Genomic DNA, 72,089 nt, shown 5'->3' on the forward strand with positions numbered 1-72,089 from the left:
GCTGATTTATGCATTTATTTATAAATATATAAATATAATATAAATAAATATAAATAATAATTATTATAAATTTAAAATATATAATTTTTAGATTTATATATAATATAATTATATTATTAATAATTTCATTAATAATTAATAATATAATTATATAATATGTGATTATAAATATACTATATTTATATTAAATATAAAAATAAATATAAATATAAATAAATATATAAATATAAATATTAAAACTTTTCTAAGCTATGCCTGTTGTGTAAATAAGTTTTTGCTCCAGTCTTGCATCAGTGTGACTAAAAGAATAATCATTTTGGCTTTTTGCAGCAATTAAACATGAAAATCATATTCCAAATTCTTTGGGTTCTAAGCCTCTGCTTCTTGGTAAGTTCCATTAATCAGAAAGATTCTTCATGCTTATCTGACTCTAGTAGTGGACAATGACTTGCAATCATCTTTGTAGAATTTTCACTCTAGTTGATCTTTGACTCCAAACACTGTAGTAAAAGGATGCATAATCAATATGATGAGTTTTTAAAAAGATACAAATTTTTGCATGGGCTTAATACATCAGCCATGAAGGCAAATAGCCAAAAAAAAAAAAAAGACTCCAAAAATTATTTTGGAACAATTTATGTTCCTGTTAAAACAGAATTTCATTTAGATATATATGCTCTAATATAATTATTTAAGGGAAAAACATCCAAGTGTTTTCTTTTCTTTTTTTTTTAAGATTTTATTTGTTTGTTTGTTTGTTTGACAAAAAGAGAGAGAGCACAAGCAGGGGGAGCAGCAGAGGGAGAGGGAGAAGCAGGCTTCTCACTAAGCAGGGAGCCCAATGCTAGCTAGGTTCCATCCCAGGACAATGGGATTATGACCTGAGCCTAAGGCAGTAGCTTAACTGACTGAGCCATCCCTCTAAGTGCTTTTTTTTTTTTTTTTTTTTTTCCCACCTGTCCTCATTTCATCACATTGGCCATAGTTCAGACCTCAGGGAGAAAGCTGGTGAGGGCGTTCAGATTTAAAATATTGTATGTAGCAGATGGGCTAGAAATCGTAGTAGAAGTTATGAATTTGATCAACCCTACATCCCAAACATCTTCTCTAAGTGTTCCCAATCCTTTCTCAAGCTAACTGCTATCAGGCTCTTCTCTTGGACCCTGGTTTCCCCTGTACCTCTCTCAAGTTGGGGCTGGTGTCTTCCCTCTTCCTGCATGGTTGACCTCCTTACTTTTGATCACTGCTTCCAGCCTGTTTTTCCCTCTCACATTCTTGAAAACCTCTAGCTTTGAATTTCCCATCACCTAGTACAGGACCCACCAGCATGTCCAGCTTCAGTCATCAATTGACCCATGTTGCTGGTTCTCTTTCCTCAAGGGTTTTAGCACCTGCTCATTATCACTCTCTGATGTTATTCCCGTCTTAATTCTTGGTAATTTCAATATCCTCATAGACAATCTTTCCAAAACGCTATCCTCTCAGTTGCTGATACTGCCATCTGAAGAGATCTTATCACTCACCAAACCAACACTTCTGTCTTTCCAGGCCTGTCCCTCTTGGGCTCTAAATGTTCTAAGCCTATTTCATTGTCTTAACTTCCCTTGTGTTCTCACTTTTCTCCTTAGCTGAATTAGAGTTCATGGTCTACCAGTATTAACCCCTCCTTTCTTTTTCTCCCATCCATATAGTTTTTCACTCTTCTAGATAACTAGCACCATTCCTCTCCTCTCGCACGTCCAAACCTCTTCCTCCATCCTCTTTCTCGCTGATGACTTACTTCCCATTTCACCAAGAAAATAAAAACAACTAAAGATGAACCTTCACAAGTTCCTATCACCATTATCTATACTCACCTACTCTCAGCCACACCTATATATTCTGAGCAGCCCAAATTCCTTGCTAAAACCAATCTTTTCACCCATGCACTTGATCTCACACCGTCTTGCTTACTCAAGGACATCACCCCTAAAACCCTCCTCTCTCTGCTCTCATCACTTTTCTCACTCTCAATTAGATTTTTCTCAACAATATGAATGTTTATTTTTCTACTTTAATAAAAAAAACTCCTATCAACTCCCCTCACATCTCTCTCAGATACTGCTCTACTTGAGAAAAATTGTCCATCCTCAATTTTATTTAACAAATGAGTTGGATTGAGATTGTATGAAATTTTAAAAAGCTTTGACTGGAGAACTGTGGATGACTGTAGTAACATATACGAGTTCCTTTATGAAGGCCCAAGTATATCAACAGCAATTTTCTTGAGAAATATAAATAAGAGTTTCTTATATATTGTACTGTTTTTAAGTAATGTGATTTATTTATCCTAAATTAAATTTCCTTTTCAGTAAAAAAAGTTTAGCTTATTCAAGACTAAGTTATTCAGGGTCTGATAAGCACCCAAAATTATACTGAGTCTTAAAATGACATGAGGACATACAAAAAAGACAATTATTTCTTTCAGGGAGTTTAAATTTATTGTAGAATCTTTAGAAGTTTATAATTTAGATAAATACTTAATTTTTTGACATGAAGTCCTTATTACTATTATAGAAATTAAAACAAAAATTCTACAGAAGAGGGAGAAATTAATTCAGATTGAAGGATTCTTTTAAGATTGTCTGGAAAAACAATATTGGGTACATGCATACACATAATATGCATGAATGGCCAAAGGCTTCATCTTCATATGTACCAGTGATACGATCTTCTAAATCTCACTAATAGATATTGAACATGGAAGGAAGGAAGGAAGGAAAAGAAAGAGATAGAAAGAAAGAAAGATAGATAGATAGATAGATAGATAGATGGAAAGAAAAATGTTCACTTGTTTAAATGCAGGCTTTTTTTTTTTTTTTTTTTTTTTTTAATGAGCCAGAACTGTAACTTTTAGGAACAAATGTTCTTAATTCTTTGTAATTTAACATTTTGCAATAGAGATATTTAGTATGATTGATTTTGCCTATGTCTATCTTCAGGGCAGTCAGAGTCAAGAAAGGAATAATGGGTTCAATCAAAGAAGACTGTTGCGTTCATCTGGTCAAGTGCTAGCTCGTTCACAATCTGCTCAAGTCAAGCGTTTTCCAAATCCAAATCCGCCAAGATCCATCTCGCCTCAATATCACCAAAACTTAGCTGGCCAGTCACTAAGTAGATCAACCAATTCAAAGTTACTTCCTCCTACAAAGCAATTGCTTTTAAAGACATCGATCCCAAAAAACCTCGCAAAACCACAAACTCATTCAAATAGAGCCAGCCAATCAAAACTAGGTCCAACTGAGTACAGTTCAAAAACTCAAAGTAGGTCTAGGCTGCTACAAGTTTATCAAAATAACCCTATTCAAAAAAGTCCCTGTTTCAAGTCACCTATTCACAATAGATCCAATTCATTACATCCTGGTCCATTATCATACTCTAAAACACAGTCTCAAAAATCCCAATCTCTTCCAAATTCATCTGTTAAAAGAGTGATCAGGCCGTTCAAATCTCCTTCAAATACAATCTTTCAGCAAAAACCTCAACTAACCAAACGTAATCCTAATCCACCCACACTGCAAAAAGCTAGCCTAAACAAGGCACATGCAAATGAACTTGCTACAAGAGCTAGACAAAGGAAGCCTAATCCAAAAGCACTTGTCCAAAATACAGCATGCCACTCCAAAACTCATCTGCAGCCACCTGGTAGAAGAAAATATATACAGCCACTTGATCCAAGAAAACGTCTACAACCATTGAGTCAAAGAAGACGTCCACAGTCATCTAGTCGAAGACGACACCCACATCCACTTGGTCAGAAAATATCAAATCCACCAATTAAAATACCTGGACAAATTAAGCCTTGTATTAGGCCACACATTCAAAACAAACCTGGATCACACCACTATCATCCACATATATCTCTTTCTCCAGGCAGGCTATATCCACCTCCCTTAGTTCCCAGCCCACGACCTCAGGTGCAACCAGTTAGCAAGGTGGTAAGCACTAGAACCCAAGTCTTAAACACAACTCTGTTTTCTGCCATTGCCTCCACAACCCCCCAGACTATCAGCTCCCACACAACCTCAGCTACAACCACAAACAAAATCTCATCTGCTCTCATCTCTGAAAGGACAAGTCCTTCTGATATCACAGTTTCCAGTCCTGAAATCCAAGTTCCAGTCACCATTCCACCCACAGCTGCAACCACGTCTAATGCCCCAGCTACTGAGATTTCAACTCCCCTTGTTACTACCACTCCTCTCATAGCCACCACGCAAACAACTCCTTTTACCACACAAGAGATTACCACTGTACATGCAACTGCTGGAGATCCAACTATACTTTCCAACACAACCATCACATTCACAGCTGCAGCACTTTTTACCACCACATCGTCTGCCATTACTGTGCAAAATACCACTGCTTCCACCAACACCTCATCTGCAGCTGATACGGAAGGGACCAGGATGACCACTGAGTCAGGATATGAAACAACAGAACTTCCCTATAGTAGCCCCAACACTGATGATAACTATATATTTGAAACTACAGAATCTGATTACTATTATTAATAATTCGATGTCTCTAATCCTGAAATTACACCAACTACCCACACCACTCCAAAACCTACCTCTACCATCAACCGAATACCACAATTTTCTAAACTGTATTGCTCTTTAACTCCATAATTGTGCCTTTTTTTCTCTAAACTATTTCCAGAGTATTTAGAAAGACAATAAAGATTAAACAAGTGAGATTATGGAGTATTTTATGATTTCATTTAAAAGGAACTCTTTAATTAGTCATTTTAAAGCACTACCTTCCTTTTCCATCACTGCATGACTCTACTAAGCCCTCAATGAGAGAATTAGATAATTTAAGTACAAATACAAACACTTCTAGAGTCTTCCTTAAGCCTCAAAGCTTAGTGTTGGGGGATTGGAGAGGGGGAAGAAACTAATAGACTTTCATGGATTTCATTGAAAATTGTCATTTAATTTGTTCTAGTAGAAAAGGATAACAGAAATATTGTCAACTGCTTAAAAGTATAGGTATGGGAGTCAGATTCATGTTAAGTCTTATTCCTGCCATTTATTGCTGGAATAACCTTGATCGACCTTTCCAGTCTTCAAATTCTTCATGTATTAAAACGATAATAATGCCTCATCTTATAATATAGTTGAGAATTTAAAAAAAAAATTTTTTTTAAGATTTTATTTATTTGACGGAGAGAGAGAAATCACAAGTAGGCAGAGAGGCAGGCAGAGAGAGAGAGGGAAGGAGGCTCCCTGTTGAGCAGAGAGCCCGATGCGGGGCTCAATCCCAGGACCCTGGGATCATGACCCGAGCCAAAGACAGAGGCTTTAACCCATTGAACCACCTAGGCACCCCATAAAATAGTTGAGAAATTTAAAATGAACAATGTACCTGACATAGATAGCTAACACAGAGTAACCACTAAACGGTGGTGGTTGTCAGAAAATTGTGGAGATCTTCTTTACTGCCCTCCAACACATGCATTAGAACTCTCTCTCCTTTTCTCATTCCACATTAGCTTAGCATTTGGCTGTTATTATCCCTGCAGTGGGACAGGTTGTTCCTGATCTTGCTTTCCCTAGAACCCATTCCTTTGCATCTATTAAATCTGGGAAACCACGCTGCCTTATTCCATATTAAAAGTCAGGGAGTTGTGCAGTTAGATAAATAGACTCTTCAGTCTTCATGAGCTCTTGATTTTATCATTTTCTTTCAGAGATTCAATGCAAAATTGGATATTACGGTAAAAATATCACTTAGAGAATTCAGATCATATGAATTTAAGCTTCACTCTTGAAACCTATACTATATCAAATTTGCCCTCTATGGTGTTGACTCTGCTTTTGAGGAAGGACAACAAAATTAACTATTTTGGAAAATATTTCTGTCATATTGTTATGTCACATGTTACGAAAACTGGATGAAATGCAGTACTAACAAATTTTTCTAAATTTTCTAAATTTTTCAGAATTTCTGAAAATAGGTGGCTAAAATGTCAGTACATGCATCCAAAGCTCCACCAGGCACTGAAAAATTCATTTTTGACATATTTACCTAATTTCTTAGAAAAAATACATGTAAATTCCCCCTAAATTAGAAAGACATAAAATTATTTTTATTTCTGAAGACATTTCTTTCTCCTCGGGATTATCTGTATTTAAAATGTTCTCTACTTGGATAGTGGTCATTTAAAGAGACAAATGATTTTGCTTCCCCTCTAGAAATTAAAGTATTTCTCTTTTTCATGTCAATCAATGAAAGATGTTTAGGACTCCCAAATTATTGATCATCATCTGGACTTTTATCCCCATATGGGTCTATATATGCCCTATTATAACCAAATCTCCTACCCTCCTCTCAATCTCTGCCTTTCCACTGTGACTCAAGGGCAAGTAAGTTGTGAGCACAATACCATGGGTCTCCAGCCTCTATGCAGAAGTTTCCTGTCATCCTATTCCCCTAGCTGGCACTGGGTTCCTCAAAGTAGAATTTCTAGTATTGAATGTTTTTTTTTCTCACACCCTCATGAAGCACAGGACCTGGAGATAGAATACATGGACACCTCATAGCTTCAACTAGATTATTTCTGTTCCTTTTCCCTCAAAATCTGTCACTCTCTTAAAGTGTTTGTTGTCAGAGTTTACAAACACTGCTCTCTTGCTTTGCGATTACCTCTTCTCCTGGTCACTCCTCCAGTCACTGAATATTTTACTTCCCAGCTCACCAGATTTCTCCCCACCATTTCTTACTTTATAATGCTTGGTGACTCTAACAATCACATAGGCAATTCGCTTTGAACCTGGCCTCACTTCTTCCACCTCATGTCCAATGATCCTTTCCTTTACCCCACTTTTCCACCCTTTCGCATGGTCAAACCCTTGCAATCATATACTGGACCTCCGCCAAAAATCCCAATTTCTAGGTTTCTATCCTGTAATCACCATCTTCTATCTTCCCAGCTCCAGGACTACCAATCTCAATAATTCTTTTTATATCTGGCCTTTAATCAATTCACCTCCCAGCTGGATCAAGGTCCATCCCCTTCCTCTTGTCCGTTTTTTCTTTTCTTTCTCTTCTTATCCAATTTATAGCCCATTAATGTAATATTTTTTTATTTACTTACACTGAACTCCTTTTTTTTTTTTAAAGATTTTATTTTTATTTATTTGACAGAGAGAGATCACAAGTAGGCAGAGAGGCAGGCAAAGAGAGAGAGAGGAGGAAGCAGACTTCCTGCTGAGCAGAGAGCCCGATGCGGGACTCGATCCCAGGACCCTGAGATCATGACCTGAGCCGAAGGCAGTGGCTTAACCCACTGAGCCACCCAGGCGCCCTGAACTCCTTCTTTTATGTGTGCATAAAACTACCACTTTGCACAAACATAAGATGAATTTCAACATCACTGCATATGCTCTTCTTTTCTAATTCATAAAATTCCAGGCACATATACATCACAACCAGAGTGTGATGAACCGTTAGGCATAAAGGATCTAAAAAATAAAATCTATCAAGACATTCTCCTGTGTCTATAACTTGAACCTTGTGGTTATACCAGGGTTATTGCTTAATTTCACTAAAGGCAGCATGTCCATAAATGTTGCTGACCCATGGATATTAGTCAAAAAACCAAGTATATTTTTTAACAGGAAAATAATGTGGAAAAAATAGAACTTGGGGACAATAATTCCACCACCTGAGTGTATTTTATAGCTATAGTATGAGAAAAGATTAAAAGTGTTAACCAAACAAGATGGAAAGTAAAGCAAGATTAGAAGAAGAAAAGGAGTTCCAAAACACAAAACAAGGTCTAGAGCAAGAAAATATCGGGGAAATTTAGCAAGACTAGAGATGGAGAAAGGACAAAACATCTTTCAGTAAACCCAACAAATCCATGGTAGTTCCCTATTGGATACAAGCCCTGCTTGTGGGAGATTTTACAAAACTATGTTTAGTATTGATAGTATATCCAAATGCAGATGTTCACAGGAAGTTGAAGAGCTGAAGATGGAAAGAGACTTAAGATTTTTAGAAAGGAAATGGATATTCGATCTGTGTAAAGTACATAAAACCATGAGGACAGATTAGCAACTTGAGCATTATTTACAGAACGAAACAGGGATTGTTACTCTCATAGTACCTGTTATGTTCTCACTAGCACTTACCACATGAGAAAACATGAAAATAATTAGAAAATTAGGAAATTAGGCAAAGAGGATGTGCATACTTTCTCCTTCTATTCCCCTACACTTTGAATCACCATATTCTTTGGTTAGTCTCACAAATATTACATTTTTTTTTGCCAGAAGCCAAGACTGTCTCCTTCTCCAGCTATTCCACTGTCTCCATCTCTGTTCTCAACCAAGATACCTGGTACCACCTGTGGTTTGGACCCTGCGGCCAAAGTAACAGATCTACCTCAAATAAGCAAGGAAAAAATTTAAAGTGTTATGTTAATGTTGGATCCCTTATGTAATCCATATACTTCACAGAACTACAGAATTCCATGATGAAAGAACATTAAAATATATATTTAGGATTACTCAAATTTATTGTTGAATTTAGTCATTGGAAGAGGTTACCAAGGGGGTGTGACAATTCGCTGAACCATGAGATGGACCTGGGTCAGTTAGATTCCTCAACCTCTCCCATGCCCTTGAAATGAGCTTTCTGCTTGCCTTTTCCACACTGGAAGCTGACTGAAGGACACAGCCTTGAAACAGTAATATATTTTTGTGATGACCTTGACAGTATACATGACTAAACCCAGTTAAGACCTCTATAGATGTTTTTAAAATTCAGATAGGCTGGCATGGCAGTCTCCTTTTCTTACAGCCACCCAAGAGCAGCCCCATATGTAAGTTCCCTTATTAAACTTGCCACTACCAGTCCGGAGTGACCTGCCTCTTACTTTGGCCTCTCCATGCCCTCCATGTGTCAGTCCCGTTTCAGACTTCCAGAAAGCTCTCCAGAGTGAAAACCAATACTGGTTCAAGAGCACATGTGATATTTGAGTCCATTTTAAAATTAAGCCATTGTTGTAAAAGCAAGAAGGAAATGACACATCTAAAAGTTTAAATCAAGAACACTTTGTCTTTGACCTTCACTATCTTATCCCAAAGAATCTACATGGGCAAATAAAACTCAGATCTCCTTCCTGACACAAAAGCAAACTAGTGTCAGCTGAAAGGTTAATAGACCGAAAAGACTGAAAATCATGAGTGAGCCATTTACTCTAAAGCATGGGTGTTTATCTAACCTTCTTATTAACGTACTCATCAAAGATGATTGAAATGCCAACATTGGTTACTGTCAGTCCATTAGCCCTGCTTCGTTGGAGATAAGGGTTGATCTTCCTTTATACAGTAAGGAAAACCAGTATTTGTATATATCTTCTAAATTTTCAATTTCCATTATAACTCAAAAAACCTTTTCTACCCCACAGTTAAGATACTCTAAGAAGACATCAGATTACTGTATTATCATATCTAATTAGTAATCACAAATTTTACCTACATAGGGATTACTGACACATCATCTTGAACCTCTTAATTAAGCTATTCATAGTGTGTATTTAAAGAGGAAAGTTCTAAAATTTTTAAAGGAGTTATTAAGCCCAGGATTTCTTATTTTTAGCTAGGAACATTTTCTTTCAACCCCCTAAGTTTTAACTGGGTGAAAGTAGTGTTAGAAATAAAAGCCATTAGCTACGTATATAGTGGACCCTATCAACTGTGTTGTCCCCACTGAAAGTTCCGGCAAGTCATGGGGAGAAAGGTAGTGGGGTTTTACAAAATGATAGACTCTCTAGCAAATAGAACTTTAAAAGCTTTGAGTAGATCATAACCTACCATTTGAATTACCTATTTCAACAAATTGTATTTAAAACAGTACTCAACCCACTTTTTGAAATATGTAACAGAAAAATTAGTCTTTCTGGTCGTATAGGTTGGAATTACCCACTAGCTATGTAGTTACTTTGGACAATTATTTGATTCCTCTGAATCAGAAATTTTCTAGCAGAAAAGAGCATTAATAGTACCCAAATAGCCTAGAACAATACTGGCACAGAGTAGATGTTCATTTAGTCTTAGCTCCCTTCAGCTATGTAAAAGTGAAGTAATAAGGCTGCTATCAACAGACTTTAATATGAAATCGAGGCAAAGCCATACACCTAAAATAATCTGAAAATAACTCAGGAAGAGTCAGGTTTTAGCTACATACTCAAATAAGTTGTCAAAAAAATTGTGAAATAAAAAAAAAATTTTTTTAAATAACATGTATACTCTGATCTTATATTTTGTTAAAATATCAATGTTAATAATGTTGTCAAAGTATTTGAAAGTACGTATGGATATGTATCAGATTTTTTAAAATTATCCTGGGGTGCTTGGGTGGCTCAGTCAGTTAAGTGTCTGACTCGATCTCAGCTCAGGTCTTGATCTCAGTGTTGTAAATTCATGCCCCATGTTAAAAAAAAAAAAAAAAAAATTCTCCTGGGAAGTAGAGGTGTTTATGGAAGACTTCAGCTTTCTACATTATATACTTCTCTAATATCCAGATTATTTTAAAAATAGTTGCTATGAGCATGCCCTATTCCTGTGATTAGAGAAATTAATAATAAAAATAGATTTTAAAATAAAAGCATTTTAAGGAGATTCCTTTTTTGCTCATCCATCTATGGTCAAAAGAAACCACATGTGGATTCACCAAAGCCAAGTCTCAAGTTAAGCTTCACTTTTTCCAGAAAATCTATTCAACCTTCTACTTTCAATTTTATCCCTCTCGAGAAATTTTCTAACTTATAATGAGTTCATAGTTGAAGTCCAACAAACTGTATTGATCCTATTTTTGTCAAAGATCACTTCTTTAGAAGAAATTAAGTAATCCACTAGCTGAGCCATCCGCAGAGAAGAGGAAAAATAAGTTAAGTCTATCCTCAAACTACACCCTTAGAGGCTCTTGATTCTTTTACACTTGTTGTCTGTCCTATGCATGACATGACGTTCTATATACTATAAATCAACAAATGTTTTTGATGGTGATATGGAAAATGAGGGTGATGATTATAATTAAAATATCAGAAAACCTATAAATATTATTATCTTTACTTTTTCACGTTTTGTTGGATGAGTTCCTCAGATGCTCTGAGTTTGTTATCCACGACTTTTGGATACATCTGGAGAATTAACCCTTGTTTAGTTTGATAGCAAGTAACTTTTAAATTGTACTTGGACCAGGCTATGGTAGTCTGAGAAGGATAAGGTGGATGAGTGAAAAGTTTATGTATTACTGAAGGTCTTTGTGCTGTATTTTAGCAGTGATACTGGCAAATGTTTAATTTACAGGAGGCTGAGCTGTACTTGGTGCACCTAAGGAAGCCTGCAACATTTATTCATGTTAACTATATACAGGACTAGTTCAGCATTTCATATCTGTGTGTACCTCTAGACCTAGAAAAACATGGATAAGTTCCCAGAAGGTGGATACAATTCTCACTCACTAGAATATTATCATCTGCATGTTTCTGCTCCTGCTGTGAAGCTCTGGGTGCTGACAAAGATGACCTTAACATTACACTCAGCTTGACTAGACTCTAGACAGGTTTTTTCCCTGACCACAGGCCCTTGGCACTTACTTCACAACACTTAAAATTACCAATTCTTTTCCTCCCCCTTTGAAGACTAGTCAAATTATCTCACAGCCCTTTGACAATTTTATATCCCAGGGACTGTCTCTCTCTAGAACCGGGAAAGCATCTCTTTGAAAGGTAATCATCCAGAATGAGGATGTTCCTATCTCCTAATTCTCTGTGGGAAAGTAGGATCCAACTACCTAAGTACCTAACAAGTCCAGCTACCTAATGACAAGTAACAGATAGGTTGACTGGCCCTCCCCAGCTTCTGTGGCTTTTCCACTGGCTCATCCCAGGGCTTAAAAACTCTCCCACCCATTGTTTTAGTGGAGTTAAGTTCAATCTCTCCTCTATTGCAGTAGTTTTGAATAAAGTCTTCCTTGCCTATTTAGCTCTGCCTAGCACAATCTTTCTTTGACATCCAAGTTCATATCCCTCCTAGAGAAAGTTGCTGCTCTCTCTGCTAACAACCCTTAGTGTGCTGACTCGCTCCTATGAGAAAACACTGCCTGATTTACACATGCTTCTGTTGGGTCTTTCTGTCAGTCCATAACCCATGACATTTGTTACTATTATTTTCAGAAAAATGTAATGCAGGAAAAGCAACATTCAGGAAAAGTCCAGTATGTTTAAATCAACCTCTATATTCTAATTAATACATGTAAAAGAGCTATGAATTTGTTCACACTTAAAAATGTAATTCATTAAAAATTCATTAAAAAACTCATGTTTCTGTCATTTCTAAAACCACTGAAAGCCAATCTAAGCTATATATATATCATTCAGACTTACAAAAAAGTAAATTTTGAGTGGTCATGTGCTTTGTACTTCTCAAAATGTATTCCATAGAAGGGTAGATGTATGAAAATAAATTTTCCAATCAAATAAGTTTAAAGTATGTTAAAGGAAGTATCTTCATTTATTGTAGGACTTCTGGGAGACTTGAACACACTCTGGAGCACTGTGACCCTCCAAGATGCCTTGCAGTCTGTAGCCACTCCTGAACTCATTCTGACCATGGATCCCTTTGTTTGTTTGTTTGTTTTTTAATTTCTTTTCAGTGTACAAGAATTCACTGTTTATGCACCACCATGGATCCCTTTTTCATGGAGCATCCTGTGGAAGTAGTAACTAATGACTGAAAAAGAAAAACCATTACAGCCCATTCATTTGCACAATTTCCATGAGACTAGCACTATAATGCGCATCTGAAGTTATGTTCTCTACCCACAAGGAAATTTGGCTCTGTTTTGAAACACTGCAAAATAAAATTATAGAGGCATTCTTGTGAGTTTTGAGCTTTAAAACTGAAGAGTAATTTGTAGTTGAAAGTTTCTAAACAAATTAATAATCATAAAACATGCTTGAGTAAGCGATCCTTGATTTTTTTAGTAAATTGTCTGGTTTGGGGCCCTTAACGTCAAGTTTATTCACTACTAGGATTAAAAGTAATAGAGAAGTAGGTTAAAAATAATAGAGTAAATTTCTAATCAAGGAGTTCCAGAAAATTTGATTTGGAGTCAGAAACCATTAAAGAATATTGGTAAAAAGGGACCAAATTTTCCTTGAAAGTTCATTCTCTTCAGCATCGTTTTTATTTACAAAAAAGGCTGACCACTATTGTTTTTATTTCACTTTCTGTAGAGAATTTTATTTCTGACCATTGACCAGAAGGGGACATGTATTCATGACCTGAGAAAAACAACCCACCATCTTCTTAGAAAGCTTGGCCTTGGCAGAGGCGCCCTCTGCTGGCAGCCTTCCTGAAGTGCAGATTCCGGTATTGGGTGAGTGGTTTGCTCACTGGCTCCTTTGCTTTGTTACTTTATTTGCTATTTTATTTGCGGGGTCACTGTGTCTCTTTAAACGGTACGCCCTAAGTAAATCTACTAACCTGTCGTTTAGAAGTGACAGCAAACAGCATGCGGCATCATATTTTAAGTACCTGTGACATAGGATTATTTTAATCCCATCCTTTAACTTGTTAACTGTTTTTTTTTAAAGATTTTATTTATTTATTTAACAGACAGAGATTACAAGTAGGCAGAGAGGCAGGGGGATTGAAGGGGGGGGAACCAGGCTCCCTGCTGAGCAGAAAGCCTGATGCAGGACTCCATCCCAGGACCCCAGGACCACGACCTGAGCCAAAGACAGAGGCTTTAACCCACGGAGCCACCCAGGTGCCCCTAACTTGTTAATTATATTACTAATCTACAGTAGCACCTACAAAAAATAAAGAAATGTGTGGCTATGCTAAGACTGTGGATATCATCAGCAGAGGTTAAACAAATAAAGACATTATCTGGAAACAGTTTCTGAAGATTGACTATGTTAGAAGAAAGGTTTTCTTTTCCAGAGTCAAAGCAGAAGGTTACAGAGAGTCTTCCAAGACAAGCAGATCAACCCTAGGAACCACCTGGGGGTAAAAAGTCCTTTAGCTTTACCAAGGACTACTGAACAGGAAACAATAACATCCCTGAACAAATGTGTAACGTTGTCAGATAGCTTCCAAACCAGTCCTGGAGACTGCGTGGATATTTTACTCTCTTCTTGTTTTCTCCACTTTAAGTTAGTGTTGGGATCGGGAAGAGTAGGCATCACTGGTTGATGCATTTTATCCCTTCACTGAATTACACATGTAGAAGGGGAAAGATGTGTCACTTTCCAATCTGACTCCAGTGGGAGACTTTGAGGAAGAAACATCCCTTTGTTTAGAGAAAGAACTGGTCCTTCTTTTAACACTTGAATTTGCAAAAATAGAATTGAGAGCTGATCTGCATCCTGGAAGGTGAGCAAAAAAAGGGAAAAATAACTCTACATATTAATATCATGAGGGAACAGAAGACAAGGTGAGGACAAAGCAGAAGATGACACCCCACAACCTCCACACCCATGGGATATATGTGACATTCCTCCTCAGGCATTCCTGGCTGCCCTAAAAAAAAAACAAGGAGTTGATTTGTAGAGATCACAATCCTGGAAGACATGAATCTCCCTCAGTTTACAAATGTCCTAGTGATCTACAAAGATGAAGCTTTCTTATCAACAGCCTAACTTTCAAAGACCCATAACTCAGTTCCTGAAGCCCTAACATCATCTTCCCCTCCATAGAACAGAGAGAGTCTGAGGCACAGGGAAATGTAAATGAAGTTTAATTTCTTCTAAGCCTAAAGGTCATTAGCAAGGACCTGTTAAAGGAGGAATGTGACATTCCTCCAGCTCCCCACTATCTCACTGTTAGTGCCTTACTAAAAGGAAAAACAACCTTACTTGACAATGGCAAGGCCCTTGGAATCCTGTAGGTCCTCTTTAGCATATGAAAGTTCTTTCGAAACCTCCCCCAACCCCATAGTATATAATCAGCCACCCCTCACAACTCCAGAGCAGCCCCTCTTTCTGCCCTGGGTCCTGTCCCTGTGCTTTAATAAACCACCATTTTGCACCAAAGACATCTCAAGAATTCTTACTTGGTCATTGGCTCCAGACTACCCCCACTGAACCTCACTTATATTCTAAAACTTTATCAAATATATCAGAAACATCAAAATTTTCTGCTACTAGTCTGTGAGAGAGAAGAGGTGGAGACCTGGAGATGGGTTAGCTAAACTACTCCCAGTCGCATCTCATGTGTGTACCTTCTCTAGTGATTTTTTGAGCCCCAGGCAATAGAGGAGTCCCCAGTATAACTGTCTGGGAATGCCAACAGTCTACAACCTACACATGCTTCGAATATGGATACCTGCAAACAAGAACTGGAGAGCCCGCAGTGGTAGGGGATGAAGGGAGAGGGGCTCTTCACTTTTGGGAAGTGGGCTAGTGTTGCTTAAAGCCAGCAGTGAAGGGACCCATGGCACATGTCCTTCCCACAGATGCCAATCTGCTGTCAGCTTTGCCTTTGGGTCTCAGACCCTAAATGGAAAACAAATACTAAGTATCTACTACGTCCCAAGAATAATGCTAGGTGTTCAGAACCGTCCGACCTTCAACTCTAAAAGGTGAAGACGAACATGCTCCTTTGATACATGAAGAATTTAAAGACGAACAGTATTCCTCAATTTGCTTGAAGATATCCGGCCATGAAGTACTGAAGTCAGGATTCACACGCAAATGTGTCTGATCCTGATATCCTACTCTAGTCCGGAGGATATGCAAGTAAGTTGTAGTAAACAAGGTCCTCGGAGGTGGTAGGTGGTAGGTAGGTGGTGCTTTGAAGGCAATAAGGGAAGTGGTGTGTCCGAAGGCGAGGGGGAGGGCTTCCGTGGGCGGTACAGTGTTTGGGGGAAAGGCCTCTCTGAGAAGAAGATACGTAAGCCAAGTGCTGAAGACTGAAAAGAAACATCTAGAGGTTAAGGATTTGGGACGGTGGAAAAGCAAAGGCCAAGGCTCCGACACGTTTGTGGAAAACAAAAAGGAGCCCGAGGTGGCAAGGGCGTAATGAACAGCAGAAAAGGAGCGCCAGGTGACATTAACAACAAAAAATAATAAATTATTTTAAGACTTACTCTAATTTAAAAGGTTTAAACGTTTAGAAAGATTTTATAGACCATAGTAACAAGCTTATACTTCACTCAAAATTCAATGAAAAGCCAGTGGGGGTTTTTAAGGAGGCCAAGAGAGTATCAGCATGTTCTCTAGGGGCTGCGTGGAGAGAAAGACCTGGAGGGGAATCCGAGAGGCGGCAGCGGGTAGTGGAGAAGCTAGTGAAGTAGCCCATGCACAGATAACAGTACCTGAGACCAGAAGGCAGGGGTAATGATGTGGGAAACAGAGGCAGAAGAGAAGTTATTTAATTTCCTTACTATCTAGAGCCCACTGACAAGTCCTTGAATCAGGCAGAGTGACATTCCTCTGGGGACTCAACCTTAACACTTCGCTAAGGACAAAGGCAATCCTAGCCTGACTGACGCCTATCCCCAACCAGGATCCTGTAAGTCGACTTTAACATATAAAAATTCCTTTGGAAACTTGCTTTATCTCTAAACCCTCCAAGATACATGCTGGCAATCATACCCAAGCATATGGCCCACCGATATATATATGAGGGGTCTCGTGACTAAGGTTTCATTAGACGGTAATAAATGACCTTTTCCCAACAACAGCTAGCCTCTCAAAATCCATAGACACTTACACTATTCCTGACCCCCTCCCGTCTTGCAAGTATATAATGAACCACTCCTCACAACCCCTGGGGCAGCAGCTCTTCCTGCCCATGGGTCCTGTCCCCGTGCTTTAATAAACCACCATTTTGCACCAAAGATGTCTCAAGAATTCTTTCTTGGTCATGGGCTCCAGCCCTCACCACCACCGCCCCCACCCCAAACCTCACTTATATTCTAAAACTTAATCAGTAAGAACCAAGAGATTAGTTTGGAGACTATCACAGCAATTCTTGTTAGAGATAATGGGGTGGGGGCGCCTGGGTGGCTCCGTGGGTTAAAGCCTCTGCCTTCAGCTCAGGTCATGATCCCAGGGTCCTGGGATCGAGCCCCGCATCGGGCTCTCTGCTCCGCAGGGAGCCTGCTCCCCCCCCACCCCCGCCACCCTCTCTCTCTGCCTGCCTCTCTGCCTACTTGTGATCTCTGTCTGTCAAATAAACAAATAAAATCTTAAAAAAAAAAAAAGATAATGGGGACTTAGACTAGGTCAGCAGCTCTTACTGAGGTACAACAGTGCCCCCACCAGGACGCTCTTAGCAACACCTGGAGACATTTCTGTTTCACAACTGGAGGGATGCTACTGACATCTAGTGGGAAGAGGCCAAGGCGTAAGATTTTCTTCTTGCAAAAAAAAAAGATGTATCTAATCCATGATGGCAAGGGTACTACAGTTGTAAGACCCAGTACTAGATGAGCCGTGGAGGGAAGAACAGGACTGGAGAAAAATCGAGAGGTTTGGGGTATATTTTTGAAATGGTACTGATGGTACATGACAAATTAAGTTATAAAGTATCAATCCTAGGTGGTATAAACTGGGTAGGTAATGGTGCCACTTACCAAGATGGCAATGACTTTTTTAAAAAGTAGTTTAGAAGAATACAGAGTACAGTCAAGTAGTTAGTTTGAAACAGCTATGTTCAAGTAATTATCAGCTATCAGATAAAGATCTCAAGTAGACCATTAGGTATAGGGGTTTGAACTCCTAGGAAAATTTAGGCAAAAACATAGAATTGAGAGTTATCGACATTTGAATTGTATTCAAAGACAAAGAAATGAGCGAGATCCCAGGAGAAGGGAGGTAGGGGAAGAGAAGGGAAGCAAAAGGAAGACAGTGAAAGAGAAGGCAAGGGAAGGAAGCCTAGCACTACACCTTGAGGCACACTAACTTTTCTACAGACAGTAAAGAAAACTAGAAAGAACAGTCAGGGAGATGGCAGGAAAACCAGGAGAGGGGCATCATGAAAGCCAAGAAAGCAAAGGAGAGGATGGGAAAGTATTTCAAGAAAGAGGCAATGGTTAATGATACAAATGCCACCAAAAGGCTAGATAAGATGAAGACCAATTACTGTCACTTAGCACTGGCGGCATGGGGGTCACTAGCGATGTGAAGAAGGAGCAGTTTCCATGGAATGGGGGATGGAGGCCCTTGCGAAATGAGGAAATGGGAGATGATGAAACAGAGATGACGCAACAAGTCCTGTGAGAGTCGAGAAGGAAGGCAGCTGCTGGATGGAGATGTAGAGTCAAGAGAGCTGTGTTGTGTTGTGTTTCTCAACATGGACCATGTTGGTATGTTCCTAGAAATGATCCGAGAGAACGAGATGGGAAGATAAGTGGAAAAGGGAAGTCCTTAAGAAAGTTTAAAGAAGAATGGGACCCAGAACAAAAGTCGAGGAGTTGTCCATTCGTAAGAGTATTATAATAAGAAGAAAATAGGTCCAGGTGCAGCGAAGTTAACAAAATAAGAGAGTTCTCCTAAATGGCTCTTATTTTCCCCATGTTGTGTCAGTTAAGGAAGGTGAGGAGGGGGAAAGAGGAAGAGATCAGAGGTAGGAGAATCCCAAGTGAGGATCCCTAGATACTTCCATACTTGCCCTAAAGCTAGGACTGTCCTCAGCACCAAGGCTAAGTGCCCGCAGTCACGCAGGCACCCACTGGAAACACCAACAATGCCTCAGACCACCAGTCTCTTGTCAGCATGCTCACTCACACGCCGAAAGATTATGTTATGTGTTCTCCAGCCTAAAATCTCCGTCTCTATCCCGTTTCCCCCAACTCTTGTTAATGAACTTGCCTACTGTTTGATAGAGCAAGAAGAATTCATCAAATTGGTTCCCTCAATTTACTGCCACTATATCTGCAATTCTACCCATGTCTGTTTCCATATGCTTCTCCCTTATTTCTGTTACAATGACCCAGTAAAGACCAATCTCTCCATTTGTGCTCTAAATACAAAAATATCCTGCCAGGTGCCTGGGTGGCTCAGTGGGGTAAGCCTCTGCCTTCGGCTCAGGTCATGATCTCAGGGTCCTGGGATCGAGTCTCACATTGAGCTCTCTGCTCAGCAGGGAGCCTGCTCCCCCCCCCACCACCTCTCTGCCTGCCTCTCTGCTTCCCTGTGATCTCTCTCTTTCTCTCTGTCAAATAAATAAATAAAATCTTTTTTAAAAAAAAAATCCTGCCTTCCTATGGCCCTTATTCCTTTATTTCTTCACCAGTTTTTCTCCTAACGAGCTGCTCCTTCTTCATCTCTCATACTTTACTTCCATCCACACTTCAAGATGTTGGCCTGTGGCATGACTGAATCTTGGGCCTCATCTATTTTCATTTTACATCAGAGACAGCAAATTGACAATCTACCAGCCCAATCCTCTCTGTCTAGCAGTGTCTGAAAAATAGCAAATACCCAACAGATATTTTTAAATAATTAGTTAGAAGACTAGAATTCATTTGGGCTTAGGGTAAGGAGGTAAGGACGCAGAGTGAAACTAGCCCCTAAAACAAGAGATTCCTCCCCATCCCCCACTGATAGCTTCTCAAACCAATTACCATAAATTACCTGGACTGAACAATTGATCAAGAAGCTAACAATTGACACTTCGGCACCTCCTTGACATCTGGTGATTTAAAAACACAGTTAAAGAGTTGTTTGGAGTTTTGAATCAAGAAGACCCTACAACTAAGTTATATAGACAGATGAGAGCTAGCTTAGACCTCCCAGTAAAATGAGGGTCAAATAAAAAACACTGCCATCAGTTTACTTACCTTTTCTCCTCTAAGATTTAATGATAGTTTTTTACGGTTACCCTTCTCTGATCAGTCCCATAACAATCAGCAAAGGAAAGCTAGAACCAAACATAGGGCATAATCTGATTCATTTGCATTCAGTCTAAATTCGACCCAATACAAGCCTGATCAAATTCAGCACCCCCCCACCTCAACCAGCTCATGAGAAGAAAATAGCTCCGACCTAAACTCATTCAGAAATATCTGGTCAGCCAAGACTTGGCTCTATACAAATTTGTTGGAGACCAGTTGACCAGCAGAGAACCACCCCATCCAAAATTCACCCTCAAATAACTATTCATTCAAGATCTAGTTCTACACAAGCTCAACTAAAATTAACTTGTCAGGAAAGAGCTTCCCGTCCAAAGCTCATCCAAAGGCAGCTGTTTAGCCCGGACCTGGATCAACACATATTTGTCCAAAACAAGCTGATCTGCAAAGAATTCTCTTGCCCAAAGAAGTTATTCAGCAAGGAGCTACCCCAAACAAATTCTGAAACAAGCTAATATACAAAGAGCTGTACCGTCCAAAACTTACCCTAAACACTGTTGCCTCTAAATAAACTCATCTAAAACTAGCTTACTGGAAAACATTTCCTTGTCCATAGCTGGTCCAAACACAGTGTTTAGTTAAGGCCTGGATGTATACAAAACCACTGGAGAATAACTGATAAGTAAAGAGCTGACCCATCTAAAATGTACCCAAAAGTCAGGAGGTCGTCAGGTGTAGCTTTTCGTTATTTTCATCCAAGAACAGCTTTTAAGCAGAATTTTATTTTAAGAATTAAAATAAATTAAAGTTAAGAATTTAACTTTAGCTTTTAAAATAATTGTCTTTTCATCGCTTCTCGGCCTTTTGGCTAAGATCAAGTGTAGTATCTGTTCTTATCAGTTTAAAATAATTGTCTTTTCAAAGATCTTCTTACACCAGCTATTTGATCAGGCGCTTGCACTACAAAAACTCATACAAACCCCTGTAGTCAGTCAAAATCTCATCTACCAAAATATTTTCTAAAACCTGTTATTCATTTAAGAAACTCATAAATCTCAATTTTTTCCAAAGCTATCTCAAAAAATACTGGTCAGTCTCACCAAACTCCATCCAAACCCACTAATCAACAACAGACTTAGACAAACTAAGCATTATCAAAAAGAAATTTTCCCTCCTGTGATGCTCTATCCAAACCAAAATTCAGACCTAATGTTTTCATTTTCAACTCTCACCCTCAAACCAAACCACGACCGTAACTTTCATCACCCCTGCTACCACTATTTCTGAAGCAACTTCTACCATCACCACCACATGTAATTAAGTGCCACCATGAGTAACAGAAACCATAAAGCAAACCGCCCCATCCTACAACAACCCAGAAGCTGGCACCAATGACAATTACTTTGAAGCAAAGCATCTCTCTGTAATGGCACCCGACCCTACACTGTCCCTGCATCTAGCTTTGAAACACAGAATCTGTGTTTCAAATATGGCCCCACAGAATCATCCCCTTTGATTTTGAAACTATCTATTTCCCTAATTACTTTGACAAAACTATAAATCACTACCCAATTGGCAGTATCATATGGACTCTGAAACTATATAAATTTCCAACACCATCCCAGAACCTTATCTAAACCATCATATCATCCAACACTGAAATTACGAATTAATCCATGACACCAGTACTCTGTCTTGTATCCCTCCCCACAGCAATCCCAATTGTTGCCATTGGCAGGACATTCTTTTCCATTTTAGAAAATCATCTACAATCAAGCTTACTTTTTTTTAAAATCCATAAATATATACTTTTAATGTTGAGTTGAAATTTTTCTACATAAACAGAGTACAATGCTACCGCAATCTATTGAGCTCCACGTTGTAAAATGTAGAAAACTGATACAACATATCCAGCATTTATAATGACATTACATACTGAACTTTAGCACCTCTGACAAGGGGCAACCCACTCTGCCAAGAAGTCTAGACATGTTTTTCGGATGCCTAATCTACACAGAACTTCAAAAGATTAATAAAAACTTATATAGTTATATTCTATTTAGCAGAATTTTAGATATATTTAATTTAGTGGCTGTCCTTCTGGCATTCACAAAATTATTCCATTAAAAAGTGGCTCTTCTGGGGCACCTGGGTGGCTCAGTGGGTTAAGCCTCTGTGTTCGGCTCAGGTCATGATCTCAGAGTCCAGGATAGAGCCCCACATCGGGCTCCTTGCTCAGCAGGGAACCTGCTTCTCTCTCTCCCTCCATCTGCCTCTCTGCTTGTAATCTCTATCTCTCTGTCAAATAAATAAATAATAAATCTAAAAAAAAAAAGTCCCTCTTCTGCAGATTTCCAAGTATATGCCCTGATTTCCTCTGGGATCCTACAAACTGGTCAACAATTTTTTTTTTTTAAGATTTTATTTATTTATTTGACAGGGAGAGATGCAACGAAGAGAGGGAAGACAAGCAGGGAGAGTGGGAGGGGGGAAGCAAAGCAGGCTCCCCGCTGAGCCCGAACCCCCGATGTGGGGCTCAATCCCAGGACTCTGGGATCATGACCAGAGCTGAAGGCAGACACTTAACAACTGAGTCACCAGGTGCCCAAAACTGGTCAACAATTTTAAAGAATTTTGTAAATTGACAAAGTCAAGCAAGAGTTAATTCAACTCAACTCACATTAATTGTTCTACCACATGCAAGATACTTTGCTGAATGCTACAGTAACAAGGTCTAACTTGAAATCTGGTATCTCAGAACATAAGCACAAATAGCAATAACATCAGCCAAAATAGAATTAAATAAGTAAGAAAGTCACAAATTCCCAGAAGTTTTCAGAAAAGGAGAAGGATGACTCCAGATTAGGGAAGAAAGAGAGACTTGATGGAGATTGTAGCATAAAGAGGGATCTTTAAGGATGAGTACACGTCGACAGCGGAGATGAAAAGAAAGACCCTAGGCAGAGGGAATACCATGAACCAATGAAGAGAAACAAAATGAAAATGCACTAGGGCAGTCTTCTGACCTCTAGTACACACTTCCATTTCACCTGTACATTGGACAGTGATCAGATACTCGCTGTATTTTCCACCAGAATTCAAGCAGAGCTTCTGTCTCATTCATTTTTTTGTCCTAACATCTAGTACAATGCTTGGCCCCGTACAATTTATGTTTACGTTTAATAGGTATCACTGAAATTACCCTGAATCCGGGAATGCTGACTACAGTTTCTGTTTATTCATTTATGTGGCTTATCCAGTCAAGCTATCAATATAGCTAATGACTAACAATGTATCTCAAATACTTTTATCTCTGTGGCGAATTATCAAGTAGTAGAAGGAGAGAGAGGTTTCCAATTTGCCTTGTTCTTTCATTGGGATTCACAAAGAGAACCTTGGGTATGGGTTCAAGGATCACTAAACGTTTCCACAAAGATCCCTCAAAACCAGAGATTCTTGGGGTGCCTCAGTGGCTCACTCGGTTAGGGTCTGCCTCCTGATTTCAGCTCAGTTAATGATCTCAGGGTCATGTGATCAGGCCCTGCATTGGGCCTCACACTGGGCATGAAGCCTGCTTAAGTTTCTCTCTCTCTCTCTCCCTTTATCCCTCCCCCTGCCCTGCTCATGCACGCTCTCTCTCTCTCTCTCTTAAAAAAACAATAATAATAAAATAAAAAAATTAAACCAAAGACTCTTAACCTGAGCTATCAGGAGACCCATGAAGCCTCTAAAGTTTTCTAATACACATTGTGTTCAGGAGCATATATATACTTCTCTGAGAAGATGATGTATAAATTCAATCAGATTCTCAAAGAAATCCATAACCAAAAGAAATGAAACTAAAACCAATTAGAAAGATCAAGAAACGTCTAGACCTACTGGTCCAAAAATGTCATCTGCAGCTCATAAAATACTTTAATGAATCCTAATATCCTAAGTTGTTTCAGAAAAATAAGTGACCTCATTGTTTTTGCTCATGTCTCTGTTTTATAATGATTTAGGGATTTCTTTCCTTTTATAGTGCATATTTCTTGACACTCAACTCCATAATTATATTATTGCAAGTTATCTGCTTACAGACTTAAAATTTCTTGTCTAAGAAATTACTCAGACTTCTGAATTCCCGTGTTTATTTGGATCAAACCTCACTGCTCAGTTTGCCAGCTAGGGCGTGTTCCATTCCCACCTGGGGTTGGAGGCACGTCTACAACGGGAACTGGATGCACTGTCAGTTCCCTGAATCACCTGATGCCCAGACAGTCACGGTGATTCAGTTTCAACGAGCTGTTTTCTAGCGCTGTGCTCTAGGCTAGAGATAGAGCATGAGTCTCCTCACCTAACTCCAGAAACAACAGTGCCATAAAATTCAACTCTGCCTCCACCAAAGAGAAAAATAAAAGAAAATTAAGGAAGTGCAACCTCCTACACATTCATTGAAAATAATGCCCCAGGAAAGTGGATTTCCTAGGGTCACATGGGATGCTTGAATATTTCATGTTTCCCCCCACCAAAATGTAAGCTCATGAGGACATGGATTTTTGCCCCTTCTAGCCACTTGCATTTCCAGGGACTAAAACAATGTTAGCAGAACACAGAGTGAATATATCTGAATTATGGGTTGGAAGAATGAGTTGAGTTAGTAAAGGAATCAATGAATGTGTTGAAACCCTGTGAAAACATAAATAAATTTGCTCAGGTTATTCTCTGTCTCACCAATTATATTTGTTCTTCAAATCCATTTAGAACCCCATCTCTTTTTTTGTTTAAGATTTTATTTATTTATTTGACAGAGAGAGATCACAAGTAGGCAGAGAGGCAGGCAGGTAGGGAGAGGGAAGCAGGCTCCCCGCTGAGAAGAGAGCCCGATGCAGGGCTTGATTCAAGGGCCCTGGGATCATGACCCAAGCCGAAGCCAGAGGCTTCAACCCACTGAGCCACCCAGGTGCCCCTAGAGCCCCATCTCTTCTCTGAAGTTTTCTTTCACCTCAACCTTGTTCCAACTCCCAATAGCATATACCTCTACCATATATTCATTGACATGTGGTGACCATCTAGTGCTTTGCAATGCCCTTAACATAAAGGACGCTAAACAAATATAAGACAAGGCCTTAAGGACTCTCCCTCCAATTCAAGAGAAATATACAATTGAGCAATAATGAAGGAGCCCTATAAAATAATGTCTAATTAAGTGCCACCATGAGTAACAGAAACTAACAAAATGTTACAGAAGGTTAAAATTAGGTATCTCTCCACCCCCATCCCCTACTTTGACCCTTACTCCATTTTGTTCTAGTGAGAGGAACCAAGAGCATCATCCCTCCATACCTGGACGCTTGGTCTGCCTCGATGCTCTGTTTGCCTTCTTAACGAATTTTTTCTTATCCTTCAAAACCCAGCTGAGGGCCACCTCCTTGTGAAACTTGTTCTGTTTTTCTGCCCCCACCAAAATTAACCATGCTCTCCTTCATACCTGCAGGTGCTCTTATCACTGTCACTTACCAAACTTGCTAGACTTTGCTTCCCCACCTAGACAGTATTCCCATTCCCACCTGACAATAACAAAAATTGATTGTGTCATGAAAGGAGTAGTTACAGAAAAGCTTTTTGGAATGCCTCATTATCTCAGACAATTTTCCACTGATAGACTTTCTGGACCTTAAAACAAGCCAAAGCTATGGTGGCCTTCCACATGAAATCCTGGCATGACATAAATTCATCATTGATTTGTACTCAGAAGTTGTTGAATAGACCCAACCAAGGTCCATTAAAAACATCATTAAAGAAGTAGCAAATCTCAAAAACTCCTGGTGCAGCCTGGGGCCCTGAAAACCTATGGTGAGCACTTAGTTATTCTTTTGTTGTGAAACAGACCTCAGTGAGCATCTGTGTTTTGCTCAAGTTTAAGTATCTTTTTCTTTGTTTAAAATAAAGCATACATTCAACATTTCTGGATGGCAATTCAGCCTTATCTATTGAAACTTAAAACAGATATCCTTGAATTCTGCAGTTCTAGGAATAAAACCTACAGAAATACCCCCACATCTGTGAGACAAGTTTTATAACGATGTCCATTGTTCCATTTTTATCATTATAAAATACAATGAAAATGGATGAAATGTCCATCAAAAAGAAATGTTATGTAATATAATAAAACCATTAAATAAATGAAATAAAGCTGTATGTACTAACACATGCAGTTATCCATTATTTGTCAAATAAATAAAGTTGCTAAGCAATACATAACAGGCCTAATTTTTTTAACTATGCACAAAGCTGAACATTCTGATGTCTGATTTGTATGCTCATAGAAACATGACAAAACAGGTACATCTGGGAAGTCATTTGGGAAAGAGGAGGTAAAAGAGGATTGTAATTTTTTTTTTTGTCTGCACTTTTCTTAATTGCACAAAGTATGTCTTCCTGAAATACCCTCTATTCAAATAGTAGACATTGGGTAATATGATGTCTACAGCTAATAACTCACCTAATGAAGTGTTGGGAAATGAAAGAAACCAAATGATTTCACAGAAGCCAAGTCCTGATTGGCCTCTCAGTTGCCAGCCTCCTGGAATTGAGTTTAAATTCCCCTACAAACTTACAACTCATCCAAGGGTAAAATTATCCACCACAGACACTGGAGCAATCAACAGGACTTTGAATATTATCACACCTTTTGCCAAGTGGAGAGAAAGGTAACGTTAATTGCTCCTATTTCAAATAGAGTTTTTTAAAAAATGTCTTCTCTGAACAGGGGGAAAAAATAGAGTGAAAGAGTGATACTATTTTGTTATTATAGGTATCCTTTTGAAACATGAAGACTATGATTCTGCTACTTTATCTTCTAGGGTCAACTCAGTCATTACCGGTAAGTGCAATATGTTTATTTTATTACCAAGCAGCCTCGGTAGCACCCTCTGCTTGTAGACCTAGCTTTCTCCCAGTACTCCATCAATACTGCTCTGTCCTGTGACCCATCCCCTCAGTTTTCTGTTTCTATTTTCCAACGCGAAAAATGACAAATTAACAAGGTGTCAGTGCACATTTCAACATACTTAGATTCTTAAAAAGCACCCACTCTAATGTAATAGAATTTCAATTATTTTGGCAGAACAGTGGGGTAGAAACCAGAAAATGTCTTACATTGTATCTACTTAAAACCGATAATTATTTCATTCTCCAAAACGAAGATTTTCTTGGCAACCAATTATTTTCTCATGACTAAAGAGGTAAACTACATTTCATGCTTCCTAATTGGAAGCATGAAACATGTAGACTTATAAAGCCTAAAAAGGTTACCAAATTGTGTGACTAGATAAACCCTAAAAAACTGATCAAAGTGTACAAAAGTGAGGGGATATTACAAAGTGGCCAACTTTTTTCCTTAGAACACTGAAAAATGTTCACATGTAACAGGTGTTTGAAAGAAAGGAGGAATAGTGTTTGAATATGTCCTCCAATTGTCCTCCAATATTTTATAGACATAGATGTGGGTGGTTTGCATCTCTAAGCAGACTTCCCTTTGGCCACCTGAGATGATATTTGACATACAGAAAAAATTAGGAGGAATTTTCTATGAAATAGAAGAACAAAAAGAGACCATTCTTAGTTGAACTCCCTTGACACATCTATAGTCACCCATACAATCAACAAATACTTAATGAAATCTCGACGTACCAGATACTGTGCTCGTGCTGAAAATACAATAGTGACCAGGGAAGAAAAAGACATGATCCCTTACGGTGTTTGCAAGGACTGTAGATACAAATAAAGACTTTTTAAAGAAACATTAATTTATAAATTATAACTATGATTAGTTCTATGAAGAGGAACAAGGTGATCTTATGGGAATAGGATAGAACCACTGTCCTTCTTATTTCGCTCCAAATACACTTATGTTCTCCTTTAAAGACGTTGTCTGCAAAAATTGATTTTAAAACAAAGCAAATTAGTAATTCTTTTGTAAAATATGACTTCTCACTTCAAAAAATTTACTCAATGGTTCCTCTAAATAAGGTGTCGTTAGTGTATTTAAATTGTGATACAATTTGTGAAAACTCAAGAAAAATAAAACTTTCCAGGTGCCCAGTCACCATTCAGGGTTGACGAAGGAGTGGTTTGCAGGTTAATGCAGACTACCAATAGCCAATGATGTGAGAGCAGCCAGAAAGTTAGTGGAGGAGGAGATTTGGGGTGTAACACTGATGTAGTAGTGATATTTATCAAATGAAAACTCAGGACACATGGACAAGGTATTTTTTATTATTTGTAAATGAATTTATTGAATTATGAAGGCATAAAAAACGAATCAATGATGATTAGTTAGCTAATATCGATGTCAAGGACAATTTCACCCCTAGAGGTCAGTTATTCTTAATACACTAAGAAAATACCCCGGCCAGGAAGGAGATTGAATTTCCATTACCGGAAATGACTTGTCAGGCACAAGGCAGAACTAGGAAGGTAAGTTATGGCAGTGTACCTTCAGGCATGGGGGAAAAGCAAAAGTTTACAGAGCTAAGGTGCAGTTGATGTATTCCATGTCCTGAAAAAGGAGGGAGGCAGTTACAGAAAAGAGAAAGAAGCCTAGGAACTCCTATCTGAGGTCCATGTGCCCAACGCCACCCTACATCCTTCCCCACACTACCCTCTGCTCTGGCATTTTTCCACTCTACAATTCATCTCCTGCCATACACGAAACATCCCAGGGAGTTAAATTCAGAAACACACAGAGCCTAAAGGCAGACATTTCTGCATTTGGGACATCTTGTTACATCTGGAAATAAATGGATACAAAACCTCAGACCCATCACTGCCTGATCTAATATTTGTTATTACAGACGCAGCTTAACCCTGTTTTGGGACTTCCTCCAACAAAACCGGCTCCACACCAGGCAACACTTCTAAACCAGCAGCAGCCAAATCAGGTGAGAGTCCTACACCGTGGGGAACATTTGCAGACCGACAAAGGAAGCATGGTAGGAATAGTGAATTTAAAATCAAGATTTACACACAGTCTCATGGCTGAACAAGAGAAAAAGACTTTCTCCTGGGAACAACAACCACCAAAAAGAACCAACACATTTTTTGAAAATTTTGAGCAGAAAAAGCGAAGCATCTTCATTCTTTTTCTTTTTGTCTCAATAAGAATTTGGTGTAGCAACCAACAGTAAAACCTGAAAAGCAAGAGCGACACCTAATGACAAAGCTTGGTCATCAATGCCCTTGCAATACTGGGACATAATTGTATGTGGTCTGTCTGCCAGAGCTGGCAGGGATTAAGATAGCTCTAGAAAACTAACCGGATTTCCTTGTAATTTTCTTAAATTCCATTGTTACCAATGAGCTAAGGTTGTAAAATTTGTTTATGTAAGAACTTTGGAAAACTGTATTATCTCTTGGCTACCCCTTCTTACAACTCCAACACCTGCTCTGCTCTAAAGGATCCCTCCTTACCTACATCTAGACTTTATGAAATAGTACAACCCCAAAGTCTAAAGTTCTCTCTTTTAGTTTGTGGACATTAGGGAGCACTCAAGACAGGACTCCATCCCATTCCTTAAGGAACCTGACTGAAGCTTATACAATTTGAGGTGGCTCAGTGGGTTAAGCTGCTGCGTTTGGCTCAGGTCATGATCTCAGGGTCCTAGGATCGAGTCCCTCATCGGGCTCTCTGCTCAGCAGAGAGCCTGCTTCCCTCTCTCTCTCTGCCGGCCTCTCCATCTACTTGTGATTTCTCTCTGTCAAATAAATAAATAAAATCTTAAAAAAAAAAAAAAGGGAAGACAGAATTAGATATGTAAAGTTAAGTACTAAAGTATATAATTTATCTTTATTTCATTTTATTTTAAATCAGTTGGTTACCATTTAATGCATTATTAGTTTCAGAGGTAGAGTTTAGTGACTCAGCAGTTGCATACAACAGCCGCTGCTCATCACCCCAAGTGCCGTCCTTTATGGCCGTCACCCAACGACCCCGTCCTCCTGATGAAGTTCTAGAACCTAGGTGGGGTTCGGTGGGCTGAGGTCCGGAGCTGATGACCAAGAAAGAATTCTTGAGACATCTTTGGTGCAAAATGGTGGTTTATTAAAGCACGGGGACAGGACCCGAGGGCAGGAAGAGCTGCTGCCCCGGGTTGTGAGAGAAGGCAGGTTCTGTACCCTGTGGTTGGGGAAAGGTGAAGGGAAGGAGGTTTCAACAGAGTTTTCATATGCTAAAGAGGGCCTACAGGGTGCCAGGATACCGGAGGCCTTGCCCTTGTGGCTTGATCAATGTCATCTTTAGGCCAGCCATTTACATCAAGATAGTTGGGAGAATTTTTGGTGGGATGTCATAATCTTGCTATCAATCGTCTTTGTTAGTGAGATTTAGGACATTTGTAAGCCAAGGGAGACTCCCGTCTTGCAGGATTGTGATCCCAGCAAGTTAACTATTTGCTTATTGTTCATGACAGTCAGGCTGCCTGAGGGATGCTACACATATGACTGAGGGGGAGCGGATGGAGAGGGGGTGCGAGGCGCCAGCTTTTGCTTTGTCTTCAGCCAGCCTCCTGCTCCCTTGTCACTCCCACACACCGCCCCTCCAGCAACCCTCAGCTTGTTTCTTAAACCCTCTTTGATTTCATCTTATTTTATTTTCCCCTCCCTTTCCCTGTGTTCATCTGTTTTGTTTTTTAAATTACACATAGGAGTGAAGCTATATGGTCTCTGTCTTTCTCTCATTTCATTTAACATAATACTCTCTAGTTCCATACATATTGTTACAAATGGTAAGATTTCAATTTTTGATGGCTGAGTAGTATTCATATATATGATATATATATATATGTAGTATTTAGTATCTATATATACTAAATTTAGTAGTATATATATGTAGTATTCATATATATATCATATATATATATATACATATAAATATAAATATATATATATGCGCCACATCTTCCTTATCCATTTTTCTGTTGATGGACATCTCTTTCCATACTTTGGCTATTGTGGACATTGTTACTATAAACATTCAGATGCACGTGCCCCATCGAATGACTATGTTTATATCTTTAGGGTAAATACCCAGTAGTGCAATTGCTGGGTCATAGGGTAGCTCTATTTTCAACTTTTTGAGGAACCTCCGTGCTGTTTTCCAGGGTGGCTGTACCATTTGCATTCCCACCAACAGTGTAAGAAAAATTCCCATTTCTCCACATCTTCACCAATATCTCTTGTTTCTAACTTGTTATTTTTAGCTCTTCTGACAGGTGTGAGGCGGTATTTCATTGTGAATAATTACTCTGAGATAAGAAATAAGAACCAATTACACATTTTTAAACTCAACACATTGCTAGGGTGACACTGGGGGCCACAGAAGGGGAGGCAAAGCTGGTGAGAGGCCCCAAATTTACTTCCATTTACCTTCATCCTAAATCCACCTGTATTGGGAGTATAGACACGAGGATATCTGACAGCATGGTGGAAACAGACAAGCTCTGGTCTCACATCAATTTCAACGCCCCTACAGGTACTCCCCTCTTTAAGTCTGATACCACTGACGCAGTTGTTCACACTGGGGTCAGATCTGCAGCTGGTAAGTACTCTTTTATATCATTTTAATATCCACTGTTAAATACAATACCTAATTTGAGTGTATCCGCAAATACACACACACACATGCACACACACACACTAGTATTGTAGATAAGTTGAAAGAGAACACAGAAAAGTCAGAGCATGAGGTGCTATTCAGTACATCATAAAAAGTTTTTCTTAGGGGCGCCTGTGTGGCTTAGTGGGTTAAAGCCTCTGCCTTCAGCTCAGGTCATGATCCCAGGGTCCTGGGATCCAGCCCCGCATGGGGCTCTCTGCTCAGCAGGGAGCCTGCTTCCTCCTCTCGCTAGCTGCCTGTCTCTCTGCCTCCTTGTGATCTCTGTCTGTCAAATAAAATAAATAAAATCTTTAAAAAAAAAAAAGTTTTTCTTAGCAGAAGTGCTTCTAAGGAAATGAATCGAATTCTCATGTCTTTAACTGCTTTAGTTCTTCTTACCTCTTCTTCTGGCTCCTCTGCACATTCTTCCAACATATTTTCCTCACTGTCCCTAAAATGTCCACACACCCACACAAAACCTATGACCACTATCATCACCCCATCAAGAGCAAACTCGAAGGGGTAAGAAAGATCTTCATTCTTCTCGTGGACTATCTGTATAATTTACTCTATTTGGGAAAAGAAACATAATAAATACCTTTCCTGGCTAAGGTGGTGAGATTTATGCATGATACTAGACTGTATTTAGACTAGATATTTCAATGTGACCCTCACCATTTTTATGGGGAGGCCTATGAAGAAATTAATTTCTTTATAAGAAAGCTATCAGAAAAATCTCCGGAACCATAGTTATTGTAGCCAAAAGTGGAAAATGAAAATAAAATCATCCAAGTAATCCTCAAGAGAATGGGTTCATATGGGAAATGTTAGTCCTGGACCTTATGGTCATACTAGTAGACTAAATAAGTCCCCGAACTTCATCTCCGCACCTAATTCCTAGTGCAATAGTATATCACGTACTATTTTGGGGTGTGCATAGTAAATGTAAATACTTGCATAGCAAATCCTCCCTTTAAGCATATTTTATGTTTAATAAATACATTTTAGTTTCTCGAATGTTCAACATGGAACAACACAATGACGATCTTGTTCTTTGCCCGACAGCTAAATCCTGCTGCAGGGATGCCACCTGGTCCCCAGACCCTCCCCCTGAGCCTGGGGGTACTGAACACACAACAGCAGCTGCAATCCCAAGTAAGTTCAAGACGGGAGTTCAGTTCAACACTGGGGAGCATTTTCTATCAAGTAGAAGCCTAAAAGGGAAGGAAAGAAATTTTTTTAAGGTTCTTAAAATTTCTTACACAGAGGGGCACCCAAATGGCTCCGTGGGTTGAGCATCAGACTCTTGTTTTCTGCTCAGGTCATGTTTTGGGGGTTCTGGGATGGACCCCTGCATCTGACTCCATGCTCAGAGGGGAGTCTGCTGGGGGATCTCTCTCTCCCTTTCCCTCTGCCACTCCCCCTTCTCTCTCTCTCTCTCAAATAAATAAATAAATCTTAGAAAAAGGTTTTGCCCAGAAATTTACAGAGGAATGTTCAGCTGAACATAGAACATCTTTCGTAATTTAGTCCTTGATGAAAATTCACGGAGAAAACAGCGTGCCACCTCATAACTTCCCTAAAATACGTTTGTAACAGGTAACGGGAAAATGTGAGGTGCTGGGGAAAATTAAAAGGTAAAGAATATAAGGAGGGAAATCGAGAGGCAGCAGGAATCTTTTCTACCTTGCTGTTTTCTATAAAAGACTTTCTGGGTGGCCAGAATCATCCCAAAGAAACAATTGAGAGATGGATAAAGTTTATTTCCAGCAAACCTAATCTCCTTTTCTATGCTCTGGATTCGTGCCTCCTCTCAGTTCCCCAGCAAGTCTCTAGTTCCTTCTCCCCTCCCATCATCACTTGCTTTCCAGAAAAACCCTGAAAAACCCTCTCCCTTTAGGATTTTAATGAAATGCATATAGCATCACTCCTATCATAAGTGTTGCCTCTTAACTACAGACAAAGCCCAAGTTTCAGCATTGAAGCTTCTCTAAATAGCTTAATGGCTCGGAGAAAAACACAATGATCTCTTTAGAACTAGACTAAGTTGTTTGTAGATCACTTATTCTAATGCATGAACTCAGCCCCTATCATTCCCACAAAATGATCTAATTTTTTTAGAAGCTATTTCTGTATTACGTGTACTGTGTGTTAATTATAGAAAATTAAGAAAATGTAGAAAAGCAAAAAGAAAAATAAAATTCACCCATAACCCTACCAGCCAGCACTAAACATGGTCAGCATTCTAGGGTATGTCCTTACAGTCCTTTTGCTACACATGTAAGTATATTTTTTAAACGAAATATGATCTTACTATGTCTAATGTCCTATAATCTAATTTTTTCACTTAATGTATTTTGAATGGTCTTTGTACTTTGAAATATTCACTTACAAAATTGTTTTTATTGATTGCTTAGTATTCCACCATGTTGCAAAAATTGGGGTTTTTTCATCAAAATTTTTGCTTCTGTAAATAATATTACAGTGAACATCCTTCAAATAAGTCTTTGAGCATATCAATGATTATTTCCTTAGGACCAGTTCTTAGAAACAGTATTTGTGGGTCCAAAGACATACAAAATTATAAGATTTTAAAAACACATTTCAAAATTATGAAACATGAATACAGCAATGAATGAATACATTCTTACCATCATCCTACCACAAAGGAAACCTCCAGGTCTTCATAAGAGTAAGCTTGCATTAATTAGTAATTATAATCAAAGCTGAGTTTAATTGACAAACAATTTGAAGCTGCTCAATTTAAATCCTATATCATACGTAACTAATGCTTTTCTCTGCGCTTTCATTTGTCCAAAATAACAACACAAGAAACTCTCCACTGCTTCATTTATTTCATAGTTGGGAAATCCTGTGATGTAACTAATTTTTACATTTTTAAAAAAATATTGAGATGTATACTTACTTGTCTATCAACCAGTGCTTATTTCTTAAGAGATATATTAGAGCCTTTACTCTAAGTATTTGTTGCTTATTTAGATCTTAATAATAAAAGTAATCCTCTGAAAAAGACTAGAGATACAGGCAAATAAAATGCGACTCTTTAACACATGATCCTGAATAATCCACATGCTACCTCCCCAGGTTCAGCTTCAGTTGTTGCCCTGCTCTAACCTTGAAGCCCAGTTTAGTACATTTCATATTCACCGAAGACTACCCACTGGCGGGGCGCCTGGGTGGCTCAGTGGGTTAAGCATCTGTCTGTGGCTCAGGTCATGATCCCAGAGTCCTGGGTTCCCCACTTCAAGCTCCCTGCTCATTGAGGAGTCTGCTTCTCCCTCAACATCTCACCCCACTCATACTCCCTCTCTCTCACTCTCCTTCACCCTCAAATAAATAGATAAAAATCTTAAAAAAAAAAAAAAAAGAAAAGAATATCCACTGGAGTCCAAGGCATTAGTAGGCACTGCAGATGTCACTGAGGTAGAGCAGAGAGAGTCTGGTATTAGTGTGCACTAACGTCAATCAGTCCCCATTCTCAGTAGGGATTCTTCAGTCTCTCCAGCATATGCCAGCACCTCCTCGGCCTCCTGTGCAGTCCCAGCCCTCCAATCCTGTGTCTCCCTATGCAGAGTGGCCTACATCCTTGTCAGAAACCTGGGCACCCGTCCACAGCTCTCACTTATCAAAGCAAGGCCAATGTGGTTAAGGGTAAACTCTAGAACGACAAAACTCTGGTCAAATCCCAGCTCTCTAGTTACTGTGTGTGGTCAAGTGACTCACCACTCCGTGGCTCATTTCCTCCTGAATGTGTTTCCTTGTTTCCCTAGAGGTAGAATCTACCTCTAGGGTTGTTCCAAGGATTAAATGAGCAAATAAACATAAAACACTTAAAACAGTACGTACCACACAGTAAACACTCAGCGTTAGCTATTTTTACTTTAAACGATATCTCTACCAAAAACTAATAAAAAATTTTTCTCCTTATTGTTGTATCGGTGAGCAACTAAATTATCTTTTATCCCACTTTTTATTGATACATTTGTGGTTTCCTATTTGTATCTTTTTGTTCCTTTGAAATGGGCTTTAAAGAACAAATCTCAATTATGGTTTTTTCCAAATCCTCTGTGCCCCTTCCCTTCAACCGACTTTCCAGTCACCATTCTGAAGACTGGTTGGCTTTTTTTATTGTCAGTAGCCAAAGATCTGATGGACTGCTTTGTTCTTAAATGTATATACTTAAATGTATGTACTTTTGGCATTCTGGGTATTACTGAACAAACTGTCCTGGGAAATAACAAAACTAAGAGTCTGTTTCTTAAGACTTTCACATCTTTTGCATTGGTTAGTGTTAGAATTCCCATTTAGATGACTTTCATGGCACTAGGAGAATTTCTATTGAAATAAAAATAAACTTTAAAACACGAGTTCACTTGGACAAACTCTAAGTTAGTTCTTCGAGTACTACAGCATGCCAACACCTCACCCAAGCCTTTTCAACTAAAACTTCGTAACATTTAAGTGGTTCTCAGTGACCAGTAAACTATTTCTCATTTAGTTCTAAGAACTCTGCCAGTATCAAGATGATAGACTATCATCCATAATTTTCCACCAGTTCTCTATTTTAGCAGCAAAATATCCAAGTAATCATTATGAAACTAAAGATATATGCTTCGATAAATCTTTGTATTTTAAAAATCCATTTTTAACATGTCTTCTACTGTCATTATTACTTGTAATGAATTTCAGTTTGGAGGTAGCTTGAGACCAAAATTATTTTTTGCCCATCCTATTCCGTAACTTCTACCTCCTGAATGTGTTTCCTTGTACTAGTTTCTAAATCTCTCTGGGTCTAAACCTCCTTTTTACAAATTGGTTGAGTTCCAATTCCCAAGCAACTCTGTGGGTTTCTATCTATGACTATAGCTGATACATTGGTGACAAATACTTCTTCAATGAATATCGCATACTTTTAAGAAAACCTCAGTATCTGTGTCGTCTGCTAGAACTTACCTTTGGATATATTTTAATTGAATTTTTCACTCTTTTTCAGATGTTACCAGTTATTGTAGCACACCTTGGAGCCCATGTAAGATTATTTTGTGATGTGATTTTTATTTTAAATCATCTTAGTGTGAAATATGTCATCCTCCCTCAATTTACCAGATAATTGCCAAGTTTTCTATTTACTTTGCATTGTGTGAACTCATAATAATGAGCTAGCCCTTACTGAACATTTACTAAGCACCAGGCACTATTCTAGGTATTTTATTATTTGTTACATATTATCTCTGTATTCAAAACAACTTTTGAAGATAATATTTTTATTTCTACTTTGAAGGTGAGTAGGTGGAGATAGAGTTATTCAGTTACAATCACAGTTAGTAAATGTCACGGGTAAACCAGTCAGTCCTTCAAAGCATACAGATAATAAAAAAATAAGTTAATGGGACTGATCTAATGATTGATGATTTGGGGGATTTCTTTTTTAACCTCAAATCTATTTATTAACTATGTATCTTTTCCCTAAAAATGATACAAACATTTTCCTCTCTCTCTATTTGCTTTTATGAAAGGTAATACTTGAGATCATTGACAAAATTGCCAAGGGTCAAGATCATATATGACCTGCATCGGATGGTAGCTTTTACTTCTGAAAGCAGAGTCAGATATAAAGTTCATATCAATTCTTAATTTCACAGCTGGGAACACATCTCGGTGAAATAATCTGAAATACAGCAAAGGTCTATATACGAATACATCTCTCAACATAATATCTGTAGTAGAGAAAAAAAATCCAGTGCCACTTAAATTTAAACAAAAGGAAAATGATTGAGCAGGTTGTGCAAAAGTAAAAGCAAATATTTTGAGAACATTCAAATAGTACTTGAATTTGTAATTGCTACCGTTAAATGATTGTGGGTATATTATTAAAAGAAAAACTAAGACCCAAATTATATGACCTATATAAGTTGTATAAATAGCTTCCATTATGTAAAAAAAAAAAAAAAGTGTGACAAACATCCGGAGGAAAATCCATCAAACTCTGTAAGATGGGATGGTACTTTTTCTTTGTTGCTTTCTGTATTTTCCAAGTTCCCTCCAATGTGTATGTATTACTTAACAATAGAAAAGTGTATAACTTTTAAAGACAGAAGATTTCACATCACTCAGATATTAGGTATTAGCAGTCCAATATCATATGCTGACCTGAATTATGAGAAACAGTCATAAGGCAATTAAAAAATTGTCAAAAAATTGAAAATGTCCCTTTACAAATTTTACAAGTATTTTAAGTTTTTAAATTATGTTATACATATCTTGCTTCAAAAATATTAAAATTTGTCTAATAACTTGTGTATTTTTTCCTTTTAGGGTGCTATCATAAGCTCAGAAGAATTGGTAAAAAAAAAAAATTAATTACTGGCATTTCAAATTCTTCTCACTGAAATCACAGTCTTGCTTTCTGTTCCCGCACAATTTCTTTTGGGCACAACCCCTAAACCTGATGCCTACTATAAACTGAACCTTTTTTATAGATCTTTGCATTAAGATACCTTTGTCTAGCTGAGGATTTCACTCTCCTTCTACAGCTACTTTTCCATTAATTTGACTTAGCCCTTTTTCCTATATATTGATATTAAATTCAGTTCTATCCAGAAATTCAATGCATATTTTTAACTGTTCATGATTAAAATCTAGGATTATAAGTTATTAAAAAGCATACAATGTAGAATAATATACATTGGTATTTATTGCAGGAAAGATTAATTTTCTTGGCTTAATTTTTTTTATTTTTATAGGAAAATATGTTCTTTTGCGAGCATCCTATAGTGATGGATGAGCTTTTCCTGCACACATGAATAACTAGAGGGCTGAACTAAATAAGACTCATCTTACCATTATCAGATACTTCTATACATTGTCCCATAAGTCATTTTTAGGAAAAAAAAATGACTTGAATTACTGTGGTAGCTAAACATGACAATGAAGTTAAGAGTCAAGGCAATATCTGGGAAGACAGATTTGTTTTTAAATCTTTCTATTGTGAAAAAGGTAGAGATTTGCTAGATTGTTCACAAATAAAATCAAGCAATGGGATTGTTTTGCAACAATGGTACATGAATGCCCACATCTACCACTTATTTAGCCAATTTTGTGTAACAGGCACCTTGGTAGATCTTTTATATACATTGCCTTTAATCCTCACCAAATTACAAACTACAGATTTTTTTTTTTTTAAGTAAACTATGCCCAATGTGGGGCTTGAACTCATGACTTCAAGATGAAGAGTTGCATGCTCTACAATCTGAATCTGCCAGACACCCCACAAACCACAGATTTTTAACCCAAATTTATAAATAATAGAACTGAGGCTCAGAGAACTTAAGCTACTTAGGTCCCAAGGTCAAGAAATAGTAGATTCAGATCAAAAGTCATTTTTCTATCTGCTGTACCAGTGGTTCTCAAACTTTTTTTTTAATTTTATTTTATTTTTTCAGTTTTCCAAGATTCATTGTTTATGCACCACACCCAGAGCTCCATGCAATACGTGCCCTCCTTAATAACCATCGAATTTTTTTTTAAGTAAAACCCATAGTAACAGTTATTTTTCATGCAGCTAACACATACACACACACACACACACACTTCATGAAATAGTATTTACCCTTACCACATAGAATACACCCAGTAATTTATAGTTTATTTTTTGTGTCTTATTTTTTAATGATGGGCATTACCACCTTCTTTATTTCAAATCTATAAATGCCCTGACCCCCTGCTTGAAAACATCTATATTCCAACTTGTCTCTCTCTGGCATAAGTCTAATTCTGGCTATAGTACCTGGTAATCCAAGACAGTGTTTCTCAAATTTTAATCTTGGACCACCAAATCGAGACAACTCAGGGTACTGATAAAAAAAAATGCAGATATCTGGGGCCCCTGGGTGGCTCAGTGGGTTTAAGCCTCTGCCTTCAGCTCAGGTCATGATCTCAGGGTCCTGGGATCGAGCCCCACATCGGGGTCTCATTATTCCTTCTCCCATGATTGTGACTTACCCTTTCTGAGAGAAATAAAATACAGCATCGAATTGTAGTCATGAAACCAGCATCAGGCTTGCTCAGGAGAGAGAGGCATTTCTTCTGAAAAATGCCCAATCTTTATTATTTTTCCTCAGACTATCCTTTCCATCGTACCATTCCTGTCCCAACTTGCTGCCCTCAAAAAAGAAAAGGCTAGTTGACCAGCATTAAAACGTGTGTTTTTTACTTTGTTTGCCTTTTCTTTTCCTCCTTCCAGCCGGTGGCCCCAAAAATCTTCACAGGACTCCTTTTTCAGCCACTGTTCCCAGGATCCATCCTGCCTACCAGTCCAGCTAATCCAGATGCCCAGAATGGAATCCTTCCTGCAGGGCAAGCCGGAGTGAACCCTGCCATCCAGGGAACTGCAGAGGGCTTTTCCACAACTCCCAGCGACATAGACGATGACTTTGGAGTGACCGCTCCTGCAGGCATCCAAAAGGGCATGCACACCACCCAGGAAACCACCACTGGGTCTCCAAATGGTAAATTCTTTGAGCCAGGAAAATACCTCAGGAAGGTCACCCACAGCGTGGAAACAGTTCTTTGTCTTGCTTTGCCCAATACAGATCCTAATAAAATCAAGGATTTCCTTTACTTAACACTCAACAATTGATTCCTGCGATGTGAGGGAATATTTTTTTACTGGGCCACCAATCCTACTGTACCAACCCAGAAAGGAGACAATTGCTGGCATAACATATTTTCTGTCTTAGGTTGGATCGAGACGTCTTTGAAAAAGGACTGTTCTCTTCTTTCCTCATCTTCTTCTGACTCCCAAACATATGCAAACCCACAGCAGATACAGTTAATCAATCATTATATTCTTGTCCAGTCACTGATCATGGATGAGCCTAAACCTTCTTAACACAGTGTTGCAAGCAGCCACTGGTCGTAGATGGGAGTTAGCACAGTAGGGGAACACATGTGCCATTCTCTTGAGATGGGACTTAAGAAATGTTACAAAACTAAGCTCCTTAAGCACCAAAAAGCAGAGATAATCATTTAACATGCAGGGATGTCTAGAATCAAATGTCCTTGGAAATAACAAAAGAATGATTAGATGTTGATATTCTTGCTCTTAGGAAAGAAATTTGGACTCAAGTAAAAATGTTTAAATCCAATATACTTTTACCTGCTTTTAAAAAATGTTATATTTTATTCCAGGAATTCAGTAAGCTGTTTCAAGTTTCTTCAACTAAGCCTCCTCACATGTGGTGATACATGAGAATCTTCCTCACTGATCATATCATGGAAAAGACGGAGACACACTAGAGAGTATGAGAAGAAACTCTTAGTTTACCTAACGTTCTTGAAAGTTCAGAAAACATACTCTTCCTAGAGATGAACGACTTCTGAAAAAAATAATTAAAAGGATAAATTTACCTTTGAAATGTAACATTATGCCACTTTGGACCTGGAAGATAGACATATTAAACATATTTTGAAACTGACCCTTTCTCTTCTTTGGGGATAGAACGGCAGACCCTTGCAGAAATGACATTCCCCAAAGACACTTAGATCCTGCTGCAGACAGAGGACCTACTCTGGAGTAGGGAGCAGGTCAGTCATGGAGTGGATATTCAGCAATGTACGGAGAATTTCTGATTTCTTCAAAACAAACAAATTATCCACTCCCTCACATAAACTTTAATTTTCTATAAGCACATCTAAGACAGGAAGTAGAAACAAGGAATTATAAATCATACGGCCTGGCCTCAGGTGGCTTATATACAGAATTGGTGATTTGGGCATGTAATGCTTGATTTGGGTATATCTAAAACTGAGAAATGACGTGAAATAAACACAAAGGTGATTCTCTTGCTCCATGTATCTAAAAAGTAGAATTTAATCTTATTTAAGTTTATCACTCAGACAGTTGCAGTTCACTCAGAGTGGGAGGGAGTGGAAGGGACTGACACAACTCTAGTAGAACTCTCACCAAGGAAAGACATGGATAAGTTTAATTACTTTCCTCCCTATACTTGAATCAGCCCCCCCAGTATGGAACAAATCCAAATATACACCCACAAAACATATTCCATGTTAAGTTTCTCAGGTAGAGATTTCCTAATGGTTAAACATTTGTTAGCCACAGTGTTTCAGATTTGCAGAATCTGAATGGCACATTCATGAATTGTCAAGATTTTCAAGGCCAAATGAGAGTAAATCAGAATTCAATTTTCCAAAATATTTTTTCATTAATGTCATGTACTACTAATTAAAAGTGCTATCGAAAGTTTTCCTAGGGGTGCCTGGGTGGCTCAGTTGGTTAGGCATCTGTCTTCAGCTCAGATCGGGATCCTAGGGTCTTAGGATTGAGTCCTGAGCCAAGCAGGGAGCCTGCTTCTCCCTGTTCCCCCCTTCTTGTGCTCATTCTCTATCTCTCTGTCAAATAAACAAAAATTTTTAAAAAATAAGATTTCCTAGATGACCCTTTATCAAAAAAATTCTAAGCCTCATTTTTCTCCTCTATAAAATGAGAACGAAAACTCTTTTTATAAATGTCCCATAAGTTAACACAATTACGGAAGTACGTAGTGCCTTCAAGTGCTCTGCAAACTCTAACGAAAGTCATTTTATTGACTTTCAGTAGCCTTCTAACCAACTGAAATTACCTGTCCCTCCAGCCCTACCCTTCATTCCTATACTTCCTCGCTGAGCTTTAATTACTAGTTTAGGTGTATGATTACCAGCTAGACCAGCTAGCCCAGGTGTCTTCCTGGAGGAATCTGCTACTCCTGAAGGAATCTGAAGACTTTCCAAGAATTAGAGGCAAACAGATGGTTTTGAGGGCCAATCTCCATTCCTAACCCCCATATGTGTACTTTCCAAAGACTGACCTTGCCCAAGAATGTCTCTTTTTCCTTTTCTCCTTATGTAGCCTCTTTTCCAACACCACCAAAAAAACAAAACAAAACAACAACAACAACAAAAACCCTATGTCTCATCTACCATAGATCTTACTGTGGAAAATTAGTCATAGAAAATCTCCAAGACACAAAACAAATGAAGAATTCCAAATATCAGTGCTGGTGTTGAGAATGAAAATAACCTTTGCAACTCAGTAGTTTCTTTCAAATTTTTTTTTTAAGATTTTATTTATTTATTTGACAGAGAGAAATCACAAGTAGATGGAGAGGCAGGCAGAGAGAGAGGAAGGGAAGCAGGCTTCCTGCTGAGCAGAGAGCCCGATGTGGGACTCGATCCCAGGACCTTGAGATCCTGACCTGAGCCGAAGGCAGCGGCTTAACCCACTGAGCCACCCAGGTGCCCCACAACTCAGTAGTTTCTTGTTCTCAGCTTTCAACAAAATTAAATGAAGACCTAATGGAATTATCAGGTAATTCATCATTGAGAACATTTTTGATGGTAGAAACTAAGAATGCAAAATTAAAAATGTTTATTCATTCATTTAAAGATATCAGTAATAAATAAATTGCATGTTGATACAAATAACACATTTTTACATTAAAAATACTGTTTTATAAAATTCAAAGAGAATGCTTAATTTAGTTAACAAAATTTAGTGGGAAAAATGGGTTTATGTTTGAAATCTCCCTCATGTCTGACTTAATAGAAGATAGGATTCTCATATTTGGTTCTGCATTCAATCTGTACCTATCACAATATCACAAGCTGCTGGAAAATTCCACCATATACTCTTCAGAAATGAGAATGAGAAAGCAATATATGATCTTTACATTATTAGAAGAGTAGTTTAATCCACTGATACGCCAAAACTATGTCAGGGACCCCCAAGAATCCTCACCACACTTCCATTTTTTAAAGACTTCTCCCTGGAAATATACTGAAAATACATGGTGATCAGTCACATGTGTGTGACTTCTGACAGAAGCCTTCTTGTTCTTATTGTATTGCTTCAGACTGTGCCCTACACATTCATTATGATACAATCACTTTCATTCTATTCCTACCAAAAAAAGAGAAAAAAACCCATAGTAAATGTGTAAATGTATGCACTGCAATATAGAATATATTCCTGGCAGAAGAGATCTTCCCTCTAAACAAGAAACCAATGAAAACTGAAACCTCCACTTGCAACTTTACTGTCTGATTGGTAGAAGTTTCCACCGACCAGCTTCTGGCTTTAAATATTATATAGAGCTTTCTCCTCTCCAGTTACCACATACTTGTGCTTCCAAGCACCACAAGACAAGTTCATATTTCAATACCAACTCTTGCCTTTCTTTCACTTTGGCGTCCCAACATTTGAGGGGGGAGGTGAGGAGTATTCCCAAGAGCCATTTCTGAAATGAAACAACCAGACCAATTTCATTATTCACAAATCACATAAGTACACCCTGCTAAACCTAATTTCAGTGTGTCCCTAAATCAACCTATCTTAGGCAGATCCCAAAATTGCCTGTGATCACCCCGGTGCCATTTGACAGAAGGTAGAGTAAGACAAAAGGAAAGCCAAGGTGGAGAGGGTCTGATGTTTTCACTGGTTGTGGTTAAAACATCTTGCTGTTTCAAGAGCTGCAAAACACAAGATCCTCTGAACATATTACTCGCATCCTCTTAGGGCCTTGGAAGGAACCCACACAAGGGAAGAGCACTAAACCTTAAACTTAAACTTCATTACCTCTATCAGAAATACATCTCTGCTACCTCACTTCTACTCAGATCTAGACAAGCTCTTTGCCCTGTATTTTGTGTTATTTTTACATTAATCCTCTTTATCTCCTTATTAAAAGGCAAATTGTCATCATAATATCTATCTTGTTCTAGTTGACAAATCCTACTTAGAGCCCAAAGAAGGGGGAAATAATATGTACTATGTGGAATTCTATGTGGAAAGTACAACATATTTTAGAAAACTGAATTCTAATTTACTCTTGACGTGATAATGGATACCAAAGTCTAAAGAAATAACACCCAATAGAAATACAACACGAGCCATATATGTAATTTTAAATTTTCTAGAAGCCACATAAAAGACATAAAGAGAAGTAGGTGAAATTAATTTTGATAATACATTTTATTTAATGCAATGTATATAAATATTGTAATTTGACATATATGAAATACAAAAAAATAATTATAACCAGATGAGTATTTCCATTTACATCTCAGTTTAAAATAGTTACACTTCAAGTGCTCAGTACCACATGTGGTAAGTGGCTACCATATAGGATAGTGCAAGTCCAGATTTAAGGAAAGAGCCACAGGTTAAAAGTGGAACTCCCATATAACTGATGAGAAATCTAAAGCTTGATAGAAGTCACATATCCAAGGTCACAGAAGAGCTAGCGTTTGGTGGAGATGACATTTGAACTTGGGTTTGCATAATAAGTTACACAGTTGAGAGAAATTTTTTTAATTTCCAAAAATAAAATTTCTTCAATAATGCTAGAGGAAAGACCAAATCATCTTCCTATTATCTCTATAAAAAAAAATTTTTTTCAATGATACTATAAAAATCATTGTCACATAAAAGACAAAAAAAAGTCTGAGGTGAATAAGGGTGATCTTTTCAGCAATGGGGCTGGAGCGACTACGTTACCCATAAGCAGGAGAAAAAATTAGACACTGACCTTACAACTTTCACAAAAGTTAACTCAAAATGGCTCATATACCTAAATATAAAATGCAACACTACAAAATTCCCAGAATATAAAAGCAGAAAATCTAGGTGACCTTGGGTATGGAATGACTTTTTAGATACAATACCAAAAGAGCTATATGAGAGAGTTGAAAGTTCAACTTTCAATGAAAGTTGAACTTTGATTGAAATTGAAATTTTCTGCTCTCCAAAACACAATGTTAGAAGAATGAAAAGACAAGTGACAGACTGGGAGAAAATAGTAGCAAAATTGAGAAAGGACTGTTATCCAAATTATACAAACTATTTATAAAATTCAATAATAAGACAACAATCCAATATTTTCCTGGACAAAAATTTGAACAGATATTTCACCAAAGAAGGTATACACTTGCCAAATAAATATATGAAAACAGGAAAAGTTCAACATCAGATGCATGAAATTACAAATTCAAAAAACAGTAAGATAGCACTATATGCTTATTAGGAAGGCTAAAATCCTCAACATGGATAATACCAAATACTGGCAAGTATGTGAAGCAACAAGAAATCGTATTCATTGCTGGTGGGAATGCAAAATGGGATAGCCACTTTGGAAGACAGGTTAGTTGTTTCTTCCAAAACTTAGCATACTCTTAAATGACCCAGGAATTGCACTCCTTGGTATTTACTTAAATAAGCTGAAAACTTAAGAATCTTCATACAAATGTTTATAGCAGCTTTACTCATAATTACCAAACTTAGAAGCAACCAAGATGTCCTTCAGCAGAGGACTGATAAGCAAACTGTGGACCATCCATATAAGGAAGTATTCTTCAGCTATTAAGTCATGAAAAGCTAACCTTCTGAAGGAAACTTAAGGAAAAGAAGCCACTCTGAAAAGAATGTATACCATGTGATTCGTGCTAGATGACATTTTGAAACAGACAAAATGGTGGTGACAGTAAAAAGATCAGGATTTTAGAGGTTCGGGGCGGGGGGAGATTACTAGGTGGACCACAGAGGATTTTTAGGACAATGAACCTATTCTTTATCATAAGAGATTATAGATACATGTCATTAGACATTTGTCAAAATCCATGGAATTTACAACATAAAAAGTGAACTCTAATGTAAACTATGGAATATAGTTAATAAAAATATATCAGTATTGGGGAGGCCCTGGGTGGCTCAGCCAGTTAAGCAACCAACTCTTGATTTCAGCTCAGGTCATGATCTCAGGGTCATAACATTAAGGCCCACATTGGGCTTTGTAGGAGCCCTGCTTCAGCAGGAAGTCGGCTTGAGATATTTCCCCTCTCCCTCTGCCCTCACACACACTCTCTCTCAAATAAATAAATAAATCTTTTTTTTTTTTAAAGTATCGGTATTGAATCATCAATTGTAACAAATGCACCCACCAATGTAAGTTATTAGTAATAACATTAATGGTTGGGGCGAGTGGAAAAGGACAAATGGGAAATTTCTGTCCTTTATCCTCAGTTTCTCCATAAACCTGCCACTTCTTTAAAAGGGGTCTATCACTGTTTTAAAGAAACTAAGAAAACATTTGTTGGTATATTAAGATATTAACCCACAGGTTTGCAAATTGATATGGTTTTCTAAAAATGATCGGCCAAGAGATAGAAAATACCTCCCCCTAGTGGTCCTGAGACAGAAAAGCTAAAAGTGTAGGTAACCAATAGCCCTTTTAGGGAACAAGGCACTTTTAGAAAAAAATGTAATCTCTAATCTGATAACCATCCATAAAATCCATGTTAGAACTCACATAGTCAGGAAGAAGGTAGAGGAAAGACAATACCTAACGAAAATCAGAGAATATATGAGCAAAATAAGTGATTGATGCCTTATACCACTGTGCAGGCCAAGAAAAACAAGGCTGTACCCACCTTGAGTCTAGCCCTGACATAAGTGCATCCATCTTGATGTTTCAGATTATCACAAAATATTTCTTAGGTTCTGACCTACTCAGGTTAGCACTTTAAACAGTCCCTCTCTCCTTTAATGATTGATTTAAACCCCTGGACTGGAAAAGGGGTTTTTGTCAAGTAGCAAAAAAACTTATTTGAGCTTCATTTTCTTTTTGTAACACTAATCATGTTTTGCTATTTTCTCCCATGTCTCCTCACCTGACTTCAACTCCTTCACTGTCATAACTTCCACAGATGATCCTTTCCACTTGGGAAGATCACCTGAGCAGTCTCCCCTGGACTCAGCTGCCTCTGTCTTTCCTAACTCCACTACACATTCCCCAACTGACCAATGTTGACCTGAGTAGGTAGTGACAACTCTATGCTCCTATTCAGCAGGAAGAAGTTACAGAAGATGAGACCTTCCACCTTCAACAACTTTGAAGATTTAAGGGTCAAAATTGTTCAGGGTGGAATGATGTGGGAAACAGAAGCAGAAGAAAATCATTAAAATTCCTTATCTACTGATAAGCCCTTGAAACAGACAGAGTGGCTCTCCCCTGGGGGACTCAACTGCCCTCACCTTGAGGTTTTGCTAAGGACAATCAATCCTAGCCTGACTGACCCCCTGCTCCAACAGGTCCAACCAGGATCCTGTAAGTCTACTTTAACAATTCCTTTAGGAAACTTTATCTCCAAACTGCCAAGACAGTGTCAACAATCATTCCCAAGCATATGGCCCACTGATATATATCTAAAGGGTCTCACGAGAAGGTTTTATTACTGGTAATGAATAATCTTTTCCCCAGACAATAGCTAGCCCCTCAAGGCCCTAGAAACCTTGCTTCCAAAATTCCTTAGAGACTTACATCATCCCTAATGCCCTTTGTCCTCATCTACTGCTGAGTCCACCCCTACTCTGCCTTTAAAAACTCTGACTGTAATCTGGTTCAGGGTCCAAGTCCCTACTCTGCTATGTCGGGTATATCTGGGCCCAAGCTTAAGCTTGTTAAATAAACCCTCATGTAATCGCATTGGTGTTGGCTCCTTGGTGGTCTCTCGGACGCAAAAACTTGGGCACAACACGATGTGTGTGAGCTGGCAAAGAGGAAACAAAATTCTATAACTCCTCCAATTATCTAAATATCCATTGGGTAGGAAGACCCCTGCAGGTCAGGAAAAGAAATCACACTAAAAGCAAAAACAATGAATCTTGGAACACTACATCAAAAACTAATGATGTATTGAATGGTGACTACCATAACACAATAAATAAATAAATTGGAAAAAATTTTTAAATAAAAAAATAAAAGAGCCATAAAAATTCAGCCTTATTCTCCCAATGAAATATTGGCAGACCTCACCTGTAAGCATCTAATGTAAGGTATTAGAAGTCACATTCAGGAAACTTACCAGAACTAAGCAAGCATAGGTTGAACTTTCAATTATTAATATTAAAACTTAAAATTAGTGAAACTGAAATTATATACCTTCCATGAAATGAAAGTGTGATAGATTTTAGGCCAACACATAGGACAAATAATTACAATTATTTATTTCAGACTAAAACTTAAGAGAGAGAAGCAAACCAAGAAGCAGATGCTTAAATACAAAGAACAAACTGATGGTTACTGGAGAGGAAATGGGTGGGGGGATGGGTGAGATAGGTGATGGGGACTAAGGAGGGCACTTGTGATGAGCATCAGGTGATGTATGTTAGCAATGAATCACTATTTTGTACACTGAAACCAATATTACATGTAGAGTAATTAACTGGACTTTAAATGAAACTTTTTAAAAAATTCAATAATTAAAAAAAGAAAGAAAAAACTAGTTTGAATTAAACTTCCTTTAAATTTATATAACCACAAGAAAACATCACATTAAGAACATCTCAACAAGTGGTGAATTTATGTCCTTCTGGAATCTACTAAACATTTTTAGAAACTAAAAAGCCTATACCATTTTATTTTAGTGTCCCTGTGTATCTGAGAATAAGACAATTTGAAAAGTCATAGAAGACAATCATGGAAATAAGTTAGCACATATCAGATCACCTTCTGTGATCTGCAGATAATCACACTCCTTCCCACCACCATTCCAGGTAGAAGTCACCACTGGGCGTATGCATTCATGTTGCAATCTGTATCCTCAGCACCCTGGGGGCAACTTCCTGAATGGCCATGTATATTTCTAAAAACTCTCAATGTCACCCTACATTCTAACTCTCTGACCTATGATTCATTTATTAGGGCTGGGTTGTTTTGTTTTGTTTTGTTTTGTTTTGTTTAGGTATATCTAATCTGCAGCTAAACCTGTCTACTGTTTTCTAATTCCGTTTACTGACATTTTCAATTGTAGAATTTCTGTTTGGCTCTTCTTGAAATCCTCTATACCATATTTATAGTTTCTAGTTCCTTGACAAATTTTTCAAGGTTTTTTTTTATTTCTTTGAGTATTGTCTTAGTTTTTTCAAAACAAAGTATAATTCTAGTTATAGTGATTCTAATTTTGTCTCTCCTATTTTTTCTTCTCTTTCTTACTCATGTGATCTTGCCTCCTATTGAATCAGGTTATCTTTGATAGCGTGTCAAATGTTGTTTCTAAAAATGTTTGTAGAAACAAGGCCAGAGGATATTTTTGTTTGTTTCTGCCAGGCATCCAGGGGAACATCAATTTGGAGCATCTTTGTTCAGTTTTAGAGTTTGAGATTTTTCTGGTCCACTCAAATGATAGAAAGCTTGACTTCAATTCTCCCAGGATTTGCTTCCTTCTAGCCCAACCCTATTGGGCCACTGCAACAGCAGACAGTAGCTCTCCAGGGCTCCCAGCTTTGGTGGGCCCTAGACCTTGACTGCTGTCTGTCTAGCCTGGCCAATCTATTGAACATGCAGGTCAGCCACTTCTAAATTAGCCACTAGACCCAGGGCAAAATGGCTCCAAATCTTGGACACCTCCCCCCCAAGATTTCCATCCCTTTCTTAGATCTTAACCTAGTAATTCCTCATTATGCAATTAAATCTTTGATGGTTTAAAATTTTTGTAATATATCATTCATGTCTTTAGTTTTCTCAAACAGAAAGAATCTATCCAAATGACTTAATCTACCATTACTGAAACCAGAAATCCATTTCCAGTCTTTATTACAAACCCATTCAACAGTATCCTCAGCAGGAGGGAGATTTACTAATAATCAAAAGGTGTATAGTGCTCATCTACACATTTAATGCGATCCCTATCAAAATACCACCAGCATTTTTCCAGAGCTAGAACAAACAATCCTAAAATGTATATGGAATCACAAAACACCCTGAATATCCAAAGCAATCCTGGAAAAGAAAAGCAAAACTGGAAGCATCATGATTCTGGACTTCAAGCTCTATGACAAAGCTGTAGTAATCAAGACGGTATGGTACTGGCATAAAAACAGACACATAGATCAATGGAACAGAATAGAAAACCCAGAAATGCACCCACAGCTATCTGGTCAACTAACTTTTGACAAAACAAGGAAGAATATACAATGGAAAAAACACAGTTTCTTCAACAAGTGGTGATGGGAAAACTGAACAACAATACACAGAAGAATGAAACTGGACCACTTTCTTACACCATATACAAAAATAAATTCAAAATGGATGAAAGACATAAATGTGAGATAGGAATCCATCAAAATCCTAGGGGTAAACACAGGGAGCACCCCCTTTGACCTCAGTCACATCAGCTTCTTACTAGACACATTATCAGAGGCAAGAGAAACAAAAGCAAAAATGAACTGTGGGACTTCATCAAGATAAAAAGCTTCTGTACAATGAAAGAAAATAAAACTAAAAGGCAACCTATGGAATGGGACAGGATACTTGCAAACGACCCAGCTAATCAAGGGTTAGTATCCAAAGTCTATAAAGATCTTATTAAACTCAACACCCAAAAAACAAATAATCCAGTTAAGAAATGCACAGAAGATATGAATAGACATTTTTTTCAAAGACTTCCAGATAGCTAATAGCCACATGGAAAAATGCTCATCATCACTCATCATCAGGGAAATACAACTCAAAACCACGTTGAGAGACCACCTCACACCTGACAGAATTGCTAAAATTAACAAGGGAAACAAGAAATATTGGCAAGAATGTGGAAAAAGGCAAACCCTCTTAAACTGTTGCTGGGAATGCAAGTTGGTGTAGCCCCTCTAGAAAACAGTATGGAGGTTCTCAAAAAGTTAAAATAGAACTACCCTATGACCCAGCAATTGCACTACTGGGTATTTACCCAAAAAATACAAAAATACAGATTCAAGGGGGTACATACCCCCCAACATTTCCAGCAGCATTATCAACAATAGGCAAACTAAGGAAAGAGCACAAATGTCCATTGACTGATGAATGGATAAAGAAGATGTGGCATATATATACGATGAAATATCATTCAGCCATCAAAAAGATAAAATCTTGCCATTTGTTATAACATGGATGGAACTAGAGAGTATTATGCTAAGCAAAATAAGTCAGAGAAAGACAAATACCATACGATTTCACTCATATGTGGAATTTAAAAAGCAAAACAGAAAAACACATGGGAAAGGAAAAAGAGAGGAAAGCAAACCATAAGACAGAGAACAAACTGAGGGTTGATGGAGGGAGGTGAGTGGGAGATGGGCTAGATGGGTGATGGGTACTAAGAAGGGCACTTGTTACAATGAGCACTGGGTGTTACATGTAAGTAATGAATCACTAAATTCTATTCCTGAAACCAATATTTCACTATAGGTTCACTATATGTATGTTCACTGTATATGTTCACTGTATAGTTAAATTCGAACTAGAATTTAAATAAAAATTTGGAAAAAAGTTAAAAAGGTGTATAGTTCTCAAGGGGGTAGCTAGCCGGTCCTGGTAACTGATGGCTCCCTGAAACTAAATTGTAGATACTCAGCCCCTGTTCTCAACTGAGGCTTAGTTGCTAATTCTGATAAAGTAGGAACAAGCCCCACACGCTACCTCATCTAATACCAATTGAGAAGTAATTATTGATTAGAAATACAATGTGTCTGGAATTCTCACAAATTAAACATTAATGGTCCCTTCTTGTCCTGAATTAAAAAAAAAAAATTAGTAAGACGTTGATAAGGAGCGTGTGTATATGTGCAGATTGAACTCCAAATATTATACTAGTTATTCTGCTTACTTCCAATATGTATGTGTGTTTTTATTTTAAAAGTAAAAAGAAAAAAGCTATACCAGGACTGTAAAAATATCCCCTGTGTTTTGGAGCTTGTGCACTTTGTCCAATGATGATACTTTCAGCCAGTCATCAATTGACTTTGTTTTGTTTTATTTTTAAAGTGGAAGCAGACAGAAAATTTTCCAAATGCAGAAATTATAAGAAAATTACTCACTCAAGGGGTGCCTGGGTGGCTCAGTCAGTTAAGTGTCTACCTTCAGCTCCGGTCATGAACCCAGGGATCTGCTTCTCCCGCTGCCCCTCTCCCTGCTCATGCTTGTGCTCCTCCACTTTGAAATAAATATATATGTATTTTAAAAGGAAATAAGTCACTCAAATTCACCATTCATCTATTGCTATTAACACTCCGATGAATATTTTCTAGTCACTTTTCTCTGTGTATATTTGTGTCTTTTTTTCACAAAGTTGAGTTTTTGCCACAGTAGCATATACTATTATGCTATTATGTAACACAATTTCCCCCCCTTACCTATATATCATAAATATTTTTCCCATCATTATTTTGCCCCAAAACCCCATACCCTATTCCCAGGGATTCTTAAAGGGACTATGTACCTTAAGAAAATCCTTAATTATCTCTGTTACCTACATAAAAAGTGGAATTGGAATTCCCTATCACTGTGAGCCCATTTTGCTCCTTCTCCCTACCTGACCTGGTTATCGGTGGGATGATAGTTGGTATTTTCTCCTTCATCCTTTCCCTATGTGACATTATATATATGAAGAGTAACAGAGTGGGGATTTGGTAAGAAAGGAAGGGAACAGAGAATGATAATACGAATCATATCAACTGAAAGACAGAGTATGATGTGGTCCTTTCTGGCAGTGTGAAAGGTCTGACTGGCTCATAGCTCCTCACCACGGGACAAGATCCCATGCGGGGGGGGGGGATCAGATGGAACTAACAAACAGCTCTGCAAACTTGGGACCAAAAAAGGGTGAAACCCTACATAAAGGGAATCTAGAGGCCATAGGAAAGATTTAAGTCCAAGTGGAAGGTTTGTTTTCTCTCCTACAAACAACTGTAAAGCAATATGGAATCATCAACAGTTATTTCCATAAGATATGGAGGGACTCTTGTCTGTGAGTAATAGTGTTGACTGCAACCCACACACTACACAAGTCGGTTGTAGGACTTGACTCTGACCAGGACTGTTTTGTACATTCTTTGGAGGCTGTGTATGTGCTTTCTCTGCTGATGTCGGATTGCTCAGTAACATACAGGCTCTCCCCACCCTTTCCCACTCTGAGGGATGTAGCTGTGGGTTGCGAGGGAGAAAACTCATATTCTATAATAACTATAGACCCGGTTCTTTATCATTGCGCAAATCAGACTTGGTGTCAGCAACCTTTTCCTAGTTAATTATCAATCATCTCCCCCCTCCACACCCCGTCTGCCCCACACACTGTAATTGCAGTCTTATGCACCTCTCAAAGGAATGTCTCACCAGACTAATTGAAGCTAGTTGCACCAGTGCAATCCTCAGAAACATGCATATGGAAGGTTTTAAACCATGCCAGGCAAGAAGCTACTAGACGGGTTTGCTGGAAGTTATGAGCTTACATTCTCTTATCTGATCAAATCTCTGAACCATTACAATGGCATGCACATTTAGATTTTTTGAATCATAACAAATTAGTCTAAGTGCTTTAAGAAGTCAAATAAGGGCACACTGTAGAGTTCAGAGTACACACACGACATACAGAAAAGAAATCATCTTATTTCATATTCCTCTTTCTTGCACCCTCTATTTTGGTTAATGGTACCTCCATATTCCAGATGGTCAAAGCTGATAACCAACCTGACCCTTTGTTTCCCTCCTCTCCTGCCAATCATATCCAGTCAGATGCCAACCCTCTCTACATCTGCCTCCACCTGCTTGAAAAATCATAAAGAATATGTGAGATTACCTATTTAGAAAACACTCCACAAACTCTCTAGCATATCGTATGAATGTAATAAAGGAGGTGCCTGGTAACTCAGTTGGTTAAGCATCAGACTCTTGGTTTCCATTCAGGTCACGATCTCAGGGTCGTGAGATGGAGCTGCGTGGAGCTCTGCGTTCAGTGCAAATCTGCTTGGGATTCTCTCTCTCTCTCTCCCTCTCCTTCTGCCCCTCTCTTCACACATGCTCTCTAAATAAATAAATAAAGTCTTTTAAGAAATACAGTAAAGTCTGGATAACAATGATGATGATTGCCTAAGGATTACACTGTTTTCTGACCTATACGGGCAAGAGAAGTTGATTCTCCATGTTCAGTTCTGGAGAGTATAGGAAAGTGTCAGTGAGGTAGAAAAGAGTGCCCCCCGATACCTAACTGTGGCCTTAGAAGTTAGAGACCATCATAGAGCCTTTATTCTGAAATCTATTAAGCAGAGATGCTAATAATGATTACCCTATTGCTTACAGCTGGTGAGTATAAAGAGAGATATAAAACTGTTTTTCAGAGTATAAGGTAATATATAAACATGTACTCTTATTTCCATCCTCTTTTTTTAACTATAAAATGAAAATAAGCAGGTTGAACTATGTGATGTTCCAGATGCAACTATATTGATTGTAAAGAGACATTCTGGAAATGCCTATGCCAAGACTGATTCAGTAAATTATATAATTTGTGTTCCCTGGAAACAGTGCTTTGCAGACCTGACCAGGAAGGAGAGCCTATATACAGCCAAGGCCTCTGTGTTCTGTAACAGAAATGATGACTCTTCACAAACGGAAAACCTAATCATATTTATTTTTTTATTTCTTCTTTTTTATACCGATGGTTAGGGTCGCAGTCATGGGTTGAGAACTGAATCAAGATGAAGAAGCGTACATTTTTTCTTTTGTTGTATAAACAATTTTTTTATGTTGCAAGTTTTTTTTGAACTAATTTTAGGCTTATAGAAGTATCACAAAGTGAGTTTCCAAATACTCATCCACCAGTTCCGTGTAACACCTTACGTGACTATGGTACGATTATAAAAACTAAAAAATTAACATTAGTACACTGTTCTTAACTAAACTACAGACTTTATTTGGGTTTCACCAGTTTTTCTACTACCGTTCTTTTTCTGTTCCAATTCAATTCAATTCAAACCAATCAAGGATCCAGTTCAAAGCCCACATCTCATTTAGTTGCCTTGTTTCCTTAGATCTCTGTAGATGGGGGACATTCTTCAGCCTCTCCTTGCCCTAAGCCCCTTTAAAGAACTTTTGCTGTGTATGGGTAGATATTTTGTAGACTATCCCTCAACTGAGTTTTTCTGATGTTTTCTCATGATTAGACTGACATTATGATTTTTTAATTTGCTTTTTGTTATTCCAGTATAATTAACATACAGCACTTTATTCATTAGAGATGTACAATATAGTGATTCAACAAGTCTATACATTAATTAGTTTTCCTGACAGTAAGTCTAGTCTTTAATCCCCTTCTCCTATTTCACCCAAACGCCCACTCACTCTCCTCTGTAACCACCACTTTCTCGATACTTAAGACTCCATTGTTCTGTTTGCCTCCTTTTTTCCCTTTGTTCATTTATAATGTTTCTTAAATTCCACATCTGAGTGAAATCATATGGTATTTTTCTTCCTCTGACTGACTTATTGCACTTAGCATTAGACCCTCTAGATCCACCCAGGTTGTTGCAAATGGCAAGATTTCATTCTCTTTTATAGCTGAATAATATATATATAAGTATATATATATGTATATACATACACATACATACATATATATATATATAATACAGATAAATACACACCACATCTTTACCTATCCATCTACTGATGGACATTTAGGCAGCTTCCATATTTTGGATACTGTGAACAATGTTGCAGTAACCACAGGGGTGCATATATCTTTCCAAATTAGTGTTTTCACATTCTTTGGATAAATGCCCAATAGTGGAATTACTGGATCATATGGTAATTAATTCTATTTTTAATTTTTTTGAGGTATCAGATTGAGTTTATAATTGTGAGGAAGAATACCACAGAGGTGATGTGCCCTTCTCAGTGCATTATTCAGGGGATGAATGATATCAATATGTCTTAAGTGATGTTGAACTTGTGTCTGTTAGGTGTCTCCACCATAAATTTACTATTTTTCCCTTACTAAATATTTGGGGGAAATTATCTTAAGCTATCCAGATATCCTGTTTCCCCTTAAAATTTTGACCACTAATTTCGGCACTTATCTGTGGATTTTTCCCACAGCAATGGTTACTGTGAGATTCTAATGGTGAATTTCTCTTTCCTTCATTCCTTCTCCATTTTTTCAATTAGAATTCTTACCTAAGGCAAAGTTGTCCTTTTCTACCCCAAAATAAACTTTGGTTTGTCACAAGAGCAATCATCCTTTAACTCTTCACATGGTTTATGATCCAAATGTCCTGACCACCTTACAGAGTTACCATGAGAACTGAATGAGAAAGAACATGATAGGTACTCAGTGGATGTGTGTCCCCTTCCTTTCACTACCCATTCCTTAATGAATGCTCAGAGGAGCCTAATGTCTGAACCATCCAGTTAGACTCAGTCACCAAAATGAACAAAACTTTTTATCGTTAGTTAACTTTGCATACATATAACCAGACCAGATAGATTATAAAGCCCTAAATGATCAGACAGATTTCTTTATGGCCACATAGACTCATAGCATTAGTAGAGTATACCATATAAAGATAATCCAAGGGGCACCTGGGTGGCACAATCAGTTAAGCAGCTGTCTTTGGCTCAGGTCATGATTCCAAGGTTCTGGGGTCAAGTCCCACGTGGGGCTCCCTGCTCCTCAAGGAGCCTGCTTCTCCCTCTGCACCCCCCCCCCTCATGAATGAATGAGTAGATAGATAGATAGATACATAGATAAAAATCTTGTAAAAAAATAAATAAGTAAAGACAATCCAAAAAATGTATTGAATGAATGGATGACTGGGTATTTGATGAATGCTAAGAGAGATACAAATGCTAAGGTCCCTAAATAAGGATTAGCTTGAATATTCTTCCCTCACTCAGGACATTCTCCTCTGTCTTTGGTGTCATTCGCTTCTAGTTAGATTTAAATTTCAATGCCAATAGACCTCTACTTCCTAATTCATTCATGTCCCTCATTAAGTCATCAGTTTTTTCATATATCCAAACATCCAAGAAAACAGCCCTAACTTAAAAACAGGCAAAAGATGGAAACAGACAATTTAAGATGATGATATAGAAATGAACAATAGACATATGGAAGAGAAAGTTTAGCCTCAGAAATTGAATTTCTGCAGGTTCAAATAAAAGCAACTACTATTTTTGCCTTATCAGAGTAAGAAAATATATTACATCAGTGAATCTCAAACGTTAATGTGTGTTCAAATCACCAGAAGATCTTGTTAAAATTTAGATCCTGATTCATTGGGGCAGAGAAAGAACCAGCGAGTCTACTTTGCATTACCTCCAAACGATGCCAGTGCTGCTGAGCCTGGGGCCACACTTGGACACTCAGGCCATCTCCAACCAGAATGATGAGGACTCGCGGAAGCATCTGGTGCTCCTTGTCACGGATTCGGTTGTAAATCAGTACAACCTTTTTGGAAAGTAGTTTGGCTGTGTACCTTACAGCAATGCTTCCCAGGTCCTAGCGAGGGGCGCCTGGGTGGCTCAGTCTGCCTTCAGCTTGGGTCAAAATCTCAGGGAGCTGGGACTCAATGCATGGGGCTCCCTGTTCAGCAGGGAATCTGCTTCTCCCTCTGCTTCCCCCTCCCCCAGGCATGTGTGTGTGTGTGTCTCTCTCTTGCTCACTCTCTCTGTCTCTCAGATAAATAAATAAAATCTTTAAAAAAAATAAAATAAAAAATAAAATTTCCTGGTGAACTTTACAAACTATCTATGCCTAGGTCCCATTCCAAACTAATTAAATCAAAATCTCTGGGAATGGAGCCTAGAAGTGAGTATTTTCTTCCTTCCTTCCTTCCTTCCTTTCTTTCTTTCTTTCTTTCTTTCTTTCTTTCTTTCTTTCTTTCAGGTTTATTTATGTATTTGACAGAGAGAGAAAGAGGACACATAAGTGGAGGGAGGGGCCGTCGGAGAGAATCTTTGAGTGGACTCCCTGCTGAGTGGGGAGCCCAGTGTGGGACTGGAGCCCACAATGCCCACATCACCACATGAGCTGAAATCAAGAGTCAGAAGCTTAACTTGACTTGACTGAGCCACCCAGGTGCCCCAGTAGTGAGTATTTTCAGTCAAAAGATAATGAATATTTTGCTGAATAGATAAAATTGTGATTCTATGGATAATTAATGGAATATATATGTGATAAAAATATAATGTAGGAAAGTGTTTACAATGTAAAGATGAATTTTTTTCATCTTTATGGAGGTGAATTAACCCATAGAATTGTAAGATATTTAAAGCGTACACTGTGGTGATTTAGTACACACACACATTGTGAAAGAATGCCCCCCACCTGGTTAATTAGCATATCCATCTCCTCACATATTTATCTCTTTCTTTCTTTTTTTGTTGAGAACAGTTACCTTTACTCTCTTAACAAATTCCAATTGTACAGTGTTATTAACTATAATCACCATGTTTTACATTAGATCATCAGACCCTACCCATCTTATAGCTAGAAATTTGAACCTTTTTACCAAGCTCTCCTAGTTTCCCCTCTCTCTACCTCTTGGCGACTAGTTTTCTACCCTCTATTTCCGTGAGTTTGATGGGTTTTTAAGACCCCACATATAAGTGATACCATGCAGTATTTGTCTTTCTCTGTCTGGCTTATTTCATTTAGCATAGTGCCCTCCGGTTCATCCATGTTGTTGCAAATGGAAGTAAGAAGGATTTCCTTCTTTCTCGTGGTGAATAATATTCCATTGTGTGTGTGCATCTCTCATCTTCTTTGTTCATCCATCCATTGATGGACAATTTAATACCAACTATATTATAGTATAATTTTAATTACTGGTAATTAACTCAACAGCTTAATTATTTAATGCCTATATGTGCCAGGCAGTATTCTAATAGGCACTTGGAATAATTCAGGAAATAATACAAAAATCCCTTTCCTTAAGAAGCATACATTCTATGTAGTATGTAGCAAAGGTAAAATCAGAGACATTTAAATGTGAGTCAAAATTAGTTTTCAGCAATCTTTATTTTCTCCTTTAAACTCTTTGGGGGCTCCGTGTTTCAAAATCAGATAATAATATTTTCCTCTAATATATTATCCACATGGTATCAAGATTATTTAGCACCCTAAGAGTGATATATTATTGGAAGACTTAAATTAACCCCTGTGGGCAACTTCAAACTATGCTTCCTTTTTTTGACTGTTGCTTTCCTAAACTAAAAATGTCTCCTTTCCCCTTTTTATTCTGATCCTGACATGGATCTTGGACTCCCTCTGGTGGCCAGATGGCCCCGGAGAAGACGACGGAACTGAGAACAAACCTGGAAAATCACAAAGTGCCCTAACCACCCTACAGGTTTCTCCCATATTCACTCAATCCAAAGACCCTGATTGAATGCCTACTACGTACCAGCTAGGTGCTGGGAACATAATAATAATAGTAATAATAATAATAATAATAATAATGATAACAAAAGTTGCAATTCCTGTCCTTAAAACCCTCCTATACTTTTCTCCAAGAAATTACCAATCCCAGAAGATTTCTTGTGCATAGACTCCAGAAAAAGCATCCACTCTCTGCCTAGAAAGGAAGATTGGTATGTATTCATGCTGGGCTATGAAAATAACTTACATCTCTGTGAAAATCAGGGACCGCCTTCTACAATACTCTCTAGAAGGTACGGAAATACTGAAGCTTCGATTTCTCCAAATGATAGCAGTCAGCATGAAGTAAAAGACCTAGACACTAAAGGAAGGGCTCACAAACCATGGACGGCTGGGGTAAAAATGTGCTCAGTCGTCCCAAGAAAAACTGGGTATGTTCTTTTTCCCCAAACTCAGACATAAATATTTGCATGGTTGCAAAGCTATACAATTTCACAAAATGAAAATTCTAGCACTATCCCCTTAACCCCTTCATTACCTGACTGGTAGCGATCGATTTGATGTGGTGAGGAGACATGATATTCTAGGAACGACATTCCTGAGATGAGCATTCCCTGCAACTGATGTTTTAGCCACAGGTGCCCATGGCGGACAGCTGGGCGTTGAACTCTGCTTAAACATCTATTAGCGAGTCAATAGATCTTGAAAACTCATTGTTTTTCATCTAAGGAGTTTGATCCTTTGGAGCTGTGATACTATAATAATTACAAAAACGTGAAAAACTACAGATGAACGAATTTTAGACTCACTTAAGGCATTAGAACATTCCAATAACTTCTCAAGACTTTTTTTTTTTAAGATTTTTATTTATTTATTTGACAGACAGAGATTACAAGTAGGCAGAGAGGCAGGCAGAGAGAGAGGAGGAAGCAGGCTCCCTGCTGAGCAGAGAGCCCGATGCGGAGGTTCGATCCCAGGATGCTGGGATCATGACCTGAGCCGAAGGCAGAGGCTTCGACCCACTGAGACACCCAGGCGCCCCACTGCTCAAGACTTTTGAATAAAATCTGTAGCCTTGGGTTTAAAAGTCTCTCCCAGTTGGCACTACCCAACAAAAGACCTTCTTGTTCCCCTTCAAATCCACTGCACTGCATTAGTGTTAAGTATAACATAACTCAGCCTAAGCCTTTCCATTGCTGTCTAGTGACAGAATCTTGTAATGGAGATGGGAAATATGAGGGTATTTTGGCAGTTTTGCAGGCATTTTTCACTGTCATACGATTGAAACTGCTCTTGCTGGGCAGCGTCAGGGGACAAGTCCTGCTAGATGTCCCGCAGTATATGGGGACGTGCCCAACACAGAAGATTACGTTCACATACTACAGGACTTTCCAGCCCCCGACCAGATTTTCGTGGGAGTAAGTAAAACAATTTGCATATCTAAGCCTAGGAGTTGACTCTTTCTGGTATATAGCACAATGTATTTTTTGCACAGTGTTAACATACACAGACCATTTTAGGCTGGCAACTTCCTTTTAGGCATGAAAATGGTATACTTCTTTTTTGTTCAAATTTGTCCCAAGGTTGTTAACCACGTGGGAAATCTTGTCCCTAAATACAAGCGCCACTCGTGGCATTTGAACCCAAGGTCCACACTTGTACATTTGCGTTTGTAGTTGGGGGGGGGTCACAAATTTTTTACAGGGATGATTTGAGGCAAATATTTACATTACACTGAAATACGTGAAATGGGGGCGCCTGGGTGGCTCAGTGGGTTAAGCCTCTGCCTTCAGCTCAGGTCATGATCTCAGGGTCCTGGGATCGAGCCCCCCAACGGGCTCTCTGCTCAGCGGGAAGCCTGCCTCCCTCTCTCTCTTCCTGCCTCTCTGCCTACTTGTGAGCTTTGTCTGTCAAATAAATAAATAAAATCTTAAAAAAAAAAAAGAAAGAAAGAAAGAAAGAAATACGTGAAATGTAAAGACCGCACCACATTTAATAATACGTCTATTACTTTAATTTGGGGGATAATGGTTTCTTGTTACTTATATTATGAAAATTACAACTTGAAATTTCTTGAAATTGCTTGCTGTTCTTCAATCTCACTTTCTTTTCAAACATACAGCCCCAGAGACCCACCACAATACACGTGGATTGTCCCTTGAATTGCTGTTTCTTTTTTCAGTGGATCTCTCATTTCCTACTGACTCTCAGAGCATCTGGTCTCTGCGGTCTCTTTGGATATCCTAGACAGAACGTACACCTCCGCATGTGCTCTCATGACAGAATTTATTTACTTCAGAATTCTGTCTCGCCTCCATCCCACGCAACACAGGGGATTATTTTCACACACACTTGTAAGTAAGGTCCTGCTCATTTGCAAGAGGATCGTACTTCCTCATTTTCTCACATCAACAATCTATGATTTGTCTTGACGTGTTATCCCTCCTGCAATTAAGGTTATTTCCCTCTTTCTCTTATCCTATAGAGACAGGTCTGGTCTGTCATTACCTACCCGAGAACTAGTTTTTATTCTCTGTCAACTTTACCTCTGCTCTTTCATTTGCCTCCACTTCTCGCTCAGCCTGGCTTCTAATTTTGCGTCGTCTACCTTCTCTCTTAGTCATTACAAGTGGCTGCAAAGTTCTGACGACTCCATTTTGGCTACTTGTGTAGTCGTGCTCAAGGGTGATACATTAAAATGTATACCACTTATCATACTTCTCTTTCTCCTTCAAATTACAGTAGGAACATTATAGTTGTATTTAGTGTACTGTCATTTTAAAACTTGCACGCCTATAGGTTACGGAGTGAATGTAATTTCAGAAAAGGAAATATTTATTACAGGAAGGGGGCTTCAGGTCTGAAGCGAACGGGGAGAGGACCCTGTTTGCCACCCCCGACCCTTGGATACCTTATCCCTCCTCTCTGTCCTGCGGTCCTATCTGTTCTTCAGGGCTCATTCAAGGGGCTTTGAAATTAGGTTTTTGAAACTGCTCTTGCTTATGGAGGTCTCTCCTCTGAAATACCATGGTTCTATTTACGATAAATAGAATTTAACCTCACACTGCCGTGAACTCCCACTGTGATCATTGGTGTGTGTGCGTGTGCATTATTACCTCTCCAACTAGACAGTTAGCTTCCAGAAGACAAAATTATTTGCCATTCCCTACGCCCACTAGCACTATATTTTGCACAAAGTTGGAACTCAATAAATTCTGGTTCGGTTAAATAAAGCAACTTCTAAAGCGTACGTGGTAGCATAGCTCTTGGCACGTCCCTCTGCTGTAACGCTTACCAGACCAAATTAGTTCTTTATGTTGGGCTCTCACTAGCTCCTTGAGGAAAGGGACCGTGATTCGTCACCTCAGCATCTGAGGTGAGATGAGAGATCTGAGAGATGACATTAGTCACTCAGCATCAGAACACACTGACTGGTTCGTAGAAACCATCCAGGGAGTGTTTGCAAATGACCAGATGGAAGCATTCATTAAGTCCACGAAACAGAGTCCAGCGTGATTTTAGATTATGTGGAAACAACTGAATGGGAATGAATGCAATTAAGGTCACTGCCACAGAACAAATCCCAGAATAGAGTTTCCCAGAATTTTGTTTTTAGATTCAGTATCATTTAGTCATGATATCATGCCCTAATTTTCAGTCCTTTCCTCTGCAGAAATTTCCTAAGGGATCTCCTCGAAAAAAATCTGAAAGAAAATAGAGGGGTGTGTGTGTGTGTGTGTGCGTGTTACGTTAGTCAGCATACATTAGTTTTTGATGTAGTGTTCCAAGATTCATTGTTCATATATAACACCCAGTGCTCCATGCAGTATGAAAATAGAGTTTTAAAATAAAAATAAAAAGGATAAAGCCATCAAAAGAAATGAAATCTTGCCATTTGCGACAACATGGATGGAACTAGAGCGTATCATGCTTAGCGAAATAAGTCAAGCAGAGAAAGACAACTATCATATGATCTCCCTGATATGAGGAAGTGGTGATGCAACATGGGGGCTTAAGTGGGTAGGAGAAGAATCAATGAAACAAGATGGGATTGGGAGGGAGACAAACCATAAGTGACTCTTAATCTCACAAAACAAACTGAGGGTTGCCGGGGGGAGGGGGTTTGGGAGAAGGGGGTGGGATTATGGACATTGGGGAGGGTATGTGCTTTGGTGAGTGCTGTGAAGTGTGTAAACCTGGTGATTCACAGACCTGTACCCCTGGGGATAAAAATATATGTTTATAAAAAATAAAAAATTAAAAAAAAATAAAAAATTAAAAAAGGATAAAGCCCACCCCAGGTTAGAAAGCTTTCATTATTTGAATACGAGAAGAATGTATTTTATAAAGTTTTTGTAAGACTAAATTTTGTAGTGTTAAAAATACATAAGGGTTGCCGGGTTGCTCCCTCATTTGAGCTACAGACTCTTGGTTTCAGCTCAGGTCATGATCTCAGGGTCCTGGGATCAAGTGCTGCGTGAGGCTCTATGTTCAGTGGGAAGTCTGCTTAAGATTCTCTCCCACTCTCACTGCCCCTCCCACTGCTCCCTCTCAAATAAATAAATAAATAAATAAATCTTTTAAAACAATAATAATAATAATCCTAAAGGTCTGGACAAGTTTATTCTGACAGTCATAACCCTTTCTGGGCGCTTCTTCAAACTGTCTGCCAGGCCTACCGCCCCTTGTAAAAGTTTCTTTAATCAGGCGCTCCTCCCTCTTCTCCCTGCCTCCTGGACAGCACTGATCAGACTAAGGATGGGTCCTTTTCGGGCACCTGGGTGGCTCAGTGGGTTAAGCCACTGCCTTCAGCTCAGGTCATGATCTCAGGGTCCTGGGATCGAGTCCTGCATCGGGCTCTCTGCTCAGCAGGGAGCCTGCTTCCCCCTCTCACTCTGCCTGCCTCTCTGCCTACTTGTGATCTCTCTCTGTCAAATAAATAAATAAAATCTTAAAAAAAAAAAAAAAAAAGGATGGGTCCTTTTCTGGCCATCTGTGGAGTGAACTAGAGTCAAAAGCTCTGCCCAATGCAGACCTCCCGTATGGAGAGATGACTAATGGCATCAGGTCCTGTCAGGAAATCCATGCTGGAGACTTTGGAAGAGAGGGTTGGTGGTGGCCAGATCATTCAGACTATAGCTGTGTCTCCCTACAGGTGACTGCTACTAGAAGAAAGAGCTAGAGTGCCACAAAGCCTTGAAACTGCCAACAGAAGCCAGAGCAATCACAAGCTGTAGGATGACAGCCCATCTCCGTGAGCCCTGAAAATACATCTGTTCCTACTTTGCTTTCATTACTTAAGAAGCATATTTGGGGGACGCCTGGGTGGCTCAGTGGGTTAAAGCCTCTGCCTTCGGCTCAGGGTCCTGGGATTGAGCCCTGCATCAGGGAGGGGAGCCTGCTTCCTCTTCCCCCTCTGCCTGCCTCTCTGCCTACTTGTGATCTCTCTCTCTGTCAAATAAATAAAATTTTTTTTTAAAAAAGCATATTTTGCTCTTATGGTTTACAGCGGTGTAAGCCACATTACGCTGCAAGCTCCATGAGAGTCCAAAGACAATTTAGCTATAGTTACCCTGCATGCTGCCGTGAAAATCTCTTCAGGTTTAGAACAGGCATCACAAACCACAATGCCTTTGTAGGCAAGACAGGTAGCATACACGAGAGAAGCCCGCCAGGTGTAAGACGGAACAGGAAGGTGCTTGTCCTGTCTCACCCCATCTTAGGTCAGAGTGATCATTCAGAAGGAGAGACACTGTTTGCTACAACTTTCAACAACCTATGTCTGCCTGGCGTATTGCAAGACCTCATGAATATTCATTATTATAGTTCTATGTCCTTTAAAATCATTATCAGCCACCACATTTCTCTGGGAATCATCTGGAGAAATGAAACGACATGGCAAATATACATTTTTGAACTCTTTAATGTCTATCTCAGAAATATTTTTAGGTCATGCTCTTTGAGAAATACTGTTCCTGTTTTAATGGGTCTCTTAACTGAATCACAAGTAGCCTAATATTTAAGGTGTGCTGACTCTACTGGTTTACTCTCTGTTAATGACCATTTCTTTGGTTTTTTGGGGGAAAGATGGCCTATCCATTTCTTGGTTTCTCTAACCTATGTTTTCCCCGGGTAATTACCCACAGAGACACCTTCAGACATTGCCTACCAGACAGAAATGTGGATTGAACATAATGTGATCTTCTCCAAGTTGGTTTAGGCCTTTAATCAGAGACGGCCAGTTCTGACCAGCTCTTCTAAAACAAACCAGTACATTTTCCTGCCTCTGAATGACAGGTACAAATGTTGAAGCTTAGCTAAGAAATGCACAAGGAGGGGCGCCTGGGTGGCTCAGTGGGTTAAGCCTCTGCCTTTGGCTCAGGTCATGATCTTAGGGTCCTGGGATGGAGCCCTGCACCTGGCTCTCTGCTCCACCCCACCCCGCCTCTCTGCCTCTCTGCCTACGTGCGATCTCTCTCTCTGTCAAATAAATACATAAATTTTTTTTAAAAAGAAAGTAAGAAGTGGACAAGGAGCCTGTACCTGTAACACCAATATGACAACACAGCGTCCACACCTGCAGACCTCTCTGCCATCAATTGCAACTCCACGCATTAGTGTGGTAGAAACTGCCTGCTTTTGTCTTGTATTCTTAAAAAAAGAGAAGAAAGGAAAGGAAAAAAAGGAGGAGCCCATTACCAAAATGAAAGTAATTCAGTCAAATGCCCGAGGCTTCCTTCTGTTTTAATAACTACTATGAATTCATATTGTGAATTAACATTATGAATTAATATACAACACCTCCAAAGCATGTTAAAGTCGCAACGTAAATAATGCTGCATTAATATAACCTATCGAGGTCCAGTTTCCTCTGGGGCAACAGCGCCGTGTGAATTTGGGAGTCCGAGTGACCTGGATTCGAATTCTGACATGCTTATCAGATAATGTATCTTTAGAAAGTCCTTAACCTCTCAGAGCCCATGTTACCATCTCTAAGGCTGGGGGAAATAAGGCTTACTTAGAGAGAGCTTAACTTACTTACTTAACTTAACTTACTTACTCTCTTACTTATTAGAGAGCCAATATGAGAATTACACGAAATAACCTAGGAAAGCACCTGTCCACTTTCCATCACTGAGCAGACATTTAACAAGTGGTACTTTTTCTCATTTCTATCCCCCCTTCCCCCAGGGCAATGCAAGGATCAAGCCGGTTGCACACGCACAGGTGACGACACAGGAGAAGTGACCGGAACGTCCTCAGACACAACGCTGAGGATGAAGGGGAAGGACCTTCGCCCTGATGCCTTGCCGCCCCTTCATCTGAGGCAGATCTGTCTGCAGCAGCCAGAGTGGCCAGATATTAGTTTATTTATTGGCTAAATCATTTATTTAACAAATATGGAGCCCTATTAAGTCACCGCTACATATCTACAGTGAGAGAGCTGTGGGCTTCGGACCCAGATGAATCAGCCATTTGATTCTACAATTTATCTGCGTGGCCTGGAGCTCCTTGATGCTTATTTCTAAACAGGGACCATAATAATACTGTCTCCTGGGGTTCTCGTGAAGAACGAATATAATAATATAGGGACAGTTTGGGGCGAAGAGTGGAAGTCGAATAACAGAGAGTCTTCCCCTGCCCTCCTCACTCGATGCTAGATTTTGTAACGTCCTGGGAAGCACAGAACAACGGGACAGGGATAAACACATCCTGTGGTTTAAGGAGCAAATACATGTGATTCAAACTGTGTACTTCCTCTATTATTTTTGCGGGCAGTTTTGTATCTCTCTGCACTTCTGTGTTTCAGCCAGAAACGCTGAGACAACAGAAGGAAAGCAACAGGATCTCGGTCTTGTCTGAATACAAAAACCCTGGTTGCCTTCTGGAAAAAGTTGTTTTTCGCTTGCAGGTCAATCAATTTCAAGTCCAACTTTTTTTTTTTTTAATATTTTATTTATTCATTTGACAGAGAGAGATCACAAGTAGGCAGAGAGGCAGGCAGAGGGTTGGGGGGAAGCAGGATCCCCGCAGAGCAGAGAGCCTGATGCGGGGCTCAATCCCAGGACCCTGGGGTCAGCACCTGAGCCGAAGGCAGAGGCTTAACCCACTGAGCCACCCAGGTGCCACGAGTCCAACATTTTTACCAAAATCAACCAAACGTTACCTATCTTTATCTACAATTCAATAACATCCTCCAAACTATTCATTCCTGGGACTCCTATGGTCAGGAAATTTAAAAAAAAAAATTTTTTTTTAATGACATTTAACCCAACATTTCATACATGCTGTGAAATATAGTGTCTTGGAGTTAGAATAAGATTCCTGAATCACTACCGTAATCCATATCTATCTGGAAATAGTTGAAATCACTTCTCAGAAATGTACTTCTCTAATTTAAATTAAAATTAAATCTGGAGTAAGTAATCATGTGAAACACAAGTTCTCATATACATCACAGAACCAGGAATGCTGCATTCCTTGGGCTTATCAGAGAGGGAGTTATGTCACATGAGTGCGTTTTCAAATAAATGGAATTTACAGTGGTCCCACTTCCTGCTCCACTCACCCCAACTTATTCAGAAGTGAGTTCTAGAAAATGGAGGAGAAAATGCAGACATGGGAGAAGAGGGGCAAACGTGACATTCCAAATTGAGAGCAGTGTAGACAGGCTGAAAAAAGAGGTGTTTCGAGCTGGAAATTTCTGTGACATATTCGTCTATAGTTATTGACCCAAAACTGAAAGATTTTAAAGAACTTAGTCTTACGAGTCTCTGGGGCATGTGCAGTCCTTTAGAGTGTGTCCGTAAGGGATGCAGAACAAAGGAAACAAGGAATTCACTGATATGCTTGCTCCAAGCTCCAATTTTAAAGAAAGGGGGAGTTAAAAGAGTCTCATCACCTTCTTCTGGTCTGTTAAGCCAGCCGGGGTTGGAAAAGAGATCATAACTGGAGGCCCAAGCTCTTTTTATCATACTAGAACGTTGCTTGTGGTTGCCTTTGAAATGGATAAGAACTCCAACACATTCCATTATTTTAGAGGCAAAACATCTATAATTCTACCTCTCTGCTTCCTAGACCAAAATATAAAAATACTATCTAACCTAATTGTACGTCACAGTGACGATTATGACACGTGTTCCTATTTCAACAGGGGCTTCTCAAGCATTAAGAAACAGTCGACTCTGTATCAGGTGTCCCCGGGCTGTGTTTTTATCTGTTTTTGTCTGTTTTTTATCTTCGTTGTTGGTCTCAGCTATTATTTCTGGTGCCTCTGAGTGTCTCTAAAACTAGAAATACCTCTGCATCCCTTCTGATTTTCTTACGATCTGAACATGATGAAATGGTGACCTGTATTGGAACTGTAACTCAAATTAGGATAAAAGGAGCCAACAAAATCTCTTGTAAGTACATGGGCTTTAGCACTACGTGCTCTCTGTTTGGGTGGCTTTGAAGAATTTTTTGTGTATTTCTCCATTCTTGAATATGTTATAGATAGTTGCATTTAAAGATAAAAAAAACTTGAGTTAGTGAGATATGATTCCACTGGAAAAATATCACGCTATCCTTTGCTTGATTCCTTTCATTTTCTCACACCCTACATACACTCCAACAGAGAATTCTGTAAGGTTTACCTTGAAAAATATCCAGAGCCTAGCCATGTTACACCACCTCCACAGCTACTGTTGTGACCCAAGCCACCACCAGCTCTCGCCTGGATTACTGCAATCGCTCCTACCCTCTCTCTGTGCCTCTGCCTTTGTCTATTGAACCTGGCTAGAACAGTCCCAATCTGATGGCAGACCACGCCCCTCGTCTGCGCAAAACCTCCCACTGGTTTCCTACTTCACTCAGAGTAATAGGCAAAGCCCACAACCTATGAGATCCTACATGACTTTCTCTCTTGCGACTCTTTCTCAACTCAATCAACATTGGCCTCTGTCACCCATCTTTAAACACACCTGGAAAAATCGCTCTGTGCACAGGCTGCTCCTCTGCCTAGAATGGACTTCTCCCTCATTTCCTTCTTCCTCATTTCTTCCTCAGATGGCCTCCTCGCACAGAGACCTTCCATGGCCACCCTACCTAAAATGTCAACACACTCTTAGCAATTTTTATGCTCATTTCCTGCTTAACATCTAATTCTTTCTCCTTGACACCTATCTGATTGTATGACTGACGCCCTAACAGGTGAGCTCGTGAGGGGTTTTTGCTGGACTTGGTCATTCTGTGCCCAGAACACTGCCTGGTACACGTTAGATGCTCAGTGGTTGAATGTGCAAGTGAGCGATTTCAACCTCTCATTTAAATTTCAATGGAATTCAAGCATCCAATTAATAATAATTCATCTTTTATATTCAGCTCTTTTTCACTGAGAAGTTTTAAATATTTTGGTGCAGCTCGGCACCAGCATCAGACAGCTGTGGACTGCATCCGAACCACCACGTACTCACTGTGTGACTTTGGGCAGATTACTTAATCCCACTCAACTCAGTTTCCTCATCTGCAAAATGTTGACAATAACAGCACCTGCCTAATGGAGTTGTTATAAGTACAAATGAAATAAATGTCCAGGGCCTTGGACATAGAAAATACTTAATAAATATAATCTATTATTTTTGTATGCATTAATTTTTATCATGTGTGTATCCAAATATTAGATGTTTACTCCGCAAAAATGCATCTATAAGTCTCTCCCACTCTAATAATATCCTTATATGACATTCCTTTAATATTTATGCTACATCAGGAATAATTTGCATTAATTGCATGTTTGCAATCTATCAGACACTGTTCATTTTCTCCTGTGTCAATTCCTTTACTGACAGTCTTTCACGGTTGAGGAAACTGGGCCACATAACGCTGAAGTAACTTGCCCAAGACACACAGCTACAGAATCATGAAGCTCTAACCCAGTTTCACCAGTCCAATCCCAGAGCCCACATTCTTTGCAATTGAGCACTTTGTAACTTATTTCCTCTTACATGATAAGACTTTTCATAATAAGGCTCATGCTAATTCATGGATCAATGTCAAGTATGATTTCTTCAACTGGACTATAACTATTTTTGAGGAACAGAGCTTGGGTGTCTCTTTATTGTCACTGAACTTAATGTGACAGTCTGTTCATAGTGAGACTTTAATAAATGTTCTTTAACAAACTCAGCAACTAAGTGACCAGCACAGAACATTTTCCTGACTTGTTTTCCAATGATCTGCCAGAGACTTCTTCGGGCAGGGTAAAAAAAAAATTGCCATTTCTGCGGGAAAACTGACTCTGGTGTCATCAGGCAAGGTCAAGTTTTGAAGAGCTGGAGTCATTCTGTATTGGCTTGTGGTCACCTCTCTCATTCTTCCAAAAATCCTTCTGAAGTGGGTTTATAATTGTTGTCAACTGGCAGATAATAATCCAGAAGAGAAACAAATGAATCATCATTCTAATATACAAAGCAAGCAGGTGTGTTACTTGGCAAGCTGCCAAGAACTACTGCAGCTGTTATACATATTTCTGCTTTAAGCTCCCTTGTTTGCAAAGGACCAATGCCAAATTTACTCACTGGCAAGAGTTTCCAGGTAAGTGACTTTGGAATCCACTATGCAAAGAAGGCAAAAGGAATGGAAAATGAGCTCAACTTGACTCTAGTAAGTATATTTGAAATAAACTAGTGAGAAATGACTGTGAAATACAAAGCCTTTATATGGAATGCATTTTAACTTACATATTTTTTAAATGTCTATCAATAAATTTATATCAAACATGACAAGAGATCAATTTGTTATATAAAATGTTTTATAATAAATGCTCAATGATATACGGAAACACATACAAGTTAATAAGAATATCAGTTTCCCTCTGGCTAATAAGCAAAAACATGAACAATTTAAAAAGTGGAAATATGGTAGTAAAAAAATATGTGAGGAAAATATTTAAACTTGATAATGATCAAAGAAATATATATTAAAACACCAAGTCATCATCACAAGGAAAAATTATGTAACTATGGTAACAGATGCTAACTTATCATGATCAGTTGCAATGTCAAATCATTTATATTATACCTGAAACTAATATAGTGTCCCATATCAATTATACCTCAATCAACATCTACAAAAAGAGCAAAAAAAAGAAAGTTAAAAAAAATAAAACACTGTGTTAACCTATTAAATTATGGGAAAAATCAATTAGATGAACAAATTCTGACAAGTGAACTGCTCTGCGTAAATCATTGGTACTATATCAACATGGACAATTCAGCAATACTTACTAAGATTCATATAAATATGCATGTGTTTAACAGGAAACCATATTCATGGTAAATTATACTAAGAA

At 38.6% G+C, this 72,089-nt stretch overlaps 2 protein-coding genes and 1 pseudogene across 2 annotated transcripts in view; all 3 read left to right on the plus strand.

Annotated features, from left to right (window-relative positions):
* LOC101687748 (mucin-5AC-like) overlaps positions 1–4,736 on the plus strand; it is a 9,202-nt gene extending 4,466 nt beyond the window's left edge. The window contains exons 2-3 of the mRNA XM_004766322.2: positions 331–387; positions 2,982–4,736. Of these exons, the coding sequence (XP_004766379.1) occupies positions 340–387; positions 2,982–4,553 (1,620 nt within the window). The 5' untranslated portion in view covers positions 331–339 and the 3' untranslated portion in view covers positions 4,554–4,736. The remainder of the gene's footprint in view (positions 1–330; positions 388–2,981) is intronic.
* Positions 4,737–20,711: 15,975 nt separating this feature from the next.
* On the plus strand, positions 20,712–20,847 carry LOC123392064 (annotated as a pseudogene).
* A 5,597-nt stretch (positions 20,848–26,444) lies between these two features.
* AMTN (amelotin) lies at positions 26,445–40,995 on the plus strand. Its single transcript, XM_004766321.3, has 9 exons — positions 26,445–26,555; positions 26,660–26,728; positions 28,701–28,787; positions 31,376–31,441; positions 32,564–32,653; positions 36,513–36,548; positions 37,835–37,861; positions 39,762–40,026; positions 40,709–40,995. The coding sequence occupies exons 2-9, from the start codon at positions 26,675–26,677 to the stop codon at positions 40,717–40,719; spliced, it is 636 nt and encodes a 211-aa protein (XP_004766378.1). The 5' UTR covers positions 26,445–26,555; positions 26,660–26,674; the 3' UTR covers positions 40,720–40,995.
* Positions 40,996–72,089: the final 31,094 nt, after the last annotated feature.

Source organism: Mustela putorius, unplaced genomic scaffold (assembly GCF_011764305.1).
Source record: "Mustela putorius furo isolate JIRA1106 unplaced genomic scaffold, ASM1176430v1.1 tig00000430_pilon_pilon_pilon, whole genome shotgun sequence".
NCBI lineage: Eukaryota > Metazoa > Chordata > Mammalia > Carnivora > Mustelidae > Mustela > Mustela putorius.

Bases quoted from the DNA above. Each gene is read 5' to 3' on its own strand.
- AMTN (XM_004766321.3), top strand. From the start codon at position 26,675: ATGAAGACTATGATTCTGCTACTTTATCTTCTAGGGTCAACTCAGTCA. The intron at 36,549-37,834 runs GTAAGATTATTT...TTTTCCTTTTAG, and splicing joins TAGCACACCTTGGAGCCCAT to GGTGCTATCATAAGCTCAGA. The intron at 37,862-39,761 runs GTAAAAAAAAAA...TCCTCCTTCCAG, and splicing joins TCATAAGCTCAGAAGAATTG to CCGGTGGCCCCAAAAATCTT.